The following is a 71427-nucleotide window of genomic DNA, read 5'->3' on the forward strand; positions in this document are numbered from 1 at the left end:
AAGTATAATTTTCAAGCTCCCTAAACATTTTCATTGCTTTTTTTATAGGCAGAAAAATTTTGTGAAGCCGATTACAGCTATCATTTGCCTCGCGTGACGTTAATCATTGTTTGCCTTTAAGCGAGCGTAACCCGGCGTAATGTAGCGAAAATACGAGCCAACTTTTCATGAATAATTTCTCTTTTATTTGCTTTAAACCTCCTGAAATTCTTATACTAAAGTAGGGAAGGGTAGACGTAGGTAAGGCGTTTTAATAAAAAAAAGGTGTCTAAAACAAAGCAAATTATACTAACCTAGGAAGTTACTTACTAAAATATTGAAAAAAATATTACATTTACAAAAATCTAAAAGGATTGTTAAAAAATTAAACAAATTATTAAAAGCTTCGAAGTAACAAAATTTCTAGTAATACAACTTCTTTTAGTCGTCATTTATCGTTTCCATCGAAATTTCATCAGAATCAGCCTCTGCAATTACATTTTTGTTTGACTTTATTAGGTAGTAATAAAAAACAAAGTTTCAAGGGGAAATCAAAAAAGGGTCGAATGAAACTTACGGACATGTGCACAGTAGGTACACCTACAGTGTGTAGTAATTATAAAAAATCTTATGCCACAAATTACAAACGGGCACAATAATAGTGTTAGTCTTATGTCATAAAATATGAATTAGACTATGTCGTGCTATGTAAACAACCCCTTTTACGGGAAGCCCGATCAACAGTTGCTCAGTCGTAATGCTACCCCGCTCGAACCAACCGCCGATCGGCTCATCCGATATCTTTATAATTACCTTATAAATTAAAATAATTAAAATTAAAGATAGCGATATTGTACTGGGCTGATGAGAAGCTGTGTAATGACGTGATTCGCCTTTAGTGAATAGGTATTAAAAGACTAGGTATTTTGTGGATAAAGGATTTTGTGGACAAACAATCAGGTAAGTGATAAACTCAAATGCATCATTAAGCCATCCCATTAAACGCTCCTTCGAATCTCTTGACTGGGGGTTTGCTTACCCCGTATAGGATAAAGACGAGACATGTAAGTTAACTTAAATGTTTAAAAATGTATTCCAAAACTTTAGTTAACTTACATATAAATAATTAGCTCACGACTCCGCGCGCGTGTTGAAAGCTTTTTGCGTAAGTTTTGGACACTACAATTATCCAGAACTATACAAATTTATTTTATTATATAGATATTATTTTATATTTTTTATAATAGACGTTTATAGTATCCTATTGCTGTGCCAATGTTATGAGTCATTACATTGCCTCGATGTCAAACAAAAAATACCCCATCCAACTCTGTTTAAAAGTTTGGAAGCAGTGCTTGAAGTAAATTTTTAATTGACGATAACTTCTTTTTACCTTAACCGATTTTGACAAAACAATGCTCCTAATTATATGTAATCTACCTTTATAAAACTGCGTTCAAATCCATTGAGTATTTTTGAAGTCATAACGTACCAGACAGGCAGAAAAAAAATCCAACAATTGATTTTTTTTGTTTTCTGTTATGTCTCTTCAATCAGCCTCTATTAGTTTGTTAGAAAAATATTTAATGTACAGGCACTCAATTTTGACTGTCCAAACGAAGCTGAAAACGTTACGAAATTTATTTTAAAGAGATCGTATTAAAAAGTAGATTATAAAAATCAATGAAGGGAAGAGCTTATAAACTTGGGATTCTTCTTTTACGCTATCCACCTGTCACTATTTGAATCTCAATTCTACCATTAAACCAAACAGCTGAACGTGGCCAATCAGTCTTTTCAAGGCTCTGTCTAATCCGCAAGGGATAAAGACGTAATTATGTGTATGTATTAAGTAGATTGTTTTCTTTTTTGTTATGATTAAGTATTATTAATTTAAGGTCTGTCTTAGTTAATAACCTACCTTGACATTGTTCACCAAGCAAGTAAAAGCATTAAATAAGTTTTGTTTGGAATAAGTACCTGGCAGTCCCTAATTTCATTAGTCGCGGTGAAGTCACGACATCGCAAGTTCGCGTGACCACAAAAACTCGTACAACAACGGGACATCATTCATTCGTATCGGAAATATTCAATCAGCTTTATGTGCTATAAATTGTTCATAAGCTCAAAAGCTTGACTACTTCGTTACCTAACTTACGAAGTAATCTTACAAATACTCAGGAAGTTTAAACACACTGATTGCTGACCACAAACGCAGCGGTAGTGCGCTTGTCTGCGACATTATGAGAAACGATCTTTTTCTGATTGGCCTGGGTCTTGAATGTATATCAATATAAGTATTTATTATAAAATATAGTATTGTTGAGTTTTTATCTCGTAACAGAAGTCTCGAACTTACTTCGGGGCAAACTCAATCTGTGCAATCTGTCCAGTATATATTAATTTTTTTTTTTAATAAACTTATATTTTTGATTAAATTAACATAATTGGGTAGTAAAGAACCACGTAAATTGCAGCAACGTTAAATCAACGTACCTTAATGTTCTGTACAGTAAATCCTAGTTGAAACAGGGAAATTTACAAGACTGAGTAGGTACATTGAAAAATAGATTTATGAACATCAGTTTACTTATTAAAATAGCAAATAGCTTTGATGATGCTCTATCCTTACCAACATTTAACTTTCTTTAATAACGAATCCTCACCTATATAAATTTTCTGAAAAATATTTTAAAACTATTTTTATCTACCGTTCTTCTATATGTATCAACCACAATAATTAAATTAAAAAATAACCCTCTAAATCATAACTAATGACATAACTGCCAAGGAACGCGGTTTTAACAAGTAGAACATCGATGCAGTGGAGTTTTTCCTGCATTACGGTGGATCGTGATATTTCAGCTTGCATGAATAAATTCCACGATAATGAGCTTGGTAACCGATGCCAGAGTTACGGCGCGCCTCTTGCGGTTGCGAACGGTAAGCTTTGTTCATTTTGCCTTGGTATATAGGTATTTAGTTACGATACTACTTTAAGTATCTATAATAAAGGTATTACAATGACGGGTCAATTTACCTATATTTCATTTTGGCAGAGTGGTTTGCGTGTGGTCATGGTGTATATTATTCATCGTTTAAAAGCAAATGCCTTTTAAAAAAAATTTAAATTCGGCTCTAATATCGAATTATTAAGTTTATGAAAAGTGCATCTGAAAATAGGACTTCACGCTCATTACATAACTTTCTTTTGCAAGACATCGCTTGGTCGCCAAAAAATCTTAACGAGTCTAACATGACCCGCGTAGTCCCAATTTTCAAACTTGTAGACCTCGCTTTTTGTTCGAGGCTTTAATTATGTGATTTAGTCAGTTGATGTCCGTGATTCACGGGTTGTGATCCTCAATCGAAGATAGCAAATCGAAACAAATTACTGCCAACCGGCCGATGACACAGATAGACGATGCCAAGGAATAATTGTGCTTCCTCACGGCAGGGCCGGCGCGGCGCCCGTTAAAATTATCTGATCATTGAAGTTGGGCAAAATATTTTTCCTGTTATATTATGCAAGCCCTTATCAGCTAAATATCTACCTTATTCAGTCGGAATACTTAAAGAGACCCTTTAAATTCAAAGAGAAAAAGATTAAAAACCTAAGTAGGTATGTCTTTTCTTCTTTGTCATTGATGTTGAAGGCGTTTCCCCATTTGGGTAATTTCAAGGAAGAAGGCCGGAATCAGATAGTGTAAATCTTAGTAACATTATATTCAGTTGAAACATTTAAGCGAATGAAAGTTACACAGAAAAGATTGTGGAGTTTAAATCCGACCGCATACCTTAACAAATGTCTACGCGCTCATATAATAATTATTGCAATGTTTACCTGTGATCCACAATAAGGAATACTTATTTGTATTTGTATAAAAAATATGTAATTCAGTATTGCCGATATACCTACAGAAGTTACACATAAAATATGTTGTAGGCATTTGAATTTATACTAAATTTGCGTGGACCTTGTAAACAATAGCAAAATAACATGATTTATTACAATACGCAACCACTTTGGTTACCAGATCGTTCGAAATAAGGTTTGTTTTGGTAACAAATGATGTCGGCTAACATTTACACAATCCATAATGTTGTCAAGATAATGTTTATGTAACCGAGCCCTGCCTACCATGATATAAGTAATTTATATTTACCTTTTGGCGAAATTATATCACTTAGATAATCGTTATTTTTATTTTCACAGCCGGTGTATTATATTATACTATTTATAAAAATTATACACATATCACGTCTTTGTCAGTTAACGGGTACACAGAGCCAATGGCCTCAAGGTTTGAAAGCCTGGTTTGCCGGACAGCTGACTGATGAAATTATTTAGTTTCAGCGCTATATTTTTTTACTTTTCTACAAGTACTAAAGCTTTGTTTATTCGCAAACAATGTTTGCTAAAAAATCTGTGTGTTTGAAGGTTTATTTATTTTTTATATTTCTTTTAATAAAGGATGGGTCGTAACAAGGAACCTGAAGGGCCCATAAGCAACCCAGTGGAGGCCAAGAAACATAGGGATGAATCAGTGGGTCATTTCCAGAACGGCAACTACGACAGAGCCCTCAACGCCCTTCATAAGGTAGGTAATCAATATGCCATATTCTATATAGCAGGTAGATAAACCTGATATATAGAATATGGCATATAGGCCTGATGATCATTAATTTGTAATAAGGCCATATTTTAAACTTAGTACTAGCAACAATCTAAGATCATATAGTCTGGGTTCATATAAACTAATTCGAAGTTAATGATATGCCAGGAGGCTGCGATGTGTCCTTTCTAATCTCCATCCAAATAAACCCATCTCCTACTACATAAAGGCGAGTCAATTTGTTGCGTGATCTCGGAAGTCGTGCGTATTCCAACTCTTCACATACACGACTAGTGTGACGGCAAGTGGCAAGAGAGTGCTAAAACACTCCCAGTCGCCATGACGACGACAGCTGAGGCGTCAATAATATCGCCTCTTCACACACTTACGTAACACACATCACACTCGAGTCACAGTCAGTTGTCCATTGTGAGGACAATGGACAACGCTACAGCCCAAGCACGGTCCATCCTCGGACCGACCAAAGATGCAGAATTCCTGCAAAGTTTCGTCAGGGTCGGCGATGGCGACGAAGAAGATGAAACGCCCGTCCAAAAAGAGTCCATCAGCAAAAGAGCTCCAACATCTGCTGACAAAAATGGGAACGGTGATGATGAAGAGATCAAACATTCGGGGATGGAAAGGAAGACGTCAATTAAGCCGAAGAAAAAGAAAGAACACAAACCAAAACGGGAGAGAAGGCGGCGTGAAGAGGAAGTATATACTGACAAAGATCGTGCCGCTGCCGTGGTGATGGGTTCTAAGGATATAAAGCTGTCGTTGAACATGAAAGACAAGGCAGAGAGGAGCAGTGCTCTTTCTCTACCAGAGGAAGCCGATGCTGGCACTCTGCTGGCGATGTCGAGAGCAGAGATGATGAGGGAACGGTACCGTACTGCTGTCTCTTTCGTGGATAAGGTAGAGATTCTGTAACAATCATGAACTAAAAAGTTCTTTACTCCAGTCTGATAAAGATTTTTTCATAACGTGTTCCAAACGAATTTAAAATAGTCTTTTGTTTCAGGCTATAGAATTGGCTCCAGAGGAAAAGGCCGCATACGTAGCTCGTAGCAAATGCTACCTTTTGCTAGGAGAACCACGTTTAGCCCTAGCGGATGCTGAAACAGCTTTGAAGCTCGATCCAAAGCATGCCAAGGCCTTGCTGCAGAAAGCCGAAGCGCTGTACTACTGCGGAGAGTTCGAGTTGAGCCTCGTCCACTTTCATAGGGGGTTGAAGGCTAGACCCGATTTGAGCCATTTCAGACTTGGCGTACAAAAGGCACAGGTACGTTTCATTTCAATTTATTTGCAAGACTTACTTGCAAATTGAAATCTGTCTTCGGCATTGTCAAGGAGAGTACCTGTAACTGTTTTCTTTCCTGCAAATAAGATACTACGGCAAAACTAAACTTCTAATTATATTGCAGTCTACTTTTATGTATTGAGGCCTATACTATTTTATTTCAGGAAGCTATAGAAAACACGATCGGCTCCGTAAAGCCAGAAACGAAAAAAGTTTCCAAGAAGCCTCCAACCAAGCGTTCCACATCAAAACCCTCGCGGCCTCCCCTGGGCCCGCTGATGTCCGACAAGATATACCTCGAAAACCTCCTCAAAAATCCAGATCTAGCTATAGCCGATAAAAAGAACGATATAGTGACCAAACAAGCAGAGGAAGCTATCAGGTTTCTGGAGAATAGAGAGGAATTCTGGAGACAGCAGCAAACCACTAAAACTCAATTTTAAACTGGAGTTGGGTTTTGGTGGCTTCTTACTGCCTGCAGAATTGTTCTTATATTCGCAATGGAGTCGTACGTGGGAGGAACATTTGTTTTTACCTTAGCACTTATTACAGTCTTCTTTGAAGGATTTTTTTTTAACTGAACATAAATGATTTTTTTTATAAAGGTACCTACCTATTATGGATTGGACCGACCGGTTATTTAGTATTGTAAGCTTTGATTAATAAATGTGTTATTATGAAAACTTGACCAAATAATAGTCATCCTAAGTTATATCTCAGTGACAGTTCTTCATATAGGTAACATGGGTTAGATAAATATGAAGTTTGAAAATAAAAGTAGAGTTTAAAAGAAATAACGTTTTATTTGTTCCATCGGCTTCAAACTCTCACATCGCGGGCTCTCGCTTCAAAATAAACATATCCTCTCTAACAACGCGAATAGATCTGCGTCTCACACGCCTTATATACAAAATTTACAGTTAAAACTCTTTCAGTCTATGGACTGGTTCAACTTTCACGTAAGTTCCTGATGTATAGGTGTCCAGAAAAGGTTTTTATAACAATTAGACTATAGTTCCAGGTCCACAAAAAAAACAATTATTTGACAACCAACAATCTAAAATCATTGATTTTTCTAAATAAAAATATCATATGAATGAGGCCAATTTTTATGTCGGCTTTGTATTCACCGATAACATGGTGCTTTGGTGTATGAAAATGTCTTGTGCAATGGTTTCTAATTATGTCTACATTGATCCAACTAGACATTACAACACACAATTACAATTTAGAAACGCAAGCATACAGGCTACATTCCAGTATAATCGCATTTCTATTAATCTATCGTATACTTTATTCATAAGAGTGGCGCAAGCTATATCAAATATAAGGTAATTAAGCAAATTAAGTCAACAGTTTACTAGGAATCATAAATACCCTAAACTTCTCTTGTATTTGGCTATAAACTAAAGATTTAAATAATAATTTTCGTCTACCAAGCTGTCATTACGGTAACTTTCTTCAGCACGCTTTTCACAACACCTTATACACCAGCAATTTAGGCTTACCTAATAGTTCATACAATTGCCAATTAACATATAAATAATGTCAGTACTCGCTTATATTCAATCAGTGAAGTCTTTGCTACTAAATAGTAAGTCATTGTTTACAATACTAATAGCTTACACTAAGTTCATGCCACACAGTGGCTGCCAATCAGGCTGATTCATATTGCATATTATGTATTGATGCAACATTGCCACAAACATCACTACATTCATAATAAAATATTCAAATAAATGATTATGTATATGAATCACTAGAACCATATAAAATTTTTCCTGGAATCATCCGTGACCAATTCAACGTCAAACGTTTATGTTAAATTTTAGATCATAATCTGTTTGAAATTCATTAATATGAACTAATAATATAAAAAAAGCTTTTGTACATTGATTTTTGTAGTTTGCAAAAATAATTTCGGTAAGTATAGCATTTAATAAAAAAAAACCTAATATTTTCTTAATATTCAGAAATAAAATCATAATGTCATCTTTATCTTTTGAAAAAAAAACCTAGATAAATTTGCAACTATAATAATACTGTGTACTTCAAAACGTTGTAGTCCATATTCGAGCTAACCTCTTTCCTTACACATTGAAGAATAATGGCCAGGCATATTAAATATATATAGGTACTTATTGTTAAAACATTGCAAAAAAAACAAGGCGAGAGATGGTGAGATTGATGAAAGTATTATACGGCAGAACTCACTGAAAAATATTGAAATCCAATGTATTTAATAAGATTTTAAACTGTGTGTAGTAAATTAATTTATATTCTAATATAAATGTTCATTATGTAAACGAATAACATCGATACAAAAGAAAAGGAAAAATGGTAGTAACTTTCTTTAAAAAAAATACACCTGGCCAGTTAATCTTCTCTTAACCCCCAGTCAAGCCCAGAGATCATACATAAATTGTTTATATTCACTTGGAATCAACACAATTTTGAAATATACCTTAATCAATTCAAAAAGCTATTATACAATGCATTAAAACTAAATGAGGGACATCTTAACTAAACTTAGTAATACTTTACTTATTCTCTAATATTTACAAATGGGTTTTATAACTTAAAATGTTTTAATGTTCATTGAAAATCTGACCATTACATTTATATATCAATGTTTTTCAATAAAATATATCCATCATAATGTGAAGTTGTTCTAAAAAAATTTAAACATTATAGTTTCTTCAGGAATTAATTAATATTTAAAATATAAATATTTCATGAAAAAACGAACACAGTTATACCGTTTATTAGGAGGAAAAAAAATTTTTTTTAAGATCACCGCATTCTAAAACTTCTTACTGAAACATTCGCCGATCCATATCTCAAACACTTCAAAACCTATGAAAATATATATCTCCAATTTCAGTTCACTGACGAAACACTAGAATGAACAAGCGAAACATGATGTTCAAGACCGACAGATTCTACTTAATCATCATCAAATTTGACCAATTTGAATGATTCAATCCTTTGCAGACATTTAGTATGTAACCTACATCTGTTGACTGCAAATAATTTTATCACTGCACATTCGCACTTATTCTGTCACAAGTACCCACACCCACGCCTCATTGGTGGGATTTTAGTGTCAAATTACATAACTAGTAGTAACTTTTGATATTTTCCGGGACTAAAATTATTTTCTACCCCACTTGTTAACCCAACAGTTAATGATTTTACACCCAGGTTTTGGAAAGTCTAGAGGTCTTACTAGTATACTTCTCCTTTTAAGACGTTATTGTCCACTAGCCTAGCCACTACTTTTTGATCAGACAGAGACAAAGCATCTTGCTTCAAGGTGGTATTTGAAGACTTAAATGGCTGCAAATTTCACAGGTTTTTCACTTTCACTAAAACCGCCTAAAATCACTTCACTAAATGTCATTTTGGTGGGGAAAGGTGCCTCATTTCATGCTAATCGGCTTCCTCTGGAGGCCTCTTGTAGACAGGTCCAAATTTGGCCATGTATTTCTTGACGAACATCTTGGCTTTCGACCGGACTGAGTCAGTGACAACTAGTTCTTCTACAGACTGACAGTGCTTCAGTTCTTTCAGCATCACGAAGTGGGTTAGCTGAAAAAAAGCATGTTATTTTAATTTTGTTTTTTTTTTTTGTAGGATATCAGGTAACAAAAAATTGATAATGAAAAAGAGTATTTTAGGTCACAGGACGCCGCGGTCTTTGAACGCCTATAGCGTACAACGAAGTCCATAAAAACGACCTAAGAGAGATAGAAGTTAATCAACCACGAGAAAAGACCAAATGAACTGTAAATAACTGTGGCAAAGTGATAATAATTTGCTTAACTCGCCTCAAACAATCTTTTCAATAATAAATATATATGGGACAAACCCTCACCTTCCTAGCTAAATGCTTGAAGTCCGCCGTGCTCGTGATCCGGCCGGCGGGCGCGTCCGCGTGGCGGTAGGGGTTGAGGTGCGCCACCATGACGCGCGCCATGCTGCTGCGGAACTGCTCCTTCTTCCGGCGGGACAGCTCCTCCAGCTCTGCTGCGGTCAGCGCGGGCGCAGGCGCAGGCGCGGCTACAACCGGACTCGTAGTAATATCCGGGGATTTTTCCACCATTCTTGGTTTGTCGTCGTCGGAATCGTCTTCGGAATCACTGTCAGAGTCCACCAGGTCGACCAGCTGTGAAAACAATCAGTCGGGAGTTAGCACTGATCGCGATTACGATCGATATTGAATTATTTTACCTAAATTCCAGTAACGATTGTACTACCTTATGTGAACCATTGTTTATAATACATGACATTTCTTTATCGCTTACTGGGTAGACAGAGCCTTTAGAAGACTGAAAGTCCACTGGTATATGATAAAGAGATTTTAACAATAACACTTATTTAAATGTAGGCTCAAAGTGTTCTAATGTAAAGTAAAAGCCACACTCAAAGATGAGAAAAAAACAGCATTATGCGTATGGGAGAGGTCAGTAACGATCGTAGCAAGTGGAATTCCATAGTCTCTGCCTACCCCAATGGGAAACTGGCGTGATGGTATGTATGTATTATGCGCATCTACACTTTGTGAAGGTTCGAGGCGTAGAGATGTAGAACAAAAGGCAGATGGAGTTTTACTTCTTCTACACATGCGCTTTGGAAGCGGTAGTAGTTATAATTAGATTTAAGTTATGTGACGTCAATAAGTGATACCTTGTATCCAATTTTGAAAATATATCTATTCTATTCTACTGTAATGGCAAAATTAAGCGCCCACCTTGAGGTCGTTCTCGTGCTTGCTAGCAGCCAATCTCATCTTGTGCAGGAGCCGCTCCCGCCGCCGCCGCAACTTCTCCTTAGTCTGCTTGTACCGCTTTACTTCCAGTCTTCCCGCCAATTTGTCCTCCTCCGTTCGTGGCTGTGAAAAAAAAAGCAATCAGTGTCTTAAAAATTTTTATTTTATATTGACGTATCTTGTGTTATTTATGTTTTTTACAAAGCTTTTTTCTTGATACCCGTGACGCGCATAAAACTGGTTAATTCGCCATATCAAGTTAACAAAGTAGTAACATTTACTGGTATGTTAATACAAAATTATGGTGGTGTACTTAAAATTATCCTTCTCTCGGAGGGATAGACAGAAACTACCAATAGAAAAAGAATAGGACTACTCCATCTCCATACTCCAGAAATAATAAACTTGGTATTCTTCTTTTAGGCGATGGGCTAACAACCTGTCACTATTTAAATCTCAATTATATCATTAAGCCAAACAGTTCAACGTGGCCTTTCAGTCTTTTCATAACTGTTGACTCTGTCTACCCCGCTAAGGATATAGACGTGATTATACGTATGTATGTTAATAAAACAGTATTAAAACTCACACTGATAGGTCTTTCAGAGACGAGTCCGGGCCGCCGTTTCCTGGGCTTGACGCTCACCAGCGCGTGGTCCGGTATCAGCCCGTTGTGGGTGTCTTCTTTGATCACTGCAAAATAAGAAAGAACAAAATAGTTCAAGTTGCGAATATAATATGGTTGCAAAATGTTCAAATCTCATAAAAGTAATGTCAAAACTTACAAGTTACAAAATATTACACTACATCTCTTCCTGAATCTGAGGGCACTCAGTAGATTTCTCATAATTACATGAATAAATAAACTACTTTTTCGCCAGTAGATTTTCTTAAACTCTACACAATCATCAAATTTACGCAGTATAATTATATATCTTTATTTTATTTGGAATATATATCTATAATCATACTTATGTATGTAAACTATTATATGTAAGTGTATTAAGTAACCAATTATTCATATTCATATTATTATTTCTTTTACAGTTATCGCACCACCCGTACATTCATCTCAGTTTGGTCCAAAGGTTTGACTGGCAGAGAATGCCTTGTGGCATCAAGTTGCCTCCACCTGTTATACATTTTACGTGCATAAAGTTTAAATAAATTAAAATAAATCTAAAAACGTCCAAGTTGCAAACACGTCAAGTTTAAAAGCCATTACGCTACATAATGAACTCGTAGTATAGCAACTCAACTATAAAAGGGTCGGTTGTTGAACGTTAAGGTAATTGTAAAAATTGTTTAAAATTGTATAGCTCATGGACCACTTAGAAAAAAAGTTAATATTTAAGTGAAGAAAAATAGTGATCTTCTTTTGTAAATTTGTTTCACAATGATTGTCATGAATTAGAATAATTCACGATATGTATGTTTTAAGTTTTTATATTATAGTTTTTTTACCAACGCGTAGTTATTTTATTTTATCCCGGCATATTCTTTTAAACAATAATCTGATTATGTACATCAGTTTGAACGCAAACCGATGCTCTTACACTGAGGGAAAACATCGTGAGAGGAAACATATTTGATCATTTGTTTTTTTTTTTTTCAGTATTAAATGTCACATTTCAGTAAAGAAAAGTGGTACCAACCTTCATAGATTCCGTTGACTCCTTCAACCATCTTGCCCTTCCGGTTCATCACCGCCGCGTCGACCGGGTTCACCTGCTGTTCCTCTTCCTCCTCCTCTGAACTGTCATCTGTACAAGAAAAGAAAAAAAATCTAAATTAAGTTCCGGTACGGTCTTTCTTACTAAGTAGATAACATTATGTATAACGAAGTAAAAGTGATTCATCTCTACTTTTTAAATTACGAAGAGTCAAACGTCATTGAAGACTAGAAAGTATCGTTAAGTAAACACAATATTTATTATTCGTGCAAAATTATTGTTTAAATGGAAAAATTATATGACCTGGTTATTTTAAATGACATCGTTACAATTTTCATTTTTGTTTAATAGATATAGACATGTCTATATCCTTGGCAAGGTAGACAAAGCTAACAGTTTTGAAAAGACTGTAAGGAAATATTCAGCTGTTTGGCTTAATGATAAAATTGAGCTTCAAATAGTGGCATGTCGCCAGCCCATCACCTACAAGATGCATCCTAAATTATATAAGCCTATCCCTTTTACAACATCCTTGGGATAGATACGGGAGTGGTTCTTAAAATGTCGAGAACCACACGGAAAACAATTTTTGTTTCTTCTTATTGATTACCTGGACTGGGCGGGGGCGGCGGGGTGGGCGGCGCCCACTGCGGCTGGCGCAGCTTCACGTGGTAGTAGTACCGCCGCCCGCCGCCGTCCAGCGCGCTGCGCCACATTGACGGCAACAGCGGCTCCGCTTTACTGTCCGCCGGCTGCGGTAGAGCCGTGGGCATGGTCTGGCCTGGCATGCCGGGCATTGAGGGCATGTTGGCCATGGTCGGCATACTGGCCATGTGCGGCATGTTGGCCATGTTGGGCATATTGGCCATGTTGGGCATATTGGCCATGTTGGGCATGTTCGACATGTTGGGTATCATGCCCGCCATGTCTGGAGTCTGTCCGATCGGTAAACCCCCGGGAACCTAAAATAAAGTTTGTAAATTTAAAACGGCATTTTTGTAGCGATATTGTTAAGATTTTCAGCAGCAAGTTTGTAAAAACAAGAGTGAAAAAAATTTAAACTTATCTACAAATATCTTTGTCGAGTGCCACTTTGTTCTTAAAGCATTTGAATAAGCACTTTTAACTCTATATTCAGAGACAAAACTTCGTGCATAATTTATAACATACACACACATAACATAGATTTTCTAGATTTTTACACTCATTCAAACAAGTACTTACATAAAGTCAAATGTTTAACATGACGAGAACACATAAAACGGTTATTATTATTGTTCATACCTGCATGGCATCAGGCACGGGCGGCTGCGTGGGCGGGAATCCGGGCATTTGTTGTCCAAACATGAACCCTGGCATGCCGAAACCGCTCATACCCATCATGCTGTGGAGAAACATAATCATTTACTAAAATGCATCAAAATAAGGCAGGTTCTTCACACAGTTGAGCTTTTCTTGGGAAAATCCTTTGTTCAATTATAACCATCATCGAAATCTGGCCTCTTTAGAAAAGAATACATATACGTCTAAATCCATTGCGGGGTAGACAGAGCCAACAGACTTGACAACACAAAAAGGGCCACGTCCATCTGGCTTAATGACAGCATCGTTAGAAACCTAGTCGCCCACCGACCCCGCCATATGATAGTAACAATAAAGGCGTACTTGATCACGGTATCCCCTACGCCAGGTAAGTAGGTCCTACTTCCGAAATCTCTTATTAGGTATATGCCTTGTTTTGCATAATTTTTATACCTTACACACTCACTACACATTATAATCATTAACTTGTCTTCTCTTTTACTAACAATCCCTACTTGTTGTGTTTGTCTTTTTGTGTTTGCACATTTGTTAACCTTCTCCTTTCAGATTGTATACCGTCCAATTTTGTAACTTCGTGTCTCTTCAAACCATGACCATAATATAGAAAAGAAAGAAAGAAAAAGGCGTACTTGTGGTGCGGCACGCAGTAGGGCGGCGCGTAGGGCGCGCAGTACGGCAGCTCGCGCCAGTCGGCCGGCGCGCCCACGCCGCCCACGCCGCCCGGGAACATTTGCTGGAACAATTGCAAAACAAAAATTACAAATTTCACAATTACCTACATCATACAAAATCTCAACTTTACCTAATCTAAGAATTTCATAATAGTGTAATCCAAAATAATTTTACCGTAATAAGAGAAGCATATAAGCGTTTCGCGTTTATTTTCACCTGCAAGAAAACTTACGCAAGAAAAGTCCGACAGCAGCTTGCTAGTAATAAAAATTAATCTTTCGTCATTGTACAGGGTCTTCTCTTGCTAGCTGCTTGCGGAAGTTTTGTTGCAGTTGAAACGCGGCCTTTGTGAAAGCAAACATTAGAGCAACAGTCTCATTATTCTTCTCAAATCTGTAAAATTGGTAGAGCCAGGAACGTGGAAGTCGGAGAGGTTAGTGCCCAGGTTGGAGAAGGTATAGTCACCCGCCGATAGGCGTCGTGCGGCCAGTACTGCGGCATTTGCCAATGACTGCGCGAGCGCCAGCGGTCGCGCTTGTCTTTGCTTTTTCCTTTCTTATGTAACTGTCTTGAGTATAGTTACTTTTGTGGTTGTGTGTTATCGCTGAGTACTCTATTAGAGAACGCTAGAGCAGCACAATGGTCTCATGATTCGACGACACTAACAGGAAGATAGCTATGGGTGATGACTGTGTGGTACCTGAATTGTTGGAGATCAGTTACCTGGTATGAGGCAAAGGATGTATGGTAATGGGGTTGGGGGAGTAAGAGGGTAGTTAGTGGTGGGTGACTGAGGTGAAGGAGTGTGGGGAATGGGGGATTAGTGGCCAGATCAGTGCGGGTATAGTACCTGGTAGGCGTCGTGCGGCCAGTACTGCGGCGGCTGCCAGGGCTCGCGCGGGCGCCGCCGCTCGCGCTCGGCCGCCGCCGCCGCCTCCGCGAACGCGCGCCGCCGCTCCTCCTTGCTCATCGGCGGAACTGATGCTAGCACGCGCTCGTTCAGTCTACAAAACATAATTATTCAAGTATAACCCGTTAATATACCAAACAGTTCTACGGTGAGAGAAAACATCGTGAGGAAACCAGCACATTTCAGGCAACTAGAGGAGTCGTTTCGTGTAAAAACCTGACTCGCCCAATCCAGGAGCCATGGTCAAAGGCATACCCCTTCGTCCGCACCCCCTGTCTCCTCTCCAGAGTGGCGAGGATGCAACCGTGATTAAAGCCAGGAGGACTTCCTAACAACAGATCGCGAAATGAAGATGCCTACGACAAGAACGAAATCATGTTTCCTTGACTAGATTACTCTTCCTCTAGAAGACTGTGTGAGTTGCGACCTCCCGCTAGGCAAGTAATTATCAGAATCTAAAACTTGTTGCAGGTCTGATCTCCATCATGACTCTGCTTAGGTCAAATCCGTTGAAAGAGTTTATTCCCTTCCCGACATCAAATACTAGCGTTACAAAGCACCAAACATAAAATAACATAGAATCGCGTTTTTTTCCCGGAGGAGTGAACCGAAACTACATTGTTGTCACTTAACAAGATCACTGTATACTTAATCTTTCGCTACATCCACATTCATAATTCTTTAAAATAAAAACTCTTAATAAATTACAAACCTTATACTCCGCCTGCCCTCCGGACTGCTCCTGCGCTTCCTCCTGTCCCTGTCGTCTCTATCGCGCTCCTTGTCACGCTCGCGCTCCCTATACCTATCCCTGTCTCTGTCCCTGTCCCTGTCTCTGTCCCGCTCGCGCTTCTCGTCCCTGTCTCTGTCCCGCTCGTCGCGGCGGTCCCTGTCCCGGCCGCGGTCCTTGTCCCGCACCTCGGTAGAATCCGCCGCTCTCCGCTCCACGTTCGCCTGCCTCTCGTGCTCCTTCATTTGCTGTATACGCTCTTTCTTTGGAATTTTGAACACTTCCTGTAAGAGAAATGTTGAAACAATTTCACTGCAATGTACACATGTTTTTGCTCATTAGTTTATTTATATGGGACAAAAACGAAGTGAAGACTGTTGACTTTTTCCTTGTATATTTTAAGTTTAATTTGACTGTCCCACTAAACCTGATCTTTTATCCTTACTTTATTAGAGGTCAACGATAAAATCAAGCTATTCGGCTAGCAGTAGTAACTAAGGCATTTTCTTGGGAAAAAAAAACATTTTTTGTCTTACGCAAAAACACATGAAAGTAATATTTTAAATAATGTCATTTTATAAACTGGTTCAAGTCTCACCTTCAAACTGGCCCATCTTTCCAATAACTGATTGCAATAATTCTTCAGTTTGTCATTCATCGCCGCAACGTCTTTCTTATCAGGTGAGGCCGTCTCTTGATTACCACTGTTTGGTAGATCAACTGGAAGACCTGGAAAAATACATATTTAAAGCATTTTTGTTAATAAAAAAAAACTAAACTGCCACATTCAGCTGTAAGGCACAATGAGATTCAAATAGTGACATTTTGTCAGCCCATCGCATCACCCAAAAGAAGAAGCCAAAGTTCAACCCCTTCCTTGATTGACTTTATGTTTTTTCTTGCTTCCAGACCTGGATGAATGTGCACCCTAAAGCGCCTTTTACGATATCCGTGTTAAAATAATGGAGTGGTCCTAGTCTAAAGTAGCGGGTATAGTATTAATTTGTGAATACTACACTATAGTCATTTGTATTTCAGATTCATGGTCAAAGGCATACCCCGGCCCCCTCTCCAGAGTGGGGAGGATGCAACCGCGACTTAAGCCAGGCAGAATTATTAGTTTGTATCTCATTACATCATTAAGCCATACAACTGAATGTGGCCTTTCAGTCCTTTCAAAACTTAGCTTTGTCTACCCTGCAAGGGATATATACGTGACTATGTATATATGTAGTATTAATATGTGAATAATATTATATATAAGTTATCTTACCTGTAGCCTCGTCAATGAACCCGTGTTCCTGTTGGTCCGCAGCGCTCAGCCACCGCTCCACGATGGTGAAGAAGCGGCTCTCCTGCACCATCGTCTTGTTGGTGATGGGGAGCCGGTCCACTGTCTGCAGCATCTCTAGCCTGCAAATAAAAATCTCGTATTAATTGACAGTCAATATGCGGTTATAAAGGGAACCAAATACAAGAAATCATGCTGATTTGGCTAACTTTGGTCTGGATAGATCAACAACAGGCCAATATAAGTCAATAACCCGAGTCCACCATAGTCCTAAAACAGGCTTCTACAAGAAAGGACGGCAACCATAGTAGATCCACTCTGTCAAACTCTCATAATTTAAAAACCTTTTCCTGAACTACATACATACCTACATACATAAAATCACGCCTTTTCCCGGTGGTTAGGCAGAGACTATATCTTTCTTCTTGCCACGATCTATGCATACTTCCTTCGCTTCATCCCCATTCATAACTCTCTTCATACAATCTCTTTTCTGAAGTTATTTATTATATTCATTAATTTAACTGAAGTCAAGTGGTGCATACAACAAGGAACTAATATTACAGAACAGTCTTCGGCAAGACAGATCAGTGTAATGTTGTAACCGCAGTAGAGCTCTACTTGAGCTTACGACCCAACTCTTTTTTTTTTTTCATTCATTCATTCATTCCATATATGAATAAAAACAATCGCTCACCTAAAGTCAAGTGGTGCATCATTACACCAAGGAGCCAATAACCGCAATCCGCGATAGTCCAAGAACAATCTTCGGCAAGGCAGGTCGGCGTCGCGTAGTAGCCGCAGTAAAGCCACTTGAGCTTTCCGACTCTTCGCTCTGACCACAGTTCGCGATAAACGAAGGGTGTGGCTTTGATTCTTGACACCAGTTCGACCAAGAAGCTCCAGTTCTTCTTCGATCTAAGGGAAAACAAGTTATTTTATTAGTAGGCATCATTATACACTTGTACATGTTTTTAAAGTGCACCTGCAAATGTTATTTCTGATTAAACACATGGTGACTTTTTATTGGATTCAAATGTCTTTTGGACAAAGTTTAAAACTCAAAAAGTTCACAACAAGAACCAGGCGACATTCGAACAGAACATAGAAGTCTTCCGGTTTGTAACAATATCTAAAGGTAGTAATAAACCAGATTCTTTTCTTTCCACCTAATAAGCTTCTAAAAAGAACTCACATCAGCATCTTGCACCAGGTCAGTCTTGGGCTTGTACTTGCGTTCCCGCTTGGGTCTCCTGGGTCGCGGGGTTTCTTGGAGTTTCGCGTCTCCCGATTCTGCCGCTGACGACTCGTCGGCGCCACTCTTCGATGTCGAAACATCTTCATCTTCCTGTTAAACAATATTGAATATTTACTATAGGCATTGAATAAGTAAATCGTCTAAATAACCTATTTTGGTTCAATGCTATAACAGAGTTACGAAGTTCAGACGGGATTCGCTTCGTGTAATGACCTGTTTTACTTACTCCTGAAAAACAGTCTTTGTTCTGTCAAAATTCTCTTAGATAAGGCAATCCGGTGAATAGAAGGTTATTAATCACACATACTTACACAAATACATACTTAAATCACGCCTTTTCCTGAGGGGTAGACAGGGACTACATCTTTCCACTTGCCACGATCCCTGCATACTACTTTTGCTATGTATGACTAAGTTTATTTAATTTATTATAAAAACGTTATGTGAAAAGATATATCATTGTAATACTATATCACTCATTTAATCACTATAAGGCCATGACGAAGAAAAATACCTACTTAATCAGAATCAAACGACCTTAAAGTGTCTGTACTAAGAACTCATAAATTATACTCAAATCACACGTATCTTCCACTTACTCAAACGAAATTTAAAAATGTACCTCATCATACTCGTCGTCGGAGTCCGGCTCGGCGCCGATCCAGCCGCGGCAGTTGTGCGCGCCGCAGTAGCAGCGCTGCGCCACCTTTCTGCGGAACCACGGAAACAACACATCAACACCCCAGTTTTACTGCGCTGGGCGCTGGAATGCACATTGTACTCGTTTTTCACAGATATACAAATATTTGGTCATTGTGTCTTTCCTGTAATCCATACAGGAATGAAGTCTGAAATCTTCAAAATAATTAAAAGAAGAATAAACAATTTATGTGCTTGTATTAGCGTCAATTTAATAATTTTGTTCTTCTTAAGATGTATTTCACGCATGGCACCTATTCGCTTAAGTCATAATTCATAACCAGTACTAATATTTATCATTTTATGTTATACAATTCAGGACTGATTCAAAATATTTTACTGCTAATAACTTTTTTATTCTAATTAAAAACGCAACTTTGCATGTATGATTATTAAAATAACAAAACTCACCCAAATCTTTGGAACTGGTAATCAAACGTAATCTCCTCTCCGGCAACAATATCCCGTTTGCTGAAGAATCCGATCCTCAACTCTCCGTTGACAGTCCACTTCTGCGTCTCGGCGTTAGGATCGCACGAGTGGTTGATGAACCTCGATATGTTCCCTTTTGTCGTCGCATCGATTACTGTGTCCCCTTTTAGGGACATGAAGTAATGGTGAAGATTGTTCTCGTCGGAGTAAGCCTGGGCCCGTTTGTAGAACTGATCGTAGTCTAGCACCTCGCCAACGTATTCCATTAGAAATTCGCCCCTGTAAGCATTTGTTTGTATGTTAATCAAATCTGTTGGTGCCGTGTGGTTCCCACCAACCACCGCACCACCAACAGTACCAACAGAAAAAGTAATAGGACCACCCAGTCAGTAATAGAATCTCAACTGTCTCATTAATTTATAAAATTGAATGGGGCCTATCAGTTTTTTCAAGGCTGTTGGTTCTGTGTACCCCGCAAGGGACTATATGTAGGTATTTTAAGCACATGTGTTATTGGCCAAACAAGTGGTTTACAGAAGGAGTGAATAACAACATCCTTTGAGGAATCAGGTGGTCCACAGAAGTGATTTCAGTATTGTGAGATTTCTTCAAATATAGATAAGTGGATACTAACAAACCAAGTGAAATTGGTGGATATGAAAAGTAAATATTTTTCTAGTTCAGAAGAGATTTAAGATCTATAAAGACGCAAAGCAGCTTAAGAACTAAATAACTAACTGGTGATTGGAATTCACTGTCTGCATCTCTCTTCCCGATACATACAACTTGTGGATTTTCAAGGCAAGTGTTAATAATAGGCATTATTTGTCAATGCTGATAGAATGAAGCAATATAGTCAATATATCATTTTACAACCAAGAACTGTAGACTTTAGACCTCTGTGTTAAAAAAACTTAGATTAGACGGTAAATACAGAGCTCAGATTTGGCATTATATTATTTTATTTACTTATTATTTATATCTTGTACATTTTGTAAATAACTAAAATATAGTACAAAAGGCGGGTGCAATTCTTTTAGCCAACATAAGTATATAAAATTACTTCGCATGAGCAATAAACTATACTACTATCATATTTACTGTAACAAAAATTTTCAATCGCATTTTATATTGAGTGAGTAATGCTCATAATCGTCATACTTACGATGGTATATCCAATTCTGCTTCTACACCGCATCCTTTCTTATCAGCGTAGAATACTTTCAAGGCGGCATTCTCTCTCTTTTGGAACCTCCTATTTGTACATCTGTCGCCCACAGGACAACGTGAGTTACTGCAAAATAAATAAGTTTTTTTAAACATTTTACCTTACCATATGTGAAAACAAATGTTACAATTGCTAAATTTCACAAAATTCAAAAGGACAACTAATTTGAACTAACATATGGAACAACAAAGAAGCAGATTAAAGTGTCTTACCATTCAATCATAAGCAGTCTATTAAGACAGTCATCTCCGCAAGCTAATTCACCCCGCTCCAATTCCTCTTTGGTCATAAAGCAGTCACAGATCATCTTCTTAGTCTCTTTGCTTATCATACGTTCACATAAATAGTCATTCTCTTCTAAATGTTCATATTGTTTCATCCTCTCATCAATTATTCTATCATAAGCCTCTTTGCTTATAGGAAAAGTTTGCTCCTCTTCAAGATTCTGAGATTCAGCTACGGTTGGTAAACGCTGTGGCAAACTTGGACTAGCCAATGGAGAATTAGCCGGTGAACCTGCACCCATCTCTAGCTCACTAGACCTTCTCCACCGTGACTTGACCTTCACAGGCATATCTGAAGGTACAGGAAAAGATGGTGAAACCGGGGCATTACTCAAAGTAGTATCAGAAGACTTATCTTGACTATCTGAACCAATCTCCTCCAGTTTTAGCTTTGTCTGTGTTATCAAAGCTTTCTTTAATGGTGTCTTCACCAGACCATAGCCTTTGGTCTTTTGTTTCAAATTGCTTATAGTTTTAATACGACTAGATCTCCTCACTCCAGTTGGTGATGATTCTGCAGAATCATTGGAATTATTCTGATTCACTTCAGTTATTCTTGAAGAGTTACTGTCATCTGATAGTGTAGAACTCGGTGTTAAACTAGGATCAGGTCTTACTAAATGTTCATTTATGTTCTCTTTAGGGAACTGTAGGTCTGGAGTGATACAAACAGGTGGAGTGCAAAGAGATTCACAATATTGCATGGGGGAAACCATAGATTCTTCTGATGAGACAATATTGAGTTTCTCAAAATGTTTTTGCACATATTCATCATGTTTCTCGTTAACATAATTATCTGTTTGATGACTTGTCTGTTCTTTTGGACTGTCAATATTAATTCTGTAATATAACTCAGGGTTGTCATCTTCTACTATTTGCACTATGGTAATGACTTCATCGTCATCCCCACCATATTCAACTTGTTCAGATTGATTCATATCCTCAGGAGGATTATTTTCACTAACAGGAATAGGAATCTCTTCACAATTTTCACTAATTATTGGATCAGTGGATGGTGTCATACCCAAGTCTGGTGGAATAGGCACAAAGGAAGTTATTGTGTCTAAACACATTTTGTCATCAGACTCCACAGTTTCAATTAAAGGAACAACCTGTGGACTTTTAGGCATCACTGGTACAGGTGAAATATCTCTTGAACTGCATTGACTTTGGGTTAAACTTATAGAACTAATCATAGGACTAATGCAAGCTCTGCTATTTGTATCTGACTGACTCTCTGCAGCATTGGAGTCGGACTCTGAGCTGGCACAGGGGTCAACAACCCTTACTTCAAGACTGCTGTTGGTTTCACTGTCACTGCCAACCTCATATTTTTTAGTCAGTGTTTCATCACTATTAAACAGGCGATATTTGCCGAATTTCTTATGTAAGGCCACTATTGGTGTTTGAAGAGATTTTGTGGCATTTGAACTTGACTGTGGATCTATTTGTGTAATATCAGGATTGGAAGTTGTTGGTTCTAAAGAAGTTGTATTTTGAAGTGGTTGAGACGAGTCTGTCGGTGGTAGTTCGGAGGCGGGGGATTCGCTGGCCGTGGACGCGGAGGCGCTATCATCGGTTGGCTGCTTATTACGGCGACTTGTCCGCCGCGATGCAGCTGGATTCACTGCAGCCTTCTTACGCTTTGCCATTGCTTCCACTATTCATCCGCAATCAACCTAAAATGCACCAGACAATAAAATAATCATGGTCGACACGGGTGGGGGACTAGACAGTGACCTCTTTCGATCGTTATTGTTTCTTGTTTCTGTCAATGCCACATGGATATCAACTAAATAACCAACTCTTTTATTATTCAATGACTTACGTGTTTATTATACTCACTTTGTTTTATTATAACTTTCAGCATAATTCAGACTTTCCACAGCGTTACCACCGGTTGGCTGACCATCAAAAATACTTGTGATAGGTATTCAATCTGACAGCAAACAAGCAACTTGATTTTCTTCTGCAAGATTATAGAAATAAAAGCATGAAGAATTATTTTAAATTATTAAAACAACGCGTTTGATGGAGCAAGAACTGCATTATTTGCAATTATCAAATAAAAATGAATTCGCCGTTTCGTTTGATCCCTTCATCATCCCACCAATTTTTTTATCTATTTCATTTTCATCTTGCTTTGCTTGGTCTAGTGTTGCCTACAGTCAAATTAGAAAAACCAACAAAACCAAATCCAATCCAACCGAGTCGATTGCATAATATTATAAACTATTTTTTATTTAATGATATTTTTAACGTGATTTTATTCAAACACTGTCACCTTATAGAGTGACGCCTAGTATATCCATTCCAAAATGGCTTTATGAATCTATTAAAATTATTGTACCTACTACAAATAAAAGCGTAGTAAAAATAGGAACAATAAACACTACGTACAGCGCAGTTTCAGGATTGGTGGACAAATTTTGTACAAACGTAGTGACACCACCAAAAAACGGTCAAGTGCGAGTTGAACTAACGTATGTACAAGGATAATTTCAACTCGCACTTGATGGTTTATTTCAGTGGATTCTTTTCTCTTTCTTCACTTCAACTTCATGTGGTGTTTTTTTTTATCTCCGTTACATTAGGATTGGCAACAATGCACTAAATGTCTATCAAAGTCTGAAAGTAAGCGACAGTAAGCATACGTAAGCGGTCAGTGTTCTGTTTTCATTTCGTGTTCGCTTCTTGTTTTCGGAATAGAAGCGCATTTGTTAATTAAAGTGAGACTGTTATTTAATATTTTGTATAATTAACAATCATTAAATTATGGCTGAGACACCCGAGGTAAATATGAATTCTATGTTGGTTAAATACAAAGTAAATCTTAAAAAAATATGACCACGTCATATTGCCAGGACACTTTCCTACTGCAAGTAAAGGGTTCTGGAACCTATTGTAGAGTGGACTGATTTTTGATTCCATGCCTCACTATATTTTTTGATATTTTTTACAGGTTGTAAAAATTAATAAGTGGGATGGTGCCGCTGCCAAAAATGCTATTGATGATGCTATCAGAGAGGTAAATACTCTGCTTCTTTCATTGCTCTATACGGTCATATACCAGTATATATGTAAAATAGTTTACCACATACCTTTATAAAGTAATTTTTTCTTAAATGATTACTTAAATATTTAATGCACAAGTTGTTAAGTGCTTATCACACTCAAATTATCTGTATATCGAAAAAAAATTACAGGAAGATATGAAGTGATCCTTATTTATTCTCCTATAATTATCTAATCCTCAAAGTTTAACCTAAAGATAAGAAGATTTCAGTCTAATCTGAAAGTTTTCTGGAATCCGTTATTGTAATATGAGTATCCTTTTCCAACAATTCTCTTATCCTAATGTTTCATTCATTATTCTTTTCAATTAATGAATGAAGCATAATAAATAGGTGGTATGCAGAATTCATGGCAATTTAGTGTCTAGACTATCCTTCCATCATAAAGGTATAATTAATGTATGAATACGACAAATTATTATTTCTGTTTTAGGTACTGACAGGAGACTTAAAATGCAAGGAGAGTTTTGCTCTTATTGACGGCCGCCTGTTCCTGTGTGCTTTAGCAGTGGGTGTGGCCCTCTACGCTCTGCTCTGGGACTATCTGTACCCATTCCCACAGTCCAGGTATACATATATGTAAACACTGTGGGTACATATACAGTTAGTATATGTTTACCACACCCGTCCCATGATTCAACTCTTGAGGGTAGTGGGATAGTCCATATACAGTCTAGCAAATTTTATAAATCTTTTTCTTTTACATCATATAATATTTTTAGTACATAACCTTATCCCTACAACTTTACTATCCATCTAGTACTTGTATAAATAAATAAGCAGACAAGGTTTTTTTATCTTAATTTATTTGTCTATTAGCTTTTTCACAGGGCTTTTATATCTGTGTCAAATTTCGTGCCAATCAGTTCTGTAGTTTTTGAGTTAATATGTTACACAAATACAAATCTTTTCTCTTTATTATTAGTGTGGTCTATTTTTGTTAATCACTCGCGACATTTTCAGATTGGTGCTAATAATCTGCGTGTCCTCGTACTTCATACTTATGGGAATCCTGACTCTTTACACCACATTCAAGGAAAAGGGAATATTTGTAGTGGCCAAAGAAAAAGTGGGCAACAATCAACGAGTATGGGAAGCCAGCTCCTATGTTAAAAAGTAAGTAGTTTACGTTTAGTAGTTATCTTAGTTTGTAAATTCTGAAAATGTTCTTAATATCGTAATAACTTTTTTCGATTGGAAATTGCAAAATTATAAATAAATTCTCTATTTTAAGAGTAAGAGCTATATTATAATAATGAACAAATTATTGTTGACCTTCAAATATTTCATACTTGTGCTTCAGTTCACCTCAAAGACAAAGAGATATAGAAGAAATCCTTGTCTATGTTGGAGTATAAGCCTATTTAGTTTAAATGTTTTAGTGATTTTTTGTTCTGAACTCAATTAGGTATGCATTTATTGTTTTTTATTTATTCTTATCTTCACAGGCACGACGACAAATACAACCTGGTTCTAGTGATGCGCGACTCCAACGGCAAAACCCGCGAGGCTTCCATCAACAAATCCTTCGCCAATTTTATCGACACCAACGGCACGATTGTTCAACCTCTAGTGGTTAACGAAGTCACCAAGATTTACAACTCGCTCGCCTCCGAGAAAAAGGACAAGTAGTGTGGTCTCAAATGTGTTTTGTAAGGTCTGAACTTTAAATTAATAAAGTGTTGGAGTAAATTATCTTTTTGTTTAGAATTAATTTTATAGATAGAGCTTAATGCTTAATGGCAGATACAAATTGTTTGCTCAAAATTTGCAATTCTCTAACATGTGGAGAAAGTGCCAGAATGAATATTTGTGGTAAAGATTTTTTTTCTGGTAAATTTTCATTCTGTTACCTCCAAAAATGTCCAAAAAGAGAAGAGTACTACATAGTTTGCTACTACCTATTTCACAAACAAATATAATTTAAAGCAAGAGGTATCCTTCACGCCTAAGAAATGTAGTTTATTCTAAGTGTGACAAATGAATGAGGTCATATTTGTCATGCAATGAGATGGTAGAGAACATGCTTTAGTTATTGTTAACAGATAAGACAGATATCTGTGATACGAATATAATAGTTACGCAGAAAATATTTGTAATTTGGTTATGAATAAACTCAAAAATTTATTCGTTCCATACTTATTAAAATTAACCCTTCATTGCATGATTTTTCCTATTTCTTTTAAAATAAATCAGGTTGATGTAATTAATGCTCTAGATTAAAGGAAAAATATTTAAAAAAATCCTAGTATAAATAAGAATTTGAATTATTTAAAAAACAGTGATAAAAATTTACATCATTATACATTGTTACATATATAACTCATTACTAAATAAGTCAAAAGATATTGTTTACTTAATCTCCTTTATTCTAAATGATAATTTAAAAAACAATTATTATTTTTATTCAACCACAAATTAACTTCACATTGATTACACGAAATTGTGGAATAGCCTTTACATTTGGGAAATTTACACCGAAGTGACCTTTCTTTTTTTTTATTGTAATTCTTCTTCTAGTAGACTGGTACTAGGGTTTTGTTGTACGCAATAGTCATTTATAAAGTTGCCAGCAACAACAAATTTAAAGTTTACAGTTTTTGAGTACCTTTTTTTCTTCACTAAATGTTATGATTGAAATTTCCATCACCATGCAAAGAAGGGTTAAATTATACCTATTGTCATTTAATAATTTATTTTGAAAAGTATGAAATATATAAGTTTCACGGCCTCTCTGGCACAGCGGTAGTACGCTTGTCTGTGACATCGGAGGTCCCGGGTTCGAATCCCGGCCAGGGCATAATGAGAAAAGAACTTTTTCTGATTGGCCTGGGTCTTGGATGTTTAGAAAAAAATACAAGACCCAGGCCAATCAGAAAAAGTTACATAGATATGTATATAAGTATTTATTGTAAAATATAGTATCGTTGAGTTAGTATCTCGTTACACAAGTCTCGAACTTACTTCGAGGCTAGCTCAATCTGTGTAATTAGTCCCGTATATACTTATTTATTTATAATTATTATATCTACCCGTTGCAGTTATAATATTTGAGCAAAAAAAAGAAATACATTTTTAATTTTTAGTACCTATTTGTTACTTTTTCTTGAAATTCTCAAAGAGCCCATGCTAAAGTTCGTTTTTTTAGTCTCGAAAGTGATTTTTTATTTGTACCAAATTATTCTTAGTATGGTGTAAAATAAATTTCCTGGTCAAGATTATCTACTTTTCAATTCAATAGAAGGGCTTGAAATGTTTATCAGAAATCTTGAACTGAAGTAGAGCAGCTTACAAATGTTAAATTTCTAATTTTACTATTTGACAATAGATGGCGCTAGCTATTACCATGAAATCAGGTGGGGCGTGAAGTTAGTGATGTGCTCGCGTCTCCATCAAAAGAACAATGACTCACTCGACTGGGAATCTCGGATCGACCGAACAAAACGCTACAGCTGTACCTAGTCAGTCAGTAGGTCGTGCATTTACCGGGTATGTGGTGCGCCCGGTTGCGCGTTGTAGTCATTTACGTACGATTAGCTAATAATTTTAGTTAACATTAACATAGTGTATAACTACATATTTATAAAAGTTAACAGTGATGTATCCAAATAGTGTTTCACATATACAAGTTTCATTTTAGGAAAAATAACGAGAATTTATACAGGCCGTTGACGTCCTTGCACATTAGATTTAGTTTTTGTTTATTGTAAATCACAGTTCATGGTTTTGCCAGGTTTTCTTCAATTATAAAAGGTTAGTTAAGTTGATTTTTGTCAATTAACTGATTGGCTTTACAACTGCTTCGCTTTGGAAATTCATTCTTGCTTTTAATTGCGTTTTCGAAAGCTTTCTTGCATTTTAACTAATAATTTTACTTTAGCTGTTTTGTCCATTAAAATTACTAGTTTATTTAAATTATGTCACATATTTATGTTTATTTTTCTCAAGATATAATTTATCCCGTCTTTTGATAACTTATGTTTAATCCATTTGCTTCGCGCCCATGTTCCACATACATAAACGATTAACATGACATCATCGTGGTGTCGATGGCGCTCTGGTTCAAGGATTCTCACATAGTATAAAATATAAACCTAACCGGGTCTTTGTCAAGGTCAAAGAGGACAAGAATTCAATTCGTGAATAAAATTTATGGCGCCCACTGAATCATGCATGATATAACTGCTAAGAGCACTCACCTAAAGTGTATCAAATTAATTATACATTTTTATCGCTAGATAAGAAAGAGAATGGCATTGACATTCATAGTAAACGGTGCAATTACTATGTATCACCTGACTACACGTGTGTACCAATTCCTCTATTAACGTGTGCGACTCTGATTATTTCGTAAGCTCAGTCTATTTCGGTTCTGGCTTGAAGTCTTGGCGTGTGATCCTGTACTATCAGAATAATGTCTTAGTTTTACAAAGACTGTCGATACCCACATGGGTACTGCGTGAAATTCATGTCTAGCCACGAGTTGGATAAAATTGGAACTACATTCGAAGCACGTAGAGTCATTGCCAACATTCAACGACGCAACTCTTTCTTCGTATATGACATAACTATGCGGTCAATAGCATTGCATGTGAAATTATCAGAAAATAAATTAAAAATACTACGGAAAATAACGTGTTGTATATAACTTATCTGACTGATAAGGTCTACATAGATGACAAACCGTATCTATAGAAACAGAAACTAGAAATGCGTGCAAAATCGAATTAGATTATCCTAATATCTGTCGCGTATAGCAGTATAAAAGAAATAGCTAATTGAGAATAGTGCAGGCTGGAGCTTCTTTTGAAGATGTTATACCAATAAAATCAAAAATAATAAAATAAAGAAGACATGTTCTCAACAAATAAAATTAAAATAGGTGTCGTAAAATAAAATTTATGGAACTGAAAGTTCAGCCAAGACAAACTTTTAATTCAGATGAAATCGTTACAAAACAGATGTAACAAAAAGGGTCATTTTATGAAGGCGAATAAATTACACATTATGTAATAAATAACTAACGTTATTTTCCCATAAGTCGCCTTGGAGACTTCTACTAAAAGTATGTAGGTAGATAAGTTACAAAATTTAACTGTCGTTAGAAACCAATCTGTAGTCTTCCGTAGAGATAAGACAAAATACACGAGTCTGGGTAGTGAACATAACCTTGGCTTTTATCGTGGCGATCCTATTACGCCAGACAACTCGGAAGTGATAATCTATTAATTAGCATTTTTACACCATCTACCGAAAGGGAGTTTTTTCACAATGAAGGCAATTTGACCAATTGCAGACGAACTGTCTGGTACACCATTTAAAACATTCATATAGTTTTAACACCTTAAAATGGCTCAATGGGAAAGTGACTCACAATCATCCACATACGCATTACCGAAATACTTGAAAGGTAAAGGTTTTCTGGGACTAAAGAGCATGACTGTATAATCTTGAAAATCTCTTTCGTCGTTTCGATAACATACTAACTAGGCACATTTTTAAATAGATAGATAGGTAGCTACTAATGAAGTTGGAAGGTATACCAACTACCGCACCATACTTATTATCACTATTCTATTATTACTATTATCACTTAAATTACTATTGCACCTGTGACACATTACAATATATATCATGTACCATATCTATGTTCATGGCATTATTATCATCAACATGTGTAGGGCTGATACTAGATAAGCACTATAGCATACTAAAAGCTGCTTCTATTTTTAATCGCCTTCAAGTTTGATTTACCGAAATGGTCCAGTAGCATATATATGTATTTATTATTTTTCAGAAAATGTCTAGAAGAAAAGTAATAATAGGCGGTGCAGGAGCCGCGGGTGCCCTTGTGGCGGCGTGGGCTCTCGGAGCGGATGACTCAGTTGCCGTGAGTATCATAATAGCGGGAAATCATGCATTTCATGACATCTTACTTTTGCTATATATAGGAACAGAGAGGGCGTTAAGTTATAAGACCTAGGCTACAATATCAAAACAAATATATTTTGCAGATTAAGATCATGTGCATAGGGGCGTGTTGGTCCCGACATTAATGTATGGAAGTGAAAGTTGGGTATGGCAAAATAAGCACGAAAGCAGAATAAATGCAGTGGAAATGAGAGCGTTAAGGAGTATGTTGGGTGTGAAATTGAGTGACCGGATAAGGAACAGCGTGATAAGGGAATGTTGTGATGTGAAAGAAGATGTAGTTACAGGAATAGAAAAGGGTATGTGGAGAGGATGAATGAAAATAGGTTGACTAAGCAGATATACATGGAGGGTGTGGAGGGAAAGGTCAGAGTGGGAAGACCTAGACGAACGTATCTTGATCAAATTAAGGACGTCCTGGTAAAGGGTCAGGTCAAAAGTACCCGAAACCGCCGAGCTTGCATGAGGAGAGTTATGAATGTGGATGAAGCGAAGGAAATATGCAGAGATCGTGGCAAGTGGAAAGAGGTAGTCTCTGCCTACCCCTCCGGGAAAGAGGCGTGATTTTATGTATGTATGTATTAAGATCATTCGAGGCCTAATTGACACTATAGAATACATATAATAAGACTACAAGAAGCTATCTACTTGTACACCCATTTTGCTAATGTCATGTATCATATTGTACAAAATTTTAGTATTATAACATAATTTATTGTTTATAATTTCCTATAAAAACCAATATGAACCACTCCTAGTTAACTGTAAATCACCTTGGGAAGGGACAATAAAAACCGCTTAGATACAATTTAATATGGAACGGCTTTCTTTGTGTCTTTTGCGTCTTTGATCGACATTGGGTATTTTTTACGTGCAATGTTGTAGCATGGCATTTAGGAAATTTATGTCGACGTCATAAAAAAATGTGTGCAAAAAATTATCACAAATCAGAAAATAACTATCTACCTATAGTAATTACATACTTAGTTGCCAATAAAATTTATTACAAAAATGACATAGGTATCACTATTAAATCATCTGACAACTTCATGACACAATCACGATTGTATTGCGTGATACTATGTTATTTTTTATCAACCTACGTTATGTACACCACTTTGGTTTTATTTTATTTTTTCGTTTAAATCATTATTTTAGTTCAAACCATTTTTATGTGGCATCCAACTACAAAAGGGCCACAATCTTACATTTTTAATTAATACCAATTTTTAAATAATAATACGTATTAAATCGATTTATCGAATTCGAAAATTTTGAATCTCTACACTAGCAATAACTTCAAAGTTAGAAATATTTTGAAATTATGTAAAATTATGTAGGTTAAGGCTTTCTTTAAAAAAAGCTGGACAGAAAATCACTTAATTTATAGTTCGCTATAGGTACATTCATTTAAATTATTTAATTAAATACCTAAATAAACCTTCACGTAATCGTGAAAGAATCGATCAATGATAAAAATACAAACTCATAATGACGTCATCTAACGACGAATAGTTAAAACTACACCGTTGGTATCTAATCACAAAGTCAACTTACTTTGTTTCACTATTTGAACTTTATAATTGAAACACCTGAATTAGAATCGGGAATTGAATCCCTAGATCCTAAACGTGAACAGGTTGTATGTGTCACTAAGTTGGATATGGTCAAGTCAGTATGTTAATAGGGTCACGGAGGTCACACGTCAGTCGTTCCGTTGTAGTAACCTTCCTGCCTAGACTGGAAAATCCGGAGAATAAGATTGTTTAGGTAGTTCCTAGCATAGCCAATAAAAAGAATCACGATCTTTGATATAAGTAGGTATATTAGGTATCCAAAAAATATAATATTTTTTTAATGTTGTTGCATCATTTCTTTTGATTACTACTTGAACGTCAATATTACTAAAAAAATAAGTAGATATTATTGTTGTAGGATGGTTCATAATTTGTAGGTTTACCATTCCTTTGGCATACTCGGCAGCCAAAACCAAAAACGTATAAAGGGTATTGGCTTGAAGGATGTTTTTAGTAAGTAAACCTACACACCTACTTTCCATCAGTTATTGTTAGTAATTAATTAAGTACTTCATGTTTCACTACAAAGATCAAAGAACACGGAGATCTTTTTTCTTTTCTTAAGTCGTCTCTTTCGACGTCCACGGATTAATTAGTATCTTTACAAACTTTACCACTTCAGGAAGTTAAAAGCCATTAAAAATGTACACTAAGTAGATATAGAAACCTAAGGCTCGCCCGGCGCACTTGCGCGTGCACGCCTTTCGTATTCATTATTTTTATTTCCTGTGGGAATTATGGGTAAAACTCTTACACAGTCCCCAAGAAACACGACTAGAAATACTGTAACATGGGATTTTAAACCCTAAGGTTATTAAAATTACTGGTAGGTATAAGTAAGATTGGTAAGGGAAAGATATTTTTGGCTATCCACGACTATTCAATTGAAATTAAAAGAATTCCGTATAACCGAAAGTACTTTGCTGATAATAGACTAGCGTCAGTGAAACAAGTTGGCATTCAGCCAAATAAACTTGCAGTCATGTAGGCTTGCCCCGCGCCTTTTGTAGGTCAGGTTCGGAATTCGTAGTTTCGTGTTGTTTGTACTAAGTTTCTATAAGGCTTACGTAAGCTTTTCTAGAAAGAAAGTTTTATTTTTATTTGGATTCCTTTTTAGGGATCTATTGGGTCTAATCTTAGGAGTATGATGATGACTAATAGGTACTTTTCTCTTTTACATTTGGGTGACTGAAAAACTAAACCGATTTTAGTAGGCTTCCTGATATTAAGTGAAAATTCGTACAAGGCGACTACTCGACGTAGACGGCATTTTACGTTATTGCGAAAATTAATTATAGCTCGCCGCTCCCCCGCAGGTTGGGATCAGGATTCCATTATCATAAACACAATATTGTTACGATAATGGAAACTTTGTTCCATGCAATATTCCATACAAACACATGACACTGACACTTAATTTTATTTTTCATTAACTACCGGACTATATTCCATATAATAACGTTCACTTTCAGAATTGGTACAGTCCAAAAGTGGGGGCTAGGACAGAACGCAAGAAGCGCCCCCTACCGTCCCGGACAGAACAAGTAACCGCTTTGCAAGCCGGACACACGTATGATATCCTGATCATTGGAGGAGGCGCTACGGGCGTCGGATGCGCCCTAGACGCCACTACTAGAGGTATAACTGTTTAGTATGTTTTAAATTACATACATACATATGATCACGTCTATATCCCTAGCGGGGTAGACAGAGCCACCAGTCTTGAAAAGACTGATAGGCCACGCTCAGCTGTTTGGCTTAGTGATAGAATTGAGATTCAAATAGTGACAGGTTGCTAGCCCATCGCCTAAAAGGGGAATCCCAAGTTTATAAGCCTATCCCTTAGTCGCCTTTTAGGATATCTGTGGGAAAGAGATGGAGTGGTCCTATTCTTTTTTTAATGGTGCCGGGAAACACACGGTTTTAAATTACAATGACAGGATATAGAACACGCCAGTAATATAAAAAAAAAGATGACACCAAATTTTGAGGTGAGGGTAACGTAGCACCGATTCAGTGTTGCGTATCTCACCCACCACCACTGGTTCTAGAGATCATAAGAAAAATACTGAAGTACCTACGCCATCATCTTAGCTAGAACAAGAAATTTTACATGTTCATTTATGTGAAACAAACATTCGTCTAAGAACATCGAAATCATACTTTTAACTAGTGTCCCAATATTCCCAATAAACAAAGAAGAAATCCCAATTGGGATAAGGCCGCCGTTGTACACATTATTTTATTCTAAAAACTGTATGATTTCATATTTTGTTTTTTGTGCAATAAAGAATTTACAAACACAGATACTCAAGAACTCTTATTTTGCAAACAACACTTATTTCATAACACTTCCCATAAAAAATTAGTTCTTCCCTTCAGGTCTTCGCACCGCTCTCGTGGAGAAGGACGACTTCGCCAGCGGCACTTCAAGTCGAAGCACGAAACTGATCCACGGCGGCGTACGGTACCTCCAAAAAGCCATCATGCAACTTGACTACGACCAGTACAAAATGGTGAAGGAAGCGTTACACGAAAGAGCTAACATGTTGGAGGTCGCGCCGCATCTCACAAGGCCGCTGCCTATCCTGTTACCCGTCTACAAGTAAGCACTTTCAATCAAAACGTACTCGTATAAAACTCATCCACTATCGACTTGGTTAACGACTTATTAAACCATTGACTTGAAAGAGAATTAACCATTAGTTTGTAGGTAAAGAGTACCCGAAACCCCCGAGCTTTATGAAGAGAGTTAGAAATATGGATGAAACGACCGTGGCTCTTGGAAAGAAGTAGTCTGCCAACCTCGTCGGGAAAGAGAATTTATTTATTTTTTTAGCGTGACGTGTCTATTAGGTACATCATAAAACCTACGAGTTTTGTAACCATTGGCTCTGTCTGTCTCAAAAAGAGTAAAGAACTATCTTTGTGTGAATTTAAGGGTCAATAAGCCATATTTCTTGATAGATTATCTAATAACGGCAGACGAGTCTCGTTAAAGTTTGATACGACTGACGTATTTGATAACTTTATCAGTAAACGGCGGAATTTTCACATGTAAAACGTGTAGCAATCTTTATTACTCAATACAATAGACTTAATTAATAAGACGTGTTTATCACGCTGTCACGCGTTCATGTGCGCACGCACGTGACTCTGCTCGTTGTTTTTGCCAAAAAAGGAACTAGGTACTAACATTTGATAAACAAAAACAAAATTTTATAGGCGGTCTGGTATCCAAGAAATACCATAAAGTTCGCCAACTTCTTCTCCACCCGCGCAAATTAAAAAGATAAACTTAGTTATAGACCTTTGCTCGACTAGTGACCCGCCCCGACTTCGCACAGGGAAGCCTCACTCAACTCTTTCCGATATTTCAAACAGGAACAAAATTCATCCACAACTTTCGTAGATAGCGCATGCATACAAAGGACATATAGACAGAAAACCCTTTTAGATCCTAACTAGCAATATGTATCTCTGAATCTTTTACATCATCAACTACTGGCGCTATCTACCCCGTAAAGTATAAAGACGTGTTATGTGTGTTACAGATGGTGGCAAGTACCCTACTATTGGTTCGGCATTAAGATGTATGACTTGGTAGCCGGCGACAGAAACGTGAAGAGTTCCTACTACTTGTCTAAAAAGAACACTCTTGAACTATTCCCTATGTTGAAATCGGACAACCTTTGTGGCGGCATCGTGTACTATGATGGTGAGTAGGTATTATCTTGCACAAAACGAAATAAAAAAAACCTTTCGGGATTTATTAGACATTTCCAAAGTAGGGTAGACAAAAACATGCAAGAAGTTTTGCTTTTCCGTCTCAACTAAGGATAAAGAACATAAATTTCCTTGTCTCTAGAAATAAATATTATGGATAAATTGTTGAGTCATAACATATCGTATAAAAATTATATATACATAGGTATATATTATATATTTCATTAAACTGGAAGCGTGTATCTTGCATATCTTTTTAATTTTTAGTAACTCGTTGTTTTGCCTTAACTAAAAAGATACAAAGAAAGCAATTGCTTTGATGAGTATGCAAATTCAATTGATCGTATATGTCTGTTTTGTTGTCAGGGAATAGATTAACTAATAAATAAAATAAACTAAATAAAAATTAAACCCAATTCCAGGCCAACAAGACGACGCGCGTATGAACTTAGCCATCGCATTGACGGCAGCTCGACACGGGTGCACCATCGCCAACCACATCAGCGTTACGCAGCTCCATAAAGCTGGCGGGAAACTCACTGGCGCTAGGTTGAAGGTAAGCTTATATATTACATTAATAAAGCATAGCTTACTTATATAATAAGCTTGCATATTCATAAAGATAGAGAGATTTGTATATTTTTTGTTTTTTGAAATTAAACTCAATTAGTAATAAAATAGGCTATGTTTATCTGACAATTTCCACGGCAACGATAAATGCTGAAATTTAAGATTAAGAGGGCGGTGGTTTTCCATAAATACATACATAACGCCTGTTCTGGGAGGGGTAGCCAAAAACTATATATACTATAGATACCGAATATGTTCTTTCAAATTACCAATAAACTAACGAAGTATGTCTGTACTATATTCATGCCGTGTAGTTCCCAGCATCGCAGTTTTAGTCGACAGCCAAGCTCATAGTGACAAATTAAAAAAAAATCCAAATTCAAAATTTTTATTCATTAATAGTATAGGATACTTCATATCGCTTAATAATTGTCAAAACGTTTGGTTTCACAACATTGGTTGACGTAAAATCATCACAATCAATCAATCAAAAATAAAGCTGTTCAAATGTTTTGTTTTTATCAAGTGTTCCTTACAATCGACAGGATGAAATGACCGGTAAGGAATGGGACGTAAAAGCGAAATGCATCATCAACGCGACTGGCCCCTTCACGGACAGCATCCGCAAGATGGACGACCCGTCTGTTCCGGAGATCTGCTGTCCGTCTTCCGGCGTCCATATTGTATTGCCAGGATACTACAGGTATTCCTCGCTTCCATATAAAAACACAGTAATCTTTAATTGCCATGCATTTTTATGCCAAATATTTCGGACATTAAGTAAGTAGTTTCGTCTGTGCATTGAGAGACATATATGTGACTTCTTTACTTTTTATGCAATTTCATTTCTATCTCCTTTCAACCAAACCGTAATTCCATTATTATAACAGAGCGTATATCGTATGTATGTGTCTACATATGAAGATAATAACATTTATTTCCTATTTCCAGTCCGGAACACATGGGCCTCCTGGACCCAGCCACATCAGACGGCCGCGTGATCTTCTTCCTGCCCTGGCTGAAGGGAACCATCGCAGGAACCACCGACCTTCCGTGCCAGGTCACACACAACCCGAAGCCCACTGAGGACGAGATCCAGTTCATCCTCACTGAAGTCAAGAACTATTTGAACCCTGATGTTGAAGGTAAGTTTTGATACTACCGCGGCCATGTGCCAAAGTCTCTTTCCTGAGTTATTAATATTTGTTTCACTTTGTAATATTGTGGCGACATCACTAAGAAGAGAGACATCACTAAAGGTCGCCCGCGACTTCGTCCGCGTGGAATCAATCCCGCGAGAACACCATGATAAAAAGTGTTATTCTGGGTCTTCAGCTACCTATTTAATAATAATATAACGCAACGCGAAAGTTTAAAATGAGTAATAATTTATAAGTTGTTATTACCTTGCAGTGCCATGTGGTACCCGGCACCAATTCAAAAAAAAAATAGGACCACTCTATCTCTTTCCCGTGGATGTCGTAAAAGGCGACTAAGGGATAGGCTTCCAAACTTGGGATTCTTTTTTAGGCGATGGGTTAGCAACCTGTCACTATTTGAATCTCAATTCTATCATTAAGCCAAATAGCTGAACGTGGCCATTCAGTCTTTTCAAGACTGTTGGCTCTGTCTACCCCGCAAGGGATATAGACGTTACCATATACATACATACATAAAATCACGCCTCTTTCCCGGAGGGGTAGGCAGAGACTACCTCTTTCCACTTGCCACGATCTCTGCATACTTCCTTCGCTTGATCCACATTCATAACTCTCTTCGTACAAGCTCGGCGGTTTCGGGTACTTTTGACCTGACCCTTTACCAGGACGTCCTTATACTTCCTTACGTGACCATATGTATGTATGTATGTACTACTCTGTCAAGAAAGTAGCAGGAAAAGATCAATAATACACAAACTGTTTGTTATTCATCCAAATTTATTTTATCACCTTCAAAATATGCTCCTTTAGAAACGATACACTTACGCCAACGAATAATCCAATCATCAAAACATTTTTTAAACGCTGTTTCCGGAATTGAGGTCAGTTCTCGCCGCGAATTCTCTTTTATGTCTTCTACCGATTGAAAACGGGTGCCACGAAGTGGTAATTTGAGTTTAGGAAAAAGAAAAAAGTCGGCTGGAGCCATATCTGGTGAATATGGTGGTTGCTCGATGGTATTTGTTGAGTGTTTGGTTAAAAATTCGTTCACAATGATGGCCTTGTGCGAAGGTGCATTATCATGGTGCAAAATCCAAGAATTTTCTTTCCACAAATCTGGCCTTTTTCGTCGGATTTGCTCTCTTAAACGCCGCATAACACTCAAATAATATTCCTTATTTACCGTTTGACCTTCCGGCAAGAATTCCGAGTGCACAACACCGCGACAGTCAAAGAAAACATTCAACATGACTTTGACTTTTGAACGACTTTGGCGTGGTTTTTTCGGTTTCGGTTCAGTTGGAAGACGCCACTCCGAAGCTTGTTGACTAGTTTGCATGTCAAACTCGTAAACCCACGTCTCGTCACCAGTAACAATGCGTTTCATGAATGTTGGGTCGGAATTGACTCGTTCTAGCATGTCCTCAGCGACTCTCATGCGATTGAGTTTTTGAAAAAAATTCAGGTCTTTTGGTACTAGCCGAGCGGCAACATGTTTCATACCCAAATTATTAGTTAAAATGGTACGGATCGACTCGTGAGTGAGATACAGAAAGTTTGGTGGCTATCTCTCTCAAAGTTGAATGAGGATTTTCAGTCACTATTTCCTTCACTTTTGCGATGTTAACTTCAGTTGCAGACGTTGATGGCCTACCAGAGCGAGGCAAATCTTCCATCACATCTCGACCGCTTTTGAACGCTTTGTACCACTCATAAGCACGAGTTTTTGATAAAGTCGATTCACCGTAAGCCTTCTGTAACATTTTCAGTGACTCCGAACACGATATTCCATTGGCAATGCAAAATTTAAGACAAACTCTTTGTTCGATGTTTTTATCCATTATGAAATTAGCAATACACACTAGATATGATATAACTAAAAATAGCACTGTATTTAATGTAAACAACAGATGCAACTCAAACTCCGCGCCAAAATGGAAAACAGTTGTGCCAATCTAACAACAACAAAAAAAACAAAAATTTGAATTTGGAACCATAAATAAATAATCCATTCCCGATACTTTTCTGACTGAATGTATGTATGTCCGTTGCAGTCCGGCGCGGCGACGTGCTGTCGGCGTGGTCGGGCATCCGGCCGCTGGTGTCGGACCCCAACAAGCCGGACACGCAGTCGCTGGCGCGCAACCACATCGTGCACGTGTCGCCCGCCGGGCTCGTCACCATCGCCGGCGGCAAGTGGACCACGTACCGCGCCATGGCCGCCGAGACCATCGACGCTGCTATACAGAGTGATATATATATTTTTTTTATTGCGTTTTGTTTTTGTTTTTTTTTATTTTTTTTATTGCGTTTCGTTTTGTTTTTTTTTTTTTATTTTATTTGATTTTTTTATTGCGTTTCGTTTTGTTTCCTCTCGTCGTCGTCTCGTTTCGTTTTGTTTTGTTTTTTTATTAGGAGAATCAAAAACATACAAATTTAGTATAAAACCAGGTTAGGTAATGTGATTAAACTATTACAAAACTATGTCTCTGAAACTGAAAACTGATCTCGATATCAATATTCATATGAAAAGAACCAGAACCAGCTTTTCAGAAAGTAACTTTTTACAAATTGCTTTTGTCCTCAGGTGCCAATTTAAAGCCACTGTTCCGCGAATGCCAAACGGACGGGTTCCTGATCGAAGGCGCTCATGGCTGGACTCCCACCATGTACATCAGATTAGTGCAGGACTTCGGCTTGGAAATGGAGGTAAATACATAGATAGATAGAATTCATACCCTTTATTGCACATAAATTATAACAATACAAGTTATCCTAAATTTATGCTATGGTAATGAACAAAAGGCGGTCTTTTCGCATAAATAAATTTTCGTATCATTTGCTTAAAAACATTGACTGTGGCATTCAATAATCTAAGAAGACGACGTCTTAGAAATGTGTAGCGTCTAATTATAATAATAATTAATTATAATTAGACGCTACAATAATTAATTAAATAAAAATAATTCTTATCTAATCCGATTGTTCGGTGCTCGGCAAAGACAGGCCAAGGCGAATGACTTGTTCATCCGGCTTAAAGGACCATATGATATCAGATAATGGTCGCTTTTATTTGAAGAAATAGTTATAGAAAAGCATGTGTGATTGAAAAACGAATGAATTCTTGCAACTGATTTTAAAGAGAAAAATAAATATTTAAGGTAGCACAACACTTGGCCAAATCCTACGGAGATAGGGCGTTCGCAGTCGCCAAGATGGCGGCGATGACCGGCAAAAGGTGGCCCATCATCGGCAAGAAAGTTCACCCCGAGTTCCCTTACATTGACGCTGAAATCAGGTAAATTATTATTCCTGTTAGTAAATCTACGCGGTCTGATAACATGACCGATTCACGTAACAACTTATTTTCTTTTCAAAAGTTTATAATCTTGACTAATTAACATCAATAAAAGTTGAGTGGTTTATCTGTAATATCCCAGAATAATGAGCCCTAAGCCCTCATCATTTTGGGTTAATTATCACTGCCCTTATGCTCACATTTGAGATAATACAGGGCACGACCCCGGTGTGAAAATAATGCAACTTCATCAGATTTTCAGGACCTCGTTTATGGCAATTCTGAACGTAATTAACTCTACGTTTTTACTCCAGGATTGTGGACCTCCCCCTAAAGAAGGTGTACTTATCATATAATTCTTTATTTTTGCAATAAACTTGATCGTGTCTTTTTCAGATACGGCGTCCGCGAGTACGCTTGCACAGCCATTGATATGATAGCTCGTCGCCTGCGGCTCGCCTTCCTCAACGTGCAAGCCGCCGCCGAAGCCCTGCCCGCTATCGTGGACATCATGGCGGAAGAGCTCAAGTGGAGCGACGCAGAGAAGAAGGTATACCACACTTGCACATTATAAAGTCATGCAACATACATATGTTCCCGTCTATATCCCTTGCGGGGTAGACAGAGCCAACAGTCATGAAAAGACTGAATGGCCACGTTCAGCTATTTGGCTTAATGATAGAAGTGAGATTCAAATAGTGACAGGTTGCTAACCCATCGCCTAAAAAAAATTCCAAGTTTGTAAGCCTTTTACGACATCCATGGGAAAGAGATGGAGTGGTCCTATTCTTTTTTGTATTGGTGCCGGGAACCACACGACACAAAGTCATGCAAATTCGTCTCTATTACCGCGTCATAGAGTTCCATGCAATAATAATGGTTAAAATGCAAATTAAAATGGCAACAGAGGCGAGCCATAATCCTGTAGATACAAACATTTATATTATCACGTCTATCTCTTGCGGAGTAGATAGAGACAACAGTTTGCAAAGACCGTAATGGCAGATACAGCTGTGTGGCTTTATAATGTAATTGAAAATTGAGATTTAAAATATGAGACTAGTAGATATTGCTATATGATTTAACTCAACATGTCTACTGGTTTCAAAGTGAATACGGTTCTTACCTCGTCACGCTTTATTTAATCGATCGGCTTGATCAATCTAAAAAGGTCTTGAGAATGATATAGTATTTATTTTACACACGCTAACAAAAGTGTTTTTATTTTTCACTCACAAGTTACAAGAAATTTCTTTTAAACGTAGGTACCCGTAAAATTACACTTATTTTCCATTTTCTTTCTCTGCCATTTTATCTGTGAATTAATACATACATAGGTACATACATAAAATTACGCTTTTTTCCCTGAAGCGTAGGAAGGGACTAGTAGACTAGGTACCTACATCTTTTGACTTGCTACGAAAAAAATTAATGGTGAAATAATGTTTCCAGCGCCAAATCCAACTGGCCAGCGACTTCCTCGCCAATGAGATGGGTCAAATGGTGAACCGTGCGAGCCGCGACAAGATTCCCATCAACCTGAGCAAGGACGAGATCCAGACATACATCAAGCGGTTCCAGATCATAGACAAAGACAGGAAGGGCTTCGTCTCTATCAACGATATCAGGAGGAGTTTGAAGGTAATGTTACGAGATATACCTATATATTATCACGTCTATATTTCTTGGGGGTAGGAAGAGACAACAGTCTTGATTAAAGTGTAAGGCCAAGTTGGCTTTATTATGGAATTTAGATTCAAATGGTGACAGGTAGTTAGCCCATCTCCTACAAAAATAATGCCAAGTTTATAACCATTTCCCTTTGTCGCCTTTTACGTTATCCATGGGAAAGATATGGAGTGGTCCTATGCCTTAGTGCGGGGAACCACACGCGAAATGATAGTAAAAAATATTATAATCTGGACTAGTCACTGAGCGAGTAGATTCACGATTGACAAGGCATATGACTTACCTTCCCTCTTCACTCTACCGAAGGTTTATCGAATAGTTAGACAGAGTGGGAAGATGTCTTACCACTAAGTCATACGCATTGTCAAGTGAATAGTGAAAATAAATAACCAATTTAATTACAGTGTCGACAAATAACGCAGATTGAGTTGGTATCAAAGCTAGCTTGGCTTGTGTTATTGAGATTTAATGACTCAACCCTGAAATAGAAAAACGTCAGGGTACAGGCTGATCACAAAATCTTTTGTTTTTCATAATAATCTACACGAACCGACTGAATTAAAAGGGATTGAACCTGGGATTCAGAGGCATAAGGGCATAAGAACTCGACATTGTGTAAATAATAACGAATAATACCATTTTTCGTAGCCACACTCATTCCTGAAGCTTTTACGGTGAGGGAAAACATCTTAACGAAACCTTTACTTTTAGGCGACCGAATTTGTTATAATATGATACAAATTAAATTTTTGGTGTAAGGACCAAAATGAAAGACTTTTTTGTTATACATTATAATAAATGTGAAACTAAAATGTTATAGAGCATGGGTTTGAAGCCAACTCACGAGGAAATTAGCGCCATTCTGTCTGAAATTGACGTCACATACAACGGCCAGCTGGAAATCCAAGATTATCTGCAGGTAGAATTCGTGGCAAAATATGCCTGGGGTCAATGTATGCTATGTGTATGACGTCATCTCATCAGCAACCACTAGATGTGCGTCCATTTTGAAATAAGAACGTGAGAATGTTCGAATGTTACATGGAATTGTTTTTAAAAATATTTTTTGATAAAGAAAAATATCTGAGAATTTATTAAATACTTACATGAAGATAATTGTTGGAATGTGTCTTAATTTTAAAACCTCGTATGGACCAGAAAGATTTTTTTATGAATACCTGCGAGTAACTGAGTGGACCTACTCTGTATAAAGCTTCACAATTATAAATTACGGAATTCCATGGAACATCAAAGGGTATTTTAAGGGTATATCGTTTGTGGTGTCCATGCATTAAGTTACTCGGTGTCCACAGAACTACGGCGAGGAGGTGACCGGCGAACAGTTGCACGAAATTCTGAAAGAGATCGACACTAACATGAACGGCCAAGTCGAACTCGACGAGTATTTGCAGGTGCATATCTGTGCCTGCTGAAAAAAAAAATTGTCTATGATTGAACCAGTGGTGTGATGTGGTGTGGTCTTGATGTGGTGTTTGGGTGTTCAGAAATATGTGAATTTGTGGGCCAATTTATTTATTACGTACACACGTATGTAGCCATGAATTAAAACGTGACAGTTAAAGGAGGAAAAATCCTTTTCAAAATTCGTAGATATTGGCCGTCAATGACTGATATTTAGTTTTCGACAAAATAAAAAAAAAAACATGTATTCTGATTAAACTAGTACATATTTCTGAATACACAGGCTTTAGAATTTTTGGCACAATTCATAGCATCACAATGCATGGAACTTAGTATTTTTAAACTGAGTTTAAATTTAATTTAGTTTGTTAATCTGACAGTCATAAAAATAATTCATTTATCAAAACATAATCATTACTAATAAAACTTCTAAAACACAGCTGCTTGCTTTGCTTATCAATCTACTAATTTAGAATACTTTATGTATTAGTACGCTTATATTTTATCTGATATTTTTTTTGATGATGGATATACTTAAGTAGATTTATTCTTCTTAATTTTTATTAATTCCCAAATGTGTTTGTATAATACAATTTCCTCTATACTTTACCTTCTTTCTATCCACTTCCATTTTAATACACATAATAAGTAAATTCACATCTTTTTTTATTTGTGCAGTAATTACCAATATGAACTTTATAAATATTTACACAGATGATGTCGGCTATCAAATCTGGCCACGTGGCGTACTCACGCTTCGCAAGAATGGCTGAAATGGAGGAGGAACATCACGAAAAGGAGGTTCTTAAGAAGAAGATCACAGTGGAAAGAAGTGGAGGCGGCTTGTAAACTAATGGTAAGGCTAGCGGCATCTGTATTCTATATTTTAGAAAGTAAGAAATTTATTTACGAAAATAGTATTTTTATGATAGGGATAAGTACGTATATTCTAAAATGTTTTTTTGTTTTATCTTACAGATCAATTTGAAACTCAATCGCAACAAAGAATAGATTTAAGGATACAATACACAAATCTGCCCAAAGTATTATGTCCGAATATATAAAGTACAATTTTTATTTAATTCCATATCATTAAATAACGTCCTTTATCGAATGATATACCTCAGAACAATAACTTTGATTCTGAGTTTTGAGTTCAACACGTTTTGTTGTAAACATATAGTTGTGAACAAAGTTTTTCTAATTTATTCTTCAATTATAATACAACTTCTTCATCAATTATATCAATACTAACTTCTCCTTAAATTGAAAAAATTAAAATCAGTTATTTAAACGATTATTGTCTCAACTCGAATAGTTATTGATCATTTAATTTGTAACAGATAGGTTCATATTGAAAAAAAATAATTATTAACTTTTATCAAGTCAACTTTAAATTTACGAGTTAATTTATTTTGAATTGTACAAGGAATACTTTTAGTCAGTAAAAAGTGAAATTATTTGGTTGTAAGACGAAACGTTATAGTGATATTTTAAATAGTTATTTTTATGGGTTATTTATTTTTTGTTTAACAGCAATCTATTGTAAATAGACACATGTATTCAAAGAAAATGTACCTACAGTGTCAGTTTATAATGTATAAATAACAACACTGTAACTTGTAAAAAGACACTAATAGTAATCATAATTCATTAATTCATATCTGTATTTTTTAATGTTATAATTGTGCAATAAAATTTACATCAATTTCAGATGCGTTTAATTTTGACCCTTTTATTAGTATCAAATTTTACCACCACTTGAAGAAATAAACTGATGCAGAAGTGGAGGCTTCAATAATACATACATACATACATATAATCACGTCTATATCCCTTGCGGGGTAGACAGAGCCAACAGTCTTGTAAAGACTAATAGACCACGTTCAGCTGTTTGGCTTTAAGATGGAATTGAGATTCAAACAGTGACAGGTTGCTAGCCCATCGCCTAAAAGAAGAATCCCAAGTTTATAAGACTACCCCTTAGTCGCCTTTTACGACATCCATGGGAAAGAGATGGAGTGGTCCTATTCTTTTTTCTATTCGTGCCGGGAACCACAGGGCAATGCCGGGAACCACACGGCGGCTTCAATAATAGACAAATAAAAAACCACAAATAGACATGTGGCTACCAACATACCTACTTACCATCAAGCATCAATATCGACACACTTACCACAATTACCTTTGAAGAACCTTACCAAATATACCTGTTACCTGGCATAAGCACAACCATAAAACCATACCGAAAAGTTACCTGGAAAATCAAGGATAAGAGATGACTAAAACAAACAAAGACAAACCAAGCACTTACATTTCATGTCGATTTCGTTGCCAAGAAACCAGAAGAAACTAGCTCTGAGAACTGTTTGAAAGCGCGTGTAGGTACATTTACATGCCACACATCGTGCATCAGCAGATCTTCCATGCAGCATAAGCATCTTCACACTGCATTATCGTCCATCGGACCAGGCAACGAAGTCGGCAAAAAGTTAAAGTGCTTTGTCTTTGTTTATTTTAGTCATCTCTTATCCTTGATTTTCCAGGTAACTTTTCGGTACGGTTTTATGGTTATGCTTATAATGCCAGGTAACAGGTAATTCGGTAAGGTACTTCAAAGGTCATTGTGGTAAGTATGATGGTATTGATGCTTGATGGTAAGTAGATATGTTGTTAGCCACAGATTTTCGTACTTTAATTAAATTATACAGGTATATTAAAAATATTTATAATTCTAGCTTTTCCCGCAGCTAAGCCCGTGTAAAATTAGCACCAACTACAAAAGCGATGAATTTATCACCACCTGCAAAAGAATACACGTTTTACGCAAATCCCGCGAGATCTATAGTTTTTACCGGAATGGAAGGTAGGTACCATGTCCTTCTCCAGACTCTTAATTAGGTATATAAACGTGATGTTTCAGAATGTAGCTAATTTATAAACCCGTGAAGAGGCTACAAATAAACTTACTTTCGCATTTTTAATATTAGTTGAGATCTTTGATCCACGCTGTCTTTCCATGGCCTTTGCTAGTAGTCTGAGGTAAAAAAAAAACTGTCTGTCACTGTTACTCGGACGGTTTATAAATCAATGTCATTAAAAATTACATGTGATATTGACATTTATTATATTTTTTAAACAATTTAAGCTGCAAAGACAATGATTTTGTATTTTATTTATTTTTGTAATTAAAATTTTTTCACAAAAGTTTATGCGGGATTATTTCATCTTTACTCTTTATACAGTGACAGATAGGCATAGTCTGTTACTTATTAAAGACTGGCCCATGCTCCTACCAAGGACAGGAAGGAATTTTGTAACTTCGCGTCTCTTCAAACCATGACATTGTCATAATCACCGAAAGTCCGGTGGAAGCCATAATATAGAAAAAAAAGAAAGGACAGGAAGGACAAAAATAATACTGTAGTTAATAATTTGTTGAGCTAAAAATTCAATCCAAATGCCATCCAACCGACCTTTATCATAATCCTTCTTCTTCTAGGGTTAATTCTGGTGACATCCTTATTTCTGGTAAGGAGCCCGGGATGCGGCTTTTGACCATGATCCTGGACTGGATTGGTGAGTCAAAATTTTACACGCACTTCCTAGCAGCTCCCGTCTAACCGCAGGAAAAGGTGTCTTTTCTGTTTTTTTTATGTTTTGGTCCATGTGAGCTTATTCGTTATAAATAAAGTATGAATCTTTTATCTTTGTTTATAGAATGGTGTAGGTGTAAGTATATTTTTAAATTATAAGCGATAGAAGTGCCATGAACAGTTTTAAAAAAGAATTATCGGATCAGAATCACGCAAAAAAAACTTTTTGACCGAATTAATGATTTCCGGTGTCTCCGACGCGATCGCTATAACTTTTTCCATAGACATTTTTTTTTCCAAAATTAACCCTTCAAAACCGCTACGTTGCGAATCGTGGACTGAATAGAAAAATATGTTCGTTTGGTACAGTGAAATATGGTTGAATTAAACTGGTATTTCTGTTTTTCAATGCTGTTGCGTAGCGGCAAAATATGATAAATTAAGAGAGAAGTATACTAAGCTGTAGATGGAAATTGGTTTGATATTTATTAACGAGTAAAAATATTTTTGTAACAAATATTTACTTCTAAAAAACTACTGAACTTAATTTTATAAAAGTTAGATTATAAGTTACCTTTTAGAGTAACATTGTACGTCTACTACCATTATATGTCTACTTTTATTTCTGTAAGCTTCCGCGGAAAGAAGCACTGAACTTGAGGCAAGTAGGTAAATAATGAGAAAATTAATAATAAAAATATTTGAGTTGTAAGTCTTTGCTCAGTCCTAAGATATTATGACTTATTAAAAAAGTAATCAAGGTGACTAATTAATAAGTGTTATACTCATAAGAAATATACTTACATTTTATTATTTTGGAAATATAATGATTTTAAAAAACACACCTGCTGATTGATACAAGAAATAATAAATTTGCTGAGAAAAATGCAACATAGCGCTACAGCATGGGCTAGGCGTAGGGCGGTGGTTACGCCCCCGCAAGCAGTTGTCACGGGCGGGCGGTGGGTGGGTGCTTCTTCCGTGTTACAACAAATTTATTAAAAACAAATGAGCATAGTCATTCTTGTACGTATTCATTAATAAAATCATATCTATTTCCGGGAAGGGTACCTACTATACTTCTATCGCTTCATCCACATTCATATTACCTGCGCGTAAAAGATGCAAATTTTTTATGCCTAATAATAAAATTATATGATTCATGTTAACCCACTTTAAAAAAATTACTTTTAGACCTTTGTAAAAAAAGCAGGAATTAGTAAAAACATAAGTATTTTAAATATTTGGGAAATAAAAAAGTGATTTGTAAATTGACAATTTGGAATAACCTATCACTTTGTTACAATTAATTTAACTCCGCAAACAAAGTTTACTTACCATATCTCCTAAATACTTATATAAAAGAAACATATCACCTAACCTACCCTACATTCTCAAGAAGACTGACAGGCAATGTTCAGCTATGCGGGTAAGTTTTCGTCACATTACACAACTGCGCACTGTTAACATGATCACTTTTAACTTTTCTCTTACCTTATCTCGGGGCAATTACTGAAAACCAGACTTTGATTTATTCAACCTCAAGTTTTCATATGATTTAAGTACCTATATCAATGAGTGGCCTTACCCTAATATCGCGATTGCAACTGCTTTCTTGCGTAGCTACGTGATGCTTGTTTTGATCAAGCTATTTCGAGCATAAAACTTATTACACGTAAGGTTCAATTCACTTAAAGAACGTTTGAAGAAATGCTATTGATCTTTTAACGTAAGGTATGGGACATAGCTTAGATTAATTGGACGTAATGGCCTCTTAAATGCTTGTGTATTTTTGACATGATCTTGACATAATTTGTACAGTATGTACATATTTTATTTTATTTGACGAAATATTCGTATTGACATAACCAGTTCTACATTTTTAATGTACTTAGACAATGTGCATTCGTCCACAATTTAGATTTAAGAGATCTATATTTGTAAATTGACGTCCGATGAAAATGCTGCAGTGTAGTTTGTTCCGCCGCTTCTTCTACACATGCGCTTTGGAAGCGGTAGTAGTTATAATTAGATTTAAGTTATGGGACGTCAATAAGTGATACTTGTATCCAATTTTGAAAATAAATCTATTCTATTCTATTATCAAAATAGCATAAACTAGTATTTCATAATTACAATTTCAATCAATCATCATCATCTCGGATCCATGAAGTTCATAAAAATAGGGCTCCTCTAAAGGTTTCCATTTGAGCTGGTAAGAAGGAAGCTGCATTCAATGTCTTTCAGCAATTTTGCTAAAAATATATGCGGACTTAGATACTTTATTAAACTTTTTGAAATGAACCCAAATAAAAACTTACAAACTTTATAAGTACATTTAAATGTGGTTCTCACGTGTAGTAATTCAATCATGCACAGAAAAAGACAAATAAATCATATAAGTAGGTACTTACCTGCTCAAAGAACTTCGATAGATATCTTGATATGCTATTGACCCAGTGACTAATGGACGTCAACTGTTTCTAATATAAATGTTTACGTATCGCTGTGAATCAGATGATGACTTCCTGGTGCATTAATTAACTTGAGATGAAGAATGATTTGTAAGTCAGGGCGTGTCGGATTGTGGGGGCGGGTGGTCCGGGCGGTCCGGTCCGCCCACCGGTACTTCCGCTTCCGCAAGGATATGAAATCTATGTAAACTATACTTAGAACCCTTCTCATTAACATTGAAGGTGTCGGCGCAAAGCGTGTTACACTACACCTTCCTGGCTTAACCGCTAAACCGGCTTGGATGAAATTGTGTAGACTTATGGAATGAATATAAATAGTTAATAATTAATTATCTTAGTTAGGCAAAGGCATAGGATACTTATACTTTTGTGAAAATTGAGATGGAAATGTGGCTTTGATATGAAATAAAATTAGCGCACGTTATTTAAATTTTCTTCTTATCATGTAGACTAAAAAAATCTATTTTAATATTAGTCGTAGGTACTACTCATTTTTCTTGGCACTTATGACTGTTTGCTGTTTTAGCTTTTATTCTATAATTAATTTATACAACAGTTATTTTGTTGTAGGTATTGAATGAACTTACTGTTCCTACTGTAACTCCATACGTACTTACATTTAATAACTAGTTATTTTAGATGTAATAATTTAGGTACCTACTTAAGTATACCCACTTTGCCATTCTTATTTTGGACTAGGTACCTACTAACTTAGACCACCTCAGCTCTAATATATGCATACGAAGCAATAAATCTCTTTTACCTTTGGTTGGCTGCATACCTACATAATTGACGTAGGTACCTAAGTACTTACTTAAATTGACTTATTTCGGAATATACTTACTTATCTACTCTTTGCAAGGGCGCTGTTCACGAATATTGAAAAGAAATGTCTTTGTCTTTTGTATTTATTTATATATCCGGTTAACCTTGAACGTAGTGAGTGAAAAAGAAAATAAAATGTACTCTTTTACCTTTTCAAAGTTGATGAATAAATAAAAAACTAATTTTATGGAATAATCATAAATGAATACACACATTTCTGAGTCTTCAATTCTTACAATTAAATGAATTTGTATCTATTGTTAGAGTTAATCAAACTATGTTATAATTATACTTACATAGCATTTTATTTAAAACAATTTTTAAAAACATTCATTCTGACTAGGTAGGTAGGTACTTACTTCATTAGTAAGTTATAAACAATATTCATTAATAGTTAGAGAAGACTACCTACGTAATCAACACCACGTCACTTTACTACTGCATACCGTGCCAACCATACTATCAAGAGAGTACACCCATATTACTATAATTTGACATGAAAACGCTTTAGTCAAACGAAACAATTAACTGTTTTCAGCTCTAAGTTAAACTATGTAAGGTAGAATTTTGTAAAGCAAAATGGTTGAAACTTAAACTGGTTTGAGTTGCATTTATGGCTTGCAATTATTTATGATAGTCAACCGTACTATTTAGGAGTTAAAAACTAAAATCGTGTATGCGCAGTAAAAGATAATTAAACTGGGGACACACGCTCTCTCGGGGCGGCTGCTCATTCGTGCATAATGGACTCTGGGCTAACACGGCTGACGCTTGACAAAACGTGCTTGACTTTCACTCTCATTTTGAACCAGTCGTACTTCACAGAATGGGACCTCGTTCCTTTTCTCAATATTTTTTGGCAATGCTCCACATGAATACAAACAATCGATTCCCCAAAAACATGTATTGTCATTAATATCCAAATCTACTTACTTAAAATAGTAACTACTTAGTTACTCAACGACTGTACTTGAAACATATTGGCAAATGTGAGGGATTTATGTTATATGACCAACATTATAAAAAAAATGTGATTTTGAGTGCTTCTGTTTGTCTGCATGTTTGTACTCGTTTCACGCTAAAACTATTTCTTGGATTTTAATAGATAGTGTTTCCTCAGATAGGACTCTTGGTCCAACTAAAAAACTTAAGTACCTATACTTAGGTATACAAAAAATTTAAAGTTTACTAATTGTAACTAATTACTGCTCTCGTCTAATATAATATATTTAAAAAAATATGTATCAGCTTTTGTTAATTTTTCATAAAATGTATACAAAAAAAATGATAATACTTAAAAATAATAAATTTTACTTTAAAGAATTTTTATCTTACTACAGCAAAATGTCTGCGTAAATAAATTCGAGAAAATAATATAAACAAAGAGCCACTTGTGCTAATTCCAACCCTTATCATTTGTTTACTAACCACGTCCGTCTGTAAGATGATGCGGCTGGCGCGTTGAACAATGCGACATGTGTGCATTTTTTGCCCGCCCAAGGAGGCCGCGGGCGCGAGGTTATACACCCATTATTACGTCCTTCCTACTTTCAATTATTATTATCGGGCGGCGGCGCCGCACCCGCGACGGGGAGGAGGAGAGAGGCGCAGCTGCTGCCTACCAATAATCAAGATCTGTCTCATGTAGAGCGAGATGGAGATAACCACGAATAACTCAAAAGAAGTAAGTTTTTTAGAGTATTAATATCATATTTACATTATCCTGTTTGTGAACCGGATCATAAATAATGCAAGATACTTCATTATGCTGTTGCAAATAAATATTGAAGTTATTATTTATCATTAAATTATATAAAATCATTGCAAAACCGACCGCGATAGGAGGCGGATCTCCGAACTTTGCCGACTAACTTCGTTTTAGTTCGAGACCAGTATGCTCGCCGCAGTTTGGCGGACGGTCGTGAGAATGGTGCGTTCTTTGAAAAGACAAAGGAAAATAATAGTTTCTAAGTATAAAGCAGATGATGTCTTCTGAATTTACAAAAGTGGAGGTGGAATATATTGACGAAGACAAGACTATTAAGGTAAAAGTGCTGAGGATGCAGTGTTATTGTGTAACAGATTGGACGCTAGCGGGCAGCGGTCTTGTGTCGGTCGGCGCAGGGGGAGGGCGGGGCGAGTACAGCCCGGCCGTGTGGGGCCCGCCAGGCCACACGCGGGAGGTTGTGACCGTGTTGCAAGCAACTCCCTTGCCGAAATAGCATCATCATCCTCCAACTATATTGTGACAATTGTTGTATAAAAACTCACACAAGTTGGTTTTTACGAAATTACATTCGAATGTATGATTTTAGTTGATGATGTTTACTGGATGGTCGCCATTTTATTAACTCGTCAGTAATTCTAGCAATGCATCAGGTACACGATTTTAGTTCAATTTGAGTTCGTAAGTTCCTTAATTATCAAACCAGTTAAACAGAGCACGTAAACGATAGTACATGCATACCTGTAATTAGCGTGTTCGATATGTTTGAGATAGCCTAGTTAGCAACTGCATCAAAATCACAGTCACGCGATTTGAGGTGGGTGGATCAAAGGGCGGCGGCGACCTTGCGTGCGACGACTCCCGGCACTTGTTAGGAAAAGGCGTGTCGACTCCCAACTACTATGTTGTATTTTAATGAAGAAACTGTTCCCAACTTTCGAATTTCACTTAGACTAAATAACATCAAAACCAAAGCGTTCAAAATATAAAAAAAATATTATTAAAAACGGACACAGCAATAAAATGGTAAGACGTTGCAGGGTTAAAAGTGGTCAATGCATTGTCTCTATGGGTCAAACAAAATCATTCATCAAAAACACACCATACCCGTATATATTAATTTACTCTTTGCACCATACCTACGTACGGTATTTGAAATTGCATGAATGACGTTGACTTTCTAAAATATTTTTTCGTTTTGTAATTATTAAAAACATTTGTGTTTAACAGCTTTTGGACTGCAATTATGTTAACATTTAAATACCTGTTTACATTTAACCAAAAATTAGTTACAACAGTTTCTTTGTTGTACTTGAATGATTCTGTTGAGGTTCTACTGAATAGTTTATTTTCCAATATCTTTAGGATTATTATGAATTCTAAGGGGGTAGACCTCAGGGGCAGACAGAGTCTACAGTCTCAAAAAGTCTGAAAGACCACGTTCAGCTACATGGCTCAATGATGGAACTGAGATTCAAATAGTGACAAGTTGATTTCCCCTGATTAATTTTGACAATCTGCGTGAGAAGACAAGCTGATGGCACACACTATTTGAAAAAAGAACGAGTTTTTAGCACTAATTGTTAAAAAGAAAAAACCAGTTCGGCCAAAAGCTTTTCTAAGTAGGTAATACAATCGTCTACAAATGAATTCTGTACTTTTAGATCATATATGAAATAATGTGTACCCTCTCTGAAAAGCGTACTGATCTAAAAACAGTTTATAAGTTGTTGCCTACCTTAGGTAAGGTTGAGTGTATCCAGTTAATGTTACATGGCCACAATAAATTCTGCTACCTCTTAATGGGTACACTTATGCCTGAGTCAGGTCAAATGTACACTTTATAATTTTACAATTTCAGGAGGGCAGCGGCAGCCAGTCGCCCCTGGCATTACTGGCTGCAACCTGTAGTAGGCTCGGTGCTGCCAATATGGGGCCCGAACAAACTAAAGATGAGCCACAGGAACAACACTTCAGTATGTACCAATTATCACAATTGTTACTTTTAAATGTTCTTATTATACAATAGAGTTGGTGTAGGTATTGTAAAGGTCTGTCTGCTAGGGCTTGTGCAGAGTGCTGCCGACTTCATCCAATCTTGGTCTGAATAATTCTGACAGACTGGATGAAATGTGTGTAATTAAATGGTTAAGTGCAATAGGTGCGACAACTAGCGATCATACAACCATCCAAGACTAATATGACAGACCTGCAGTGTTGCCAGATTAGAGCTTTAAGGCTGTCACATACCTAGCTATAAATGTGTCATAGACCTAGCTATAATATAATAGCTACCACACACGAAATTTTAATAATTTGCAGCTCTAACTTGGTGTGACTATGTCAGCCTTATAGGGAATTTAAAGGGTTTGCCCTTTGAAGTTCTTTATAAGGCTGTCCTCTCACAAAGAGATATGCTCTTAGCCACATCACAGCTCTTCAGAACATATAAATTGATTTTGCCCACAGTGACAATGGCTCACTCAACCTAATGTTAATTCGCCATTGCCCAGAGGAATACAGGGTATAAGATGGTTTCATAGATCTCTAAACTGGCCACATTCCAGCAAATTACGCTGTAATTTTTCAGTTTGCTTGCAGAATTCAAATTCAAAATAAAATTCAATGAAAATCTTTCAAAGTATAATCTTAGTTCTTTTAGGCTGTATATAGTCTATATTTCCAGGTCCACAACAACAGCAGGCGGCACAGCAACAACAGGCACAACAACAAGCGCAGCAGCAGGCACAACAACAAGCACAGCAACAAGCGCAACAACAAGCCCAACAACAAGCCCAACAACAAGCGCAACAGCAAGCGCAACAACAAGCCCAACAACAAGCACAGCAGCAGGCACAACAACAACAAGTTCAACAGGCACAACTTATACAACAACAGGTCAGTATTATTTCTTTTGTTTATTAAATTTAAGCAGCCTCTGTGGACAGTGGTTGTGACTCCATTTTGACACTGAAGGTTCCAGGTTTGAATCCTGGCCAGATGCGGTTCTCTTCTTACAAAAGCTATTTGATTTTCCTAGGAACTATTTATTATTTGTAAAAATGTCTACAATATAAACATTGAATTTCCAGGTGCAAGGTGACGCTGCAACAATAGCAGCGATACAACAACAGTATTTACAACAACAACAACAACAGCAGCCGCAGCTTAGAGTTATAAGCTCGGCGGTTGTTCAACAGTTGAGAGCACAGGGACTCTCTGTAAGTATAAAGCTTGTTTAAGTTTCCGGCACAAATATAAAAAAGAATACGATCACTCTATCTCTTTCCCATGGATGTCTAATAGGCTTATAAACTTGGGATTTTTCATTTAGGAGATGGGCTAGCAACCTCACTATTTGAAACTTAATTCTATCATTAAACCAAATGGCTGAACGTGGCCTTTCCGTTTTTCAAGACTGTTGGCTGTTGGCTCTGTCTACTTTTCAAGGGATATAGATGTGACTATATGTATGTATGAGTTTAAGGTTCATGGAACAGTTTCTGAGGGAACAGGATTGCATTCATCAAATCCAAGCCTCCATGCTTTTAAAAGGCTAACAAATTTGTAATTTTTCTTTTAGGCGATGGGCAAGCAACCTGAATCTTAATTCCATTGCTGAACCAGCACTAGCTGAATATGGCATTTCAGTCTTTTCAAGTCTATTAGCTATAAATTAATCCCTCTGATTTGTTCCCCGTGACAACGGCTCAACATAATAATAAGACCAGGTTAAAATCAAAAATCTGTAAAGCGCAATAAAAATAATTGAATATGTGAATTGGAATATGATGTTTATTTATATTTTCGTTTATTTCAGGGCAATGAGTTATCAGCGGCAATAGTAAATGCAGCTAATTCAGTCCCTAATGGAGGGATACAAGTGCAACCACAGGTGAGTTTTTACATAAAACAGTAGAAATTTGAAGCTGGTGTGCATACTAAAAATATAGTAATTGGTACATGGCCGCGTTAGGATTAGAACCCCTGCCCTTCTACGCATCACGCATTTTAAATTGTCCAACTTACCGATTCGACCACCAATGCTCTTAACTTGGGATTCTTCTTTTAAGCGATATTTTGAATGTCAATTCCATCATAAAACCAAGCAGTTGAACGTGGCTTTTTAGTCTTTAGACTGTTGGCTCTGTCTAATCCTTTAGAGATAAACACGTGATTACACGTATGTTGACCGTAAAAACGCCTGCCTAAGAGTGGTGGCTACAAATGGGTTGCTGTCCTTTTTTGTCAATCAGTAAAGAAAGATCTAATGTTCAGTAATGAATATCCGTCATCTGTCCACTTGGCTTAAAGTTCGGTTGCATCCACACCTTCCTGAAAAGCAGTGTAGTGTCTTAGAGTGTTCCTCACGATGTTTTCCCTTTATTTTTTAAATTATAAGATAGCTTGTAGGAGTAAATAAAAAGATTATTTTAAAGAGACTGTTATATTATCAACTATAATATACTATTGTAATTGATAATATGTATTATATTTATTTATTTATTTATATTGCAGGTGATATCAATGCAGCAACTGCAGTCGCTGCTGGGCGGCGGCGTGGTGTCGGACGGCTACCAGAGTTCACCGCAACAGTTGTTGCAAATACACCCGCAGTTGTTGCAGGTAATGTTGTAAACTTTTGTAAATTTTCGTGGTCAAGGTTATATCAAATTAGATTAATTTATTATTCATGTATCATGATTTCTTTCGTTAGTAATACGGTAAATTTGAGTGATAGTATTAGTAAATATGTATGTGAAAATAAAATTAAAAAGGTACTAATATAAGACTACTGTGCACCAGGGTGCCACTGAAACTCTGCTTCATTCATATAGTCACGTCTCCCGTGCGGGTTAGACAGAGCCAATTGTCTTCTGCTTCATATCCTACTACTATTATAAAGGCGAAAGTTTGTATGGATGTTTGTTACTCTTTCACGCAAAAACTACTGAACCGATTACCATGAAATTTATTATATTTATAACACATAGGCTACTTTTTATCCCAGAGTTCTCGCGGGATTGATAGGGTTTCCATGCGGACGAAGTCGCGGGCGGCCTCTAGTTTGGCCATATATTGCTATCGGCATGGTCCCCCATATAAGGTGTCCCATTTTTGGTGCTTCCGGTTTCTCTGCTACAGTTTTTAGGATGTTGTTATGGCTCGCATTTATTATCCTACCTTAGCAAAGATGCCATTTTTTATACAGATCGGATGAACGGAACAATGAACTAAGAGCAATAGAAATGGAAGGAAAAAAAAAAGCGATAATAAAATAATGGTCAGCGATTGTGTTGTGTTGTGTGATGTGACACAAAAAATATACAATGGTTTTTATCAACAACTTTTTATGACCTTTTTTTAAACAAGGGATGTCCCTTTGAAATTGGTGTTCCCTCATCGATAGTAAAAAGGAACATGTCTGCAATTTTTCTCTGGTCCTTGAGCTCGCTATATTTTAAAGTCTCGTTGGCTTTTAATTTAACACAAACTTCTTGAAATCACTTTCTATTGTAATAAATTAATAGTTTGATACGCGAAAGTCACCGTCCGTTAGGGATTACCCGCTAATAAATAATCGAATCAGCAAATTTAAGAATTCACCTTAGTTGTTAGGTGACACCTAAGCTGTAGTTAAAACGATTCTCATTACTAAGAGCTCCTTTGATACTGCTATGGTGGCACTTAAAACTTGGTGATTCGTGGTGAAGGCGTGGCGAGATCAGTTCTCCATGGTGAACGATCAACATGTTGAAAATGAATTCGTTTGTACCTTCGGAAAGCGGAAATCATATGTCAAATTTCAAATTTAAGAGTTTAGACTCATTGGCTACGTATTGTCTGTTAGTCAATCGGTGAGTCACTCTGTAACAGAATAGTTATACTATATATAAATCTATACTACTATTATAAAGCTGAAGAGAGCTAAGTTTGTTGTTTGTTTGAACGCATTAATCTCAGGAACTACTGGTTCGAATCAAAAAATTCTTTTCATGTTGAATGGACCATTTATCGAGGAAGGCTTTAGTTTAGGTATATAACATCACGCTGCAACTATAAGGAGCTAAGAAATAATGGAAAATGTGAAAAAAAAAACGGGGAAAATTATTCATCCTTGAGGGCTTCAATGATGAAATGAATGAAATTTTGAATCGGGGTAGGCATATGTTCAGCATTGGTCTTCCTACGGCTGGCATGATGATGATGGTGATGATGATGATGATGGTGATGATGATGTTGATGTTCCCCCGGCAGGGCGCGGGCGGCGGCGTGTACGGCGGCTGCGTGGTGGGCGGCGTGGCGCCCATGCAGGCCGTCACCGTGGACGGCCAGGACGCGCTCTTCATACCCGCGCAGCACGCGCAGGTTGCTGCGACACACATACATACATACATATATACTATGATATACATACATATATATCGTACAGTGTCATATACTATACATCATATTGTATACTACATGTACATGTACATAATACTGTATATATGTATATCACGTCTATATCTCTTGCGGGGTAGACACTGCCAACAGTCTTGAAAGACTGATAAGCCACGTTCAGCTGTTTGGCTTGATGATAGAATTGAGATTTACGTAGTGACAGGTTGCTAGCCCATCGCTTACAAGAATAATTACAAACTTATTAAAAACTTCCTCAGTCGCTTTTTACGACATACATGGCAAAGAGATGGGGTGATCCTATTCTAAAGTGCCAAAACACTGTACTTTAACATTATGACGTTTAAAAATAAAGAAAACGAGATTTACTTATTGTCTCATCCACACATCCACTATAACATTCTCGTCCCATTCCATTGATATTAAAATTTGTGGCGTTTTAGTAAAACGTGTCAGGTAGGAGATTACCTCGAATGTGAGATATTTAAAAAATTGATAGAATAAAGACACTTTATTTGGACAAGTTTAAAAAGTTAAAAGAGTTCGTGGGTTTAGCTGTAGGCACGAGATCAAGCAAGTAGCCGCCGGAGGATAGCCAGCTACTTGGCTAACGCTGATAATTCGAAGGCGACGATTGTATAGGGCTCCTGCGGCGAAGAGGGCGCAGAGGCGTGACGTCACAATTAAAAAAAAATACGTTCAATTTAAAAAAAATATGTTCAATTTAAAAAAAATACGTTCAATTTAAAAAAAATACGTTCAATTTACAGAATTTCTCTGGCATGGGGCAAGTGAGCCTGGTCAACGGCCAACTGGTGAGGACGCCGGTGCTGCCCGCGGGCTTCTTGCAGAACGTCATGCATCTGCCCACTGGTGAGTTAGTTAGTTAGACATTTCTATAAGGCACAGTCGCATCATATTGACGTAAGATGTGACATACGCCTCTGCATAAAAACACAAAATGATAGGTCAAGTTTCTTTGCAAGCGAATGTCTGTAAGTAAAGTCATTCTTATTTTTATTTTTTTATTGTAACCTACGTCTGACAAAAATAAGTGAGATATGTATAAAAAAAAAATGTCATATCTTTTGGTCTCACAACATTGGTTGACGTCGACATAAATTACTTTTGAATTTACTGCCGCCTCCAAAGCGTCAGCGCGAAAAGAAGCGGTAACAAACTGCACTACAGCATTTTCTACGATAACGTCAACTTAGAATTATTACAGAAATGTGGACGAAAGAGAACATAAATTATACATGATAAATTATTCAAATGCTATTTAAACATCATTGCAACAATATTATTATTTAGTTACCAGTTCTCATGATATCAATCACTCACTATAAAGCTTTGGGTTTACTTTGGTTAAATTGCATGTTGATTTCACGTAAATTCATTACCTACACTTTTCACTCATACATTTGCATAGTGCAAGTGAAAGTAATGTAGATGACTTTATAGCGGCATTTTGTAATTTGTAGTAGAATGTACATGTTTTACAGCTGATAGAATCTTTTATGATATTTATCGGTGAAATTGCACTCATTATGCGTAATTAGATCAATTTAAATTTAAATACTATTCTAGTGATTAAATGTTTTAGAAACACACGTTACTCATTGATTGATTATTATTCATCATATTCATTTTTATGAATTTTCATGGATGAATTGATAATGCCGTTTTACTTCTTCCTGGCGTCAGTCCCTACCTCTGCGTTATACCAATGTCTTTCTGAGTTAAGTACATAAGTTTGAGTGCTAATCTATACTTTTACCGTGGGGGAAAACATCGTGAGAAAAATTGCATATAAGGCATTTGACCATGATCCAATATGAGCTAGATTCCCTTGCAATGGGTTCTGAGGTTAGACAGGAATTGTTTCGTATAAAACCATGACTCGCCCATTCCAGGATCAGGGTTAAAAGCACACCCCAGCCCCCTTAGTATGGCATGCGCAACGCCGTTTTATCACGCGAAAATTATCGCTGTTTTGCTTTTTATTATTACAAGAAACGGGGCAGCGATAGTTTTTCGCGCCATAATAACGGCGTCGCGCGTGCCGTGCGGGCGTTGGTTCCTCTCCAGAGAGGTGAGGATGTTAGGGTCTAACGTCAGGAATAAGTAGATTATTTTAATGCAACGAAGGCTGCTATTTTTCTTTATTAAAGACATAACGAGATTCCAGATATACATATTTGCATAAAATAGAGTAGGTGTCTTGCATACATAAGTTCATTCATTTTAGCCTTTGAGGAGTTTGGTCATTTGTTTTTTGTGAAATTGAATACTGGTCAGGTACTTATACATGCTTTTTCTTAACTAAAACATGGTTCTAGACCCATCATCGCCTTAATAACTGTCGCTATAACGGTAACCTGCTATAGAATCACCCACCGCATGCGTCTCGCTTCTACTACTGTCATACTAATCTGTGTTTTCCGCTCCCCCGCCCCCCTAACAGAGCAACAGGCGACAGTCACGATCCCCGGCACTAACCTAACGATACCATTAAGCGCTTTGACCGGGAATCAGATGATCACGATACCCGGCTCGAATATCACCATACCGGGGATTCAGATACCGTGTAGTACGGCGGTGCCCGGAGTGGCGTCCGTGCCAAGCGTGGCCGCCGCCGCCGCGGACAAGGCCGCCAAGGACAAGCCCGCCAGCCCCGCAGAACAAGGTTCGTTCCCGGATGTGTGCGTGGAGAGACTCATTTTAAATTCCATTTTCGAATTAGGCGGTTGTATTCGATCGATGATACTCGAATTACGACGCGGTGATAGAATTTTAAGTAAGTAAGTAAGTAGTAGTAGACAACTATAAAACGTTTACGAGTAACATTTCTGTGACTGATGTCAAATGTCTATTACATTTAATTTTCTTACAGTTAATTTTCATTAAAATTTTGGCAGTTTAAATTGCGACTCGTCACTTTGAAAATAAACCTACTTCAAAAGAGGGCGTTACGATTTTCGAGTTTAAAAGCGTTTCTCCACTAACACCACCCCCTTGTGATCCCAGCTTGACGTTTACTTTGCACTTACTGTTTCTTTGCTTGGTGTCTTAATTTCTTCATTACACATCATCATAGGTTCATTTTACACTTTCATTTGATATAGGTAGGTAGTGCATCAGCAGTAAACACGTAGTGTTGCTACGGGTGTAAAAACTCATTATTTTACTCTTGGCTTCATCATATTTTGTTTCTACGAAAAAAACAAAAAAAAATCATTACATTACAATGTGCCGTCTTCTAAACAGACATAATGTGTAAGTACAAGAAGATGGTTAACATTCAGTGAATTTATTTAGCTATATAGGTAGTATAGATACATAGTTTTATTATCTATATTAGCTGACGACAAGACCGTATACAGGGTGACTTGTGACAAAGTGACAACCTCACACCAAAATGGTAGAACAATGTGGTTTCAGATGTCAGCCATCTTTTGGAACTCGATAATTTCTAAAAGATGGCCGGCGTATTAAAACTAACCCAGTATAAATATTTCAATATAAATTACCAAGCGCAGTTCGATCCATATTTGTTGCTTTTTAGGTATACCTGAACTAGCTCCCATCCTGAACTAGACCCAAAGTAAAAATTAGCTTATGACCCTTATGGTTTAGTGATTAAAAGTGTATCTCAGGTCAAGGGGTGGCGGTTCGCGGCGGCATGGTGCCCGTGCAGGTCCCCGTGAGCGTGGCCAACGGGCACACCGTGTACCAGACTGTACACCTGCCGATGCACTCGCAGCATCTGCAGATCATACCCCAGTTGCAGCAGGTAGGGTAAACATATAATATGTGATCATGTCTATATCCCTTGCGGGGCAGACAGAGACAACAGTTTTGGAAAGACCAATAGCACGATTAGCTGTTTGGCGTAATGACATGTTGCTAGTCCATTGGCTGAAAAAGAATTCCAAGTTTATGAGCCTATCCCTTAGTCGCCTTTTACGACATCCATGGGAAAGAGACGAAGTGGTCCTATTCTTTTTTTATTGGTGCCGGAACCCACACTGCAGGATACAGTGGCGTAATGTTTGTTTTGGTATATTTTTATTGATACAGTTTCACAGCATCTAACATAATGAAAAAATCACACCAATAAACAAAAAACTGCCTGAGATATAAACAAGTAGTTGACATCTCTCGTTCCGTAGTAACAAACAACATTGATTTCAGATGCAAACGCAGCCCCAAGTGGCCAACGTGTTGACGCCGTCCGGACAAATACAACAGATACAAATAGCTTCGCTGGCCAACGTGCAGGTAATTAAAGATTAGCTTTAGTCCGTTATTACGTACATACGTAGGTACATTTTCATCATTAGCGTGGAAAGATTAACGTTAAGTCTAAATCACCCCACCGCCTTGAAAGAAACGCTCTAAATGAAAATGTAGTTGTTCGTACGGAAAGGTGAAATCTCGTCTTAAAATTGTGCTACCTTCGTAATTTTCTATTCACATGCTTAGTTTAACTTTAGCTTTCTGTAACCAGAAGTGCAAATGAATTAAAAAGCAGTTTTACGATAAAATATATGTGGGAGAAGTTTTGTTTTTTGCTTTTATTGATATCCTTTTTGTTAGCTGACCTCTTACTTATTTTTACACTGGCAACATTAAGAGATAGAATAGGGAGTCTGTAGTACGATATAAGACATGATGTGACATTATCATCATTAGCGTGGAATGATTAAACTTAAGTCTAAATCACCCCACCACCGCCTTGAAAGAAACGCTCTAAATGAAAATGAAGTCGTTCGTACTGAAAGGTGAAATCTCGTCTTAAAATTGTGCTACCTTCGTAATTTTCTATTCACACGCTTAGTTTAACTTTAGCTTTCTGTAACCAGAAGTGCAAATGAATTAAAAAGCAGTTTTACGATAAAATATATGTGGGAGAAGTTTTGTTTTTTGCTTTTATTGAAATCCTTTTTGTTAGCTGACCTCTTACTTATTTTTACACTGGCAACATTAAGAGATAGAATAGGGAGTCTGTAGTACGATATAAGACATGATGTGTTTTTAAAGAGTCTAATACCTAAAATAAGAAGTTTACGATATAATTCCGCACTGTTTTACTTTCAATCCCACATATATATTTTTCTTTATTCTAAAATAACAAAGCATGTTTGGTTACATACAATCTCCTAACATTCTATCTTAAAATAAAAATTTAATCTTATATTTAATAATATCGTTTCTGATTTCTGTCTTTAGCTATACATATTTATTGATTTAAAAAATAATAATACATAATCCTATCTTTTAGACTATGTTGAGCATATTTTTTCGTGCAAACATTGTTTCGTACAGTGTTGAAAGTTTGAACATAAAATATCGCAAATTCAATATATAATATAGCTTATTTACTACATGAAATAACCTCTTAATGCTGTAAATACATTGCTGGGTTGGTTTGGCGCAGCAAAACGGCGGCGCGCAGGCAGCAGCCAGTGGAGCCAACACACCTGCCACCATCACGTTACAGGTACATTAATTTTTGTTTTAAGCTTGACCAGAAATATGTATTAATATAGGTATAACTAATTAATATTATGATACTTTTTTTAACTATGAAACGGATTATTTTTATAACATTTGCACTATATTGTAGCTTTTGTTATATTTTTGTGTTATTCATATTTTTATTTATTTTTTATGTGACGCGAGTGCTTGATTTTATTGCATATAAAGCTGTATTCCTTTGTTTATAAACCAATTTTTTTTATTTACGTTTTTATTAAGGTAGCGGTTGTATTTCTGTAAGGCATTTTTTTTCAGATTTAAGTTATTATTTCATATCAAGATATAAGATCTATTTTGTGTGGAAATCTTATTGTTATCTCATGCATATGATTGAATGAATTATGAATTTAACCCTAGCTATAATACTATTTGGCAAAGGAAACTGTTTCATTTCATACCAATAAAAGCGCTATCTGACAACAATTTAAAAGTGATAACGACCCACATGAGAGTTTGTAAAATACAATAATTTCTATTAAAGTTATTGTTATACCCTGCTTCCTGAGAGGTCAAGGTATACTAAGTTGGTGTATAGATTAACACATACTCAGATGTTTCTTAAGCCAAGTAGTATTTTCTAAATCTCTAATGATTGCGTTCTGTCAATGCCGCTTGGATCTGAAGGCTGTGTCCGCTCCCATGACGGCGGAGGTTCAGCCGCAGCAGATCATGAGCACCGCCTCACCGGTCACAGTCATGTCGCAGCCGAGGCCTGCTAATGTTGTTCAGGTAGAATTATCATCATATCCACTGCGGAACGTAGGCCTCTGCCAATGATTTCCACCTCGTTGTATCGGAAGCAACCTGCAATCAATGTTTCTCTGTGGACTTCACCAGCTCATCGGTTCATCTCGCGAGGGCCGGTACTACACTACGCTTACCGGTACGTAGTCTCTACTCGGGAACTTTTTGTTCTCCATCGGCCATTAGCTGTTTGAGAAATGTTGCCTGCCATTGCCACTTCAGTTTGATGACACGAGCTGCTATGATGGTGGAATAAATAAGTAGTATTAACAATCCAGAATGATTACGTTTTGTCAATGCCGCTTGGATCTGAAGGCTGTGTCCGCTCCAATGGCGGTGGAGGCGCAGCATATCATGAGCACAGCCTCACCGGTCACAGTCATGTCGCAACTGAGGCCTGCTAATGTCGTTCAGACAGGTATTAGACCGGGAAGAATGAATGAAGGTATTATGCTAGTTGAACTGAATATAACATGACGTTTATTAGTCGAGCGCTGCCGATAACATGAAACCAATAATCTTTCCAACTAATGTTTCTATGGTGAGAGGGGTAGGTATCCGGCATTTTTGTCAAACATTTTACAAGCGCTGTTGCGGCGGAACATGAGCATCGCCTCTTCGCCGGTCATAATATCTGGAAATGGACAAACTATGGACCATCAGCGGCAGTGGTCCGATTTCATGCAATCTATGGAACTTGACAGCACAAAAGACTGGATAGCAATAGCTGATCGTGAGCCTCCAGGTCATGTCACATCATAGAGTGCCTGTAGTCTCTAGGTAGTTCTCATTCAGTGTATGCAATCAAGCAAATCATGAGCACAGCTTTTCAAGAAGTCTCGAGGAATGGCTTAGTATGCATTCACAGCCATAGATTTTAGTCCACTACTTTGGATATTTGATTTCATGACTTAGAAATGATCGTTAAAAAATACAGACTCGAGTGGACGGGCTTTAGATCCCCTTGCGTTTCCGCATGGATAAACTGATCGCTTGGGTAGTCCCGCTTAGTGTAGACTCAATTTTAACGGTTTTATGTTATAACCGCGGAAACTAATAACTTATACCATTATTTTTTTTCAATGTCGATTTGTTCACAGTTACTTCAGATTTTCTTTACTGTGCAGTTATTGTAAAAAATTTCGTTCACCAAAAAAAATATTATAAAATAGGCGACAAAAAAGGTCATTCGGATAATGACTACAAATGGATCTTATCCTACAGTTTTCCTAGTTTCGCAGTTTTACCCTACAATGAGGCTGGCAACACTGGTGACGTTGACGCTTCCAAATAATGACAGATACTGTGCATTTTGCTGCCATTGTCATAATTATAACCTTCAAAACAAAAAATCCTACATCGTCATTACCTATTGCTTTTTATTTTTTGTTTCTTTTCTTTTCGGTGTTTGTAAAGGTGTGAAAATAATCGTATGTTTAGATATTCATCTTATCTCAATATAACATTTTTGTTGATATATGAATTCTATGTGTACGTTCTAGTTTTCTTTAGCAAAAGGATATTTTTATTATTCAATAATAGTAAATAATATTTGGTGGAGTTTATTCTGATTAAACATTCTAATAAGCCATAATTATATCCATTATACTTCATCGTTTTAATTGGTAGAAAGTTTACTAACGCAACGCACGGTAAGATAAGCAACAAACAAGTATAAATTAAGCCTAAGGAGGCTTCGTTCATATACATTAATGTATGTATACAAACATAAATTACGCTTTTTTCCCGGAGGGGTAGGCAGGGACTACATATTTCCACATATGGATTTTAGAGCAGTTTATTTCAGTGTAGTAACAGTTTTTTTTTGTAAAGTACAACTGTACATGAATCTGTTTACTTACCACATTTAACTATTATAATTAATAATTATTATTGACATAAGACAAGTGGACTATTTTTTTTAAAGAAATCAAATAATTCCTTTTGGGGTTGTCATATTCAGATTTTAATATGATTTCAAAACACAGTGTTTTATTGCACAAACTGTGCTTACAATAGTTCATTACATTTACCTCTTCAGACATGCAATAATTTTGGTATCACTACATACAAATTGCTACATCATGTAAAGATTAAAAAACCTGAAAAAGTTAAGGGAACAGGTACTTTTTATTATAATTACAAATAAATTTTATTGTAACTTTTATTGCATATATTGTTATAAAATGAAACATGACGATGGGAAAGTTTGCTCGGGCTAATAAGTGAAATATACTAATATAAAATTTCTCTTTGATTATATTCCTTTAAAATGCTCTCCAAAGAAGAAGCATTTTACCAGGTTTAGTTGCTATATAATTTCCAATATACTTTTAATAAGAAAACATCATATTTGCTTTGATCACCACACTAGTGGGGTGGTGTAAGGCTATTCCACTAGGTTGATCAACAGCATATTGTCACACTATTGGTGTTTTGTTTACACGCATGACCCCAAGTTGAATTTAAGCCCTAGGGTCTTTATTCTTTTAGTAACCAGTAGTTGTGTTACAGGTGCCAACACTGGGTGTAGGCGGAGTGGGTGGTGCAGTTCAACTGGTCCCAGCACTAGGACTGCCCGGTGTCCAACTTGCACAAATAGCAGCGCATCAACCTCAAGCCCAACAGACCGCGCAGCCTGTTATAGGTAGGTGTATAAGTGGAAATAGTTGTTTGAAAATCATGATCCTATCTTACTATTGTATTTTGATAAAATTGTGTACTTTCTTGTGCAAGATTAGATTTAGTCTCTTTGATGAGTTTGTGTGAAGATGGATACCTGTTACAATTATATTTTTTATTAATGAAGATCTGTAATATCCTCTTAAATGTTTATTTTATAAGCTAATGATTTAACATTTGCTGTTGGTCATCCAAATGTAAAATAATAATAATTTAAACAAAATAAAATAATAATCATTTATTAGGTGTAGATGAAGTAAGACAAGCAATATGTAGGATTTGTGAAAAATAGAGAGATACCTTTATTTTTGCCTATCCCTCCAGATAAGAAAGTGTTGTTTATAAAAATGAGTGGAATATGATGGTTTACCTACACCCGGGCAGGCCAGCAGATCCAGCAGGACCCGCACGAGCCGGGCAAGTGGCACGTGGTGGCGATGGGCGCCAGCAGCACGGGCAGCCCCGGCGAGAACAACTCGGGCGGCGAGTGCGAGGCCAAGCGCGCCGCCAGCCCGGGCAAGCGGCTCATGAAGCGGGTCGCCTGCACGTGCCCCAACTGCGACCAGGGCGAGAAGTGAGCCATCACTGACACAAGTATTAGGCCGCGTTTCAATCTAGCTGACAGCGGCTGGCTAGAGAGAATACACATTATTATTTTATCTTTGAATGGGGTTTACAATTGCAAGCTGTCGGATATTTCTCGCGGAAGTTTTTTTGCAGGTTGAAACGCGGCCTTATAGTATGAAATGAATTAGCACCCATCTGTATGAATGTAAATTAAAATTTCTTGACTTATTAGTAAATAATTTTCCCACCAGATACCCTCTTGTTTACAAATTCAATAAATTTTTCAACACAAGGCTCAAACAACTCAATTGCTCAGAAAATTTGGAGACAAAGATCGCGGCTTTTCATCTGATGAATCACTCCTTGATTTGTGTTTCACAACACAACATAGTATTATAATATTAAAAATTGTGCCAACACTGCCTCAAGAATCAAACCTAGTAGTTCCTGCCATAATCTCTTGGTAATATTCAAGATTTATAAATGCCGATTTTCTTAAAAAAAATTCAGTAGGTTGGTCGACCGGAAGAAGCAGCATCTGTGCCACATTCCAGGCTGCAACAAAGTCTATGGGAAGACATCTCACTTGAGGGCACATCTCCGCTGGCACTCTGGCGAAAGACCTTTCTTGTGCAATTGGCTCTTCTGCGGCAAGAGGTGAGATTTTTATGTAGTAAATTAGATAAAACAAAATAAGCTAAGATAAAACATGTGTAAATAACATATAAATGAATTTAAGATGTCAAAATTAAAATAGTGTTCTAACATGTTTTACCGTCATGATAGTGTGCAAATGTTAAAAGTACCTACATACTGACAATATAATTTGATTTCACATGCAAATTACTTAGTCCAAATTATTCAAGTAATTAGAATAATAAATTCTAATGGTAGAGAATTATATAGCCATAGGATTTAAAGGCTTATGGCATGGTAGAATGGTAGAGAATTATATAGGCCTTTAAGTCCTATGGCTATACCATTCGAATCTTTAGACCAAACTGCCAAATTTTTACCTTTAGTTTTTTATAAGAAAATATATAAAATATATAATGTCCGCGGCGTAAGATGAAAAATCCTGTTCCCGCAGGAATTTCCCTAAATCCGTTTCTAGCAGACGTTTCCTATTTACAATATTTCTACCAAATTTCATCTTTATTGGCTCAGTAGTTTATGATTTTATGACATTGATATTAATGAATGGTTGATAAATCTACATATATATATATATCCCCATCTAGCATTTAAGCTGTGAAAGCCTCCCATTCGAATTTATAATATTGTGATGTCACGATTATTGTTCATAAAATTCCATTTTAGGTTTACACGTTCTGACGAGTTGCAACGACACAGACGAACACACACCGGCGAGAAGAGATTCGAATGTCCCGAGTGTAGCAAGAGATTTATGCGGTCCGACCATCTGGCCAAGCATGTTCGGATACACGCTAAAAACAGACTTGCGAATAGAGATGTTACTGTGAGTATAAATATTATTTACTGGCCTATATATTTATCTGACTGTTTGACTGAGATTTAATTACTAATGTGATCATAGGGCTGGCTGTTGTTTTTTGAATGGTTAAGGGTCGGGCTACTGCAGGCTTCTTAGGTTTTAAGTTACAGAGATGATTCTGAGGAAGAAATAAGGTTACTTTTTATTGCGAAAAATGAAACCACGCGGACAATGTCGCGGGCAAAAGCTATAAATAAAGCAAACTGATCAATTTTGTATAAATAAAAATAGTATTTAATATTAGGTTAAACACTTTCATATTACTCAATTTTTTTTGTCCCCCAGACTCATCAAATGTACTCTGATTCCGGCGACGATAGTTGCGATGAGAAAATGACATTAACTATCGAAACGATTCATACGGGCGGCGAGGAAGACAAGATGGTCGTCATGAGGCCCGGCGTCAAGATGGAGCCCGAGCATGTGGACAGCTAGGACCAGGACAGCGACCAACAGTCGCTGTAATAACTCGGTAGATGGCGCTCTACGGAATTACGTACAGCCCTATAATGCGTTGTGTTTGCATTATAATGTATGCGCTTGGTTCCACTCGACCAAGGACTTAGTTTGCTGCACTAACTTTATAGATGCCTTGCCTTCACTTGAATAAGGACTCTGCAACCAATAGTCGTTGCACTAAGTCGATAGATGGCGCTCAACGGAATTACATAGGAGTACAGTCCTATAATTTGTTTTGTACATGTTTGCGCTTGCCTTCGCTCGACCAAGAACTCGCTCGCAAGATTGGGCTCATCGGAATTACACACAGACTTAATACGCTGTATACATGTTGCTGCTTAACTCCACTTGACCAAGAACTCAAGGAAGAGAGGCAAATTATACCAGACATTGGTTGTTTGAGCATCGCTGTAAGGAAATGCAATAATTGTGCGTTCGGATTTTGATGTGACCAACTTTTATAACTTAAAATTGTTACGACGACGTGTCGCAGTGAAGAAAATTGTATGAGATTAGAAAATGGACGCCCGTGTTTAAGGTGAAAGTGTAAAATATGTACAGTGATAAAAGTAAAAAGCGGTTGTTACCTCTTTTAAACATTAAGTTCATTTATGCTCTTTATGGCCAGGATTATTTTTGGAGTACAAAGTACAGCTTAGCATATTTATTTAGTTTTTGTACTTTAGTCACCTACTACGACATAGGAAGAGATGCGTCTTATTGTACCCGCAATAGTTTGTATTTTGTTAAGCTTTTATTATGCTTGCAAGCCACAGTATATTTAATAAAGTCCAATATTTTTACATTGTTGCTAGTATAAGTATCTTTTTTACGGTTCCGCACCTAAGCCTCACCTGTCTGTCTGTCGATCTGTCTGTCTGTCGATCTGTCTGTCACCAGGCTGTATCTCATAAACCGTGATCTAGCTATCAACAACAACAAACAATCAGAACACAGACATATTATTTAGATTCATGATGAAGTTATTTTTATTACATCAGTATATTTTGGTTGCTCTTTTTATTTACACCCATTATAATGAACACCCTAATGGGCACTAGTAAATTGAAGTGTAAGCCTAGATCGTCTAAAAATTATGTTATTAACAAATTATAAAAAGTGAAAAAGTGTCTTGATCTGTGATCTAAATTATGTAAAAATGCACTTAATGTAAATACTGTCTTATCTGTAACGGAATACTTTAACTTTCTTGACCTAAAAGTTTACATATTTACCGTTTCTATTTAATTTTTGATCACACAAATTAAATATTTTA

At 36.8% G+C, this 71427-nt stretch overlaps 5 protein-coding genes across 9 annotated transcripts in view; 4 read left to right on the forward strand and 1 right to left on the reverse strand.

Annotated features, from left to right (window-relative positions):
- Nucleotides 1-4454: 4454 nt before the first annotated feature.
- On the forward strand, nt 4455-6919 carry LOC106143605 (outer dynein arm-docking complex subunit 4). Its single transcript, XM_013345734.2, has 4 exons — nt 4455-4580; nt 5016-5513; nt 5620-5880; nt 6063-6919. The coding sequence occupies exons 1-4, from the start codon at nt 4455-4457 to the stop codon at nt 6339-6341; spliced, it is 1164 nt and encodes a 387-aa protein (XP_013201188.1). The 3' UTR covers nt 6342-6919.
- On the reverse strand, nt 6682-23312 carry LOC106128991 (probable histone-lysine N-methyltransferase CG1716). Its single transcript, XM_060946200.1, has 19 exons — nt 23015-23312; nt 21098-22848; nt 20823-20951; nt 19637-19936; nt 19149-19236; nt 18464-18616; nt 17966-18186; nt 17251-17390; nt 16576-16706; nt 15960-16261; nt 15188-15341; nt 14295-14398; nt 13627-13726; nt 12953-13304; nt 12325-12432; nt 11259-11362; nt 10652-10792; nt 9776-10066; nt 6682-9489 (listed from the first exon to the last, which is right to left on the reverse strand). Exons 2-19 carry the CDS (start codon nt 22819-22821, stop codon nt 9331-9333), a joined length of 4701 nt encoding a protein of 1566 aa, XP_060802183.1. The 5' UTR covers nt 22822-22848; nt 23015-23312; the 3' UTR covers nt 6682-9330.
- A 478-nt stretch (nt 23313-23790) lies between these two features.
- Nucleotides 23791-25938, forward strand: LOC106128993 (signal peptidase complex subunit 2). The gene is made up of 5 exons (XM_013327403.2): nt 23791-23962; nt 24132-24197; nt 24677-24810; nt 25207-25359; nt 25692-25938. Exons 1-5 carry the CDS (start codon nt 23945-23947, stop codon nt 25873-25875), a joined length of 555 nt encoding a protein of 184 aa, XP_013182857.1. The 5' UTR covers nt 23791-23944; the 3' UTR covers nt 25876-25938.
- A 1711-nt stretch (nt 25939-27649) lies between these two features.
- On the forward strand, nt 27650-45329 carry LOC106129036 (glycerol-3-phosphate dehydrogenase, mitochondrial). Of its 2 annotated transcripts, none has more exons than XM_013327471.2 (16): nt 27650-27996; nt 30041-30133; nt 33224-33389; nt 34134-34356; nt 35306-35469; nt 35900-36033; nt 36593-36750; nt 36999-37192; nt 39262-39456; nt 39795-39916; nt 40369-40505; nt 40902-41055; nt 41958-42146; nt 43508-43606; nt 44331-44472; nt 44595-45329. In XM_013327471.2, the coding sequence occupies exons 2-15, from the start codon at nt 30044-30046 to the stop codon at nt 44463-44465; spliced, it is 2160 nt and encodes a 719-aa protein (XP_013182925.2). In that variant the 5' UTR covers nt 27650-27996; nt 30041-30043; the 3' UTR covers nt 44466-44472; nt 44595-45329. The 2 variants fall into 2 exon arrangements, with proteins under 2 accessions (XP_013182925.2, XP_013182924.2); XM_013327470.2 differs by lacking the exon at nt 43508-43606 and adding an exon at nt 43015-43113 and having other exon boundaries at nt 27652-27996.
- Nucleotides 45330-52415: 7086 nt separating this feature from the next.
- Nucleotides 52416-71427, forward strand: part of LOC106129034 (transcription factor Sp4) — a 19366-nt gene continuing 354 nt past the window's right edge. The window contains exons 1-18 of one of the 4 annotated variants that reach the window (XM_060944336.1): nt 52416-52556; nt 54099-54213; nt 54924-55135; nt 55330-55458; nt 56058-56132; nt 56756-56863; nt 58496-58606; nt 59410-59512; nt 61107-61328; nt 62299-62435; nt 62837-62923; nt 64083-64145; nt 64808-64912; nt 67442-67574; nt 67994-68183; nt 68687-68833; nt 69497-69656; nt 69978-71427. The exon at nt 69978-71427 is cut by the window's right edge and continues 354 nt beyond it. In XM_060944336.1, coding sequence (XP_060800319.1) covers nt 52494-52556; nt 54099-54213; nt 54924-55135; nt 55330-55458; nt 56058-56132; nt 56756-56863; nt 58496-58606; nt 59410-59512; nt 61107-61328; nt 62299-62435; nt 62837-62923; nt 64083-64145; nt 64808-64912; nt 67442-67574; nt 67994-68183; nt 68687-68833; nt 69497-69656; nt 69978-70127 — 2310 coding nt within the window. In that variant the 5' untranslated portion in view covers nt 52416-52493 and the 3' untranslated portion in view covers nt 70128-71427. Of the gene's footprint in view, nt 52557-53240; nt 53264-54098; nt 54214-54923; nt 55136-55329; nt 55459-56057; nt 56133-56755; nt 56864-58495; nt 58607-59409; nt 59513-61106; nt 61329-62298; nt 62436-62836; nt 62924-64082; nt 64146-64807; nt 64913-67441; nt 67575-67993; nt 68184-68686; nt 68834-69496; nt 69657-69977 lie in introns of those variants that run through there. The other 3 variants (XM_060944340.1, XM_060944345.1, XM_060944347.1) reach the window with 3 other exon arrangements.

Source organism: Amyelois transitella, chromosome 2 (genome assembly GCF_032362555.1).
Source record: "Amyelois transitella isolate CPQ chromosome 2, ilAmyTran1.1, whole genome shotgun sequence".
Taxonomy (NCBI): Eukaryota; Metazoa; Arthropoda; class Insecta; order Lepidoptera; family Pyralidae; genus Amyelois; species Amyelois transitella.

What these genes read in the sequence shown, in the direction of transcription:
- LOC106143605 (XM_013345734.2), top strand. Translation starts at nt 4,455, where the DNA reads ATGGGTCGTAACAAGGAACCTGAAGGGCCCATAAGCAACCCAGTGGAG. An exon ending in CCCTCAACGCCCTTCATAAG is followed by an intron (nt 4,581 to 5,015) that starts GTAGGTAATCAA and finishes AGTCACAGTCAG; the next exon opens with TTGTCCATTGTGAGGACAAT. An exon ending in TTGGCGTACAAAAGGCACAG is followed by an intron (nt 5,881 to 6,062) that starts GTACGTTTCATT and finishes ATTTTATTTCAG; the next exon opens with GAAGCTATAGAAAACACGAT.
- LOC106128991 (XM_060946200.1), bottom strand. Translation starts at nt 22,821, where the DNA reads ATGGCAAAGCGTAAGAAGGCTGCAGTGAATCCAGCTGCATCGCGGCGG. An exon ending in TCTCTGAAAGACCTATCAGT is followed by an intron (nt 10,793 to 11,258) that starts GTGAGTTTTAAT and finishes TTTTTTTCACAG; the next exon opens with CCACGAACGGAGGAGGACAA. An exon ending in AGCACGAGAACGACCTCAAG is followed by an intron (nt 10,067 to 10,651) that starts GTGGGCGCTTAA and finishes TTGTTTTCACAG; the next exon opens with CTGGTCGACCTGGTGGACTC.
- LOC106128993 (XM_013327403.2), top strand. An exon ending in TTGATGATGCTATCAGAGAG is followed by an intron (nt 24,198 to 24,676) that starts GTAAATACTCTG and finishes TTTCTGTTTTAG; the next exon opens with GTACTGACAGGAGACTTAAA. An exon ending in GCCAGCTCCTATGTTAAAAA is followed by an intron (nt 25,360 to 25,691) that starts GTAAGTAGTTTA and finishes TTATCTTCACAG; the next exon opens with GCACGACGACAAATACAACC.
- LOC106129036 (XM_013327471.2), top strand. Translation starts at nt 30,044, where the DNA reads ATGTCTAGAAGAAAAGTAATAATAGGCGGTGCAGGAGCCGCGGGTGCC. An exon ending in GTATTGCCAGGATACTACAG is followed by an intron (nt 36,751 to 36,998) that starts GTATTCCTCGCT and finishes TCCTATTTCCAG; the next exon opens with TCCGGAACACATGGGCCTCC. An exon ending in GGAGCGACGCAGAGAAGAAG is followed by an intron (nt 41,056 to 41,957) that starts GTATACCACACT and finishes TAATGTTTCCAG; the next exon opens with CGCCAAATCCAACTGGCCAG.